The following is a 72,089-nucleotide window of genomic DNA, read 5'->3' on the forward strand; positions in this document are numbered from 1 at the left end:
ACATGGGTACATACAGTGAAGCCCATTTCTGGTACCAAACATGCCATATGATATTTCTTACCAAACATGCAGCGGCAGATTTAAGATTTCTTACCAAACATGCAGTATCATGGGATATCTTCTTACCAAACATGCAGCGACATATGATATCTTCTTACCAAACATGCAGCGACATATGATATCTTCTTACCAAACATGCAGCACATATGATATCTTCTTACCAAACATGCAGCGACATATGATATCTTCTTACCAAACATGCAGCGACAGATTTAAGACTTCTTACCAAACATGCAGTATCATGGGATATCTTCTTACCAAACATGCATGGCGACATATGATATCTTCTTACCAAACATGCAGCGACATATGATATCTTCTTACCAAACATGCAGCGACATATGATATCTTCTTACCAAACATGCAGCGACATATGATATCTTCTTACCAAACATGCAGCGACAGATTTAAGACTTCTTACCAAACATGCAGTATCATGGGATATCTTCTTACCAAACATGCAGCGACATATGATATCTTCTTACCAAACATACAGCGACATATGATATCTTCTTACCAAACATGCAGCGACATATGATATCTTCTTACCAAACATGCAGCGACAGATTTAAGATTTCTTACCAAACATGCAGTATCATGGGATATCTTCTTACCAAACATGCAGCGACATATGATATCTTCTTACCAAACATGCAGCGACATATGATATCTTCTTACCAAACATGCAGCGACATATGATATCTTCTTACCAAACATGCAGCGACAGATTTGAGTCTTCTTACCAAACATGCAGTATCATGGGATATCTTCTAACCAAACATGCAGCGACATATGATATCTTCTTACCAAACATACAGCGACATATGATATCTTCTTACCAAACATGCAGCTTACATATGATATCTTCTTACCAAACATGCAAACAGATTTAAGACTTCTTACCAAACATGCAGTATCATGGGATATCTTCTTACCAAACATGCAAGACGACACATTTGAGTCTTCTTACCAAACATGCAGTGACATATGATATCTTCTAACCAAACATGCAGCGACACATTTGAGTCTTCTTACCAAACATGCAATGACATATGATATCTTCTTACCAAACATGCAGCGACATATGATATCTTCTTACCAAACATGCAGCAACACATTTGAGTCTTCTTACCAAACATGCAGCGACATATGATATCTTCTTACCAAACATGCAGCAACATATGATATCTTCTTACCAAACATGAGACAGCACATTTGAGTCTTCTTACCAAACATGTAGCGACATATGATATCTTCTTACCAAACATGTAGCGACATATGATATCTTCTTACCAAACATGCAGCGACATATGATATCTTCTTACCAAACATGCAGCACATATGATATCTTCTTACCAAACATGCAGCAACACATTTGAGTCTTCTTACCAAACATGCAGCGACATATGATATCTTCTTACCAAACATACAGCGACATATGATATCTTCTTACCAAACATGCAGCAAGTCTTCTTACCAAACATATGATATCTTCTTACCAAACATACAGCAACACATTTGAGTCTTCTTACCAAACATACAGCGACATATGATATCTTCTTACCAAACATACAGCAACATATGATATCTTCTTACCAAACATACAGACACATTTGAGTCTTCTTACCAAACATGTAGCGACATATGATATCTTCTACCAAACATGCAGCAACATAATATCTTCTTACCAAACATACAGCAACACATTTAGTCTTCTTACCAAACATGCAGTGACATATGATATCTTCTTACCAAACATGCAGCGACATATGATATCTTCTTACCAAACATGCAGACATATAATATCTTCTTACCAAACAAGTGACATATGATATCTTCTTACCAAACATGCAGCGACATATGATATCTTCTTACCAAACATGAGACAGCACATTTGAGTCTTCTTACCAAACATGTAGCAACATATGATATCTTCTTACCAAACATGTAGCGACATATGATATCTTCTTACCAAACATGACACAGCACATTTGAGTCTTCTTACCAAACATGTAGCAACATATGATATCTTCTTACCAAACATGTAGCGACATATGATATCTTCTTACCAAACATGCAGCGACATATAATATCTTCTTACCAAACATGCAGTGACATATAATATCTTCTTACCAAACATGCAGTGACATATAATATCTTCTTACCAAACATGCAGTGACATATAATATCTTCTTACCAAACATGCATCGACACATTTGAGTCTTTTTAACAAACATACTGCGACATATATAACATTTCTTACCAAACATGCAGCGACATATGATGTCTTCTTACCAAACATACTGCGACATATGATGTCATTTCTTACCAAACATGCAGTGACATATAATATCTTCTTACCAAACATGCATCGACACATTTGAGTCTTTTCTTACCAAACATACTGCGACATATATAACATTTCTTACCAAACATACTGCGACATATATAACATTTCTTACCAAACATGCAGCGACATGTAGAACATTTTTTACGAAACATACATCCTCGTATGGGAGCATTTTCACTAAACATGCAGTAACACATTTGAATCTTTTTACCAAACATGCCGCGACATATAGAACAGTTCCTAGCCTAGTGGTTGAAGCGTTCGCTCGTCACTCCGAAGACCCGGTTCGATGCCCAACATGGGCACAATGTGTGAAGTCCATTTATGGTGCCCCCCCCGCCGTGAGATATTGCGAGAATAATGCTAAAAGCGACGTAATACCATACTTACTTACTCACTCACCCCAAGCATTGGCTGCTAAAGACAAATTCTATAAACGGAATCTTCGCGGGTGTAGAGCCTTGTATTCAACGTCTTTGGGTGAGTCATCGTCAACAACATTAAAACGACAACACAAAAGTACAATGACATGTGTCGTGCATAAAAAAGTTTAACTGGGATATGTTAATTAATGTCTGACATTTCAGAATACCTTTATAACAATACAAGTTTATAATCATGTATGAAAGCGTCTGACCCCGCTAACACACTGTATACACAAGGTTGTATTACCGGGCTAGGTCACGTGATGTACAGAGCGCCTGAAAGATGACACTGTGTGAACTTCAGAGTTATGTTAATGTTGTTATGTGTGCAAGTTCAAGAACACTTACATCACTCACTACGTTTCACGTGACACTGGTTGCATAACTGGTAGACGAGGACACGTTCCCATTTGAGAAATCGATGTAAATTTCAACACAACCGTGTGCAGGAACGGGAGCACGAGTGAGTGAGTGAGTGAGTGAGTGAGTGAGTGAGTGGGTGGGTGGGTGGGTGGTGAGTGAGTGGAGTGAGTGGAGTGAGTGAGTGAGTGAGTGAGTGAGTGAGTGAGTGAGTGAGTGAGTGAGTGAGTGAGTGAGGGAGGGAGGGAGGGAGGGACGGAGTGAGTGAGTGAGTGAGTGATACGTCGCACTCAGCAATATTCCAGCCGCTTTTTGCAATATTCAATCACGGCGGGGGACACCAGAAATGGGCGCAGAACACAAATATATGTTTGATGATGTTTGCACATAGTATTTCACACACGCCAGATATGTAAAAAGCCTGTCTCCATTAGTTTGTTTAGATAGTCGGGACATACTGAGGGTGGGTGGCGGCATTCCTTCAATGTTTAGGCCCAAACATTTTTTTTTTTTTTTTTTTAGTTCGACTGAGAATATAACAACGAGGTATGTCAGGCAGTGTAATGCATTTAAATTATGACGATCATTGAACACGATCTGTAAACAGTGGATGGAACAGCCCAGCAGTGAAATCGGTGTGAACGGAGGAGTGAGTGAGTGAGTATGGTTTTACGCGCTTTTAGCAATATTCCAGCAATATCACGGCGGGGGACGCCAGGAATGGGCTTCAGTGGACGGAGGACAGACTGACGGAGTTTGGTTTTACGCCGCTTTTAGCAATATTCCAGCAACATCACGGCGGGGGACACCAGAAATGGGCTTTACACATTGTACCCATGTGGGGATTCGAACCCGGGTCTTCGGCGTGACGAGCCAACGCTTTAACCACTAGGCTACCCCACCACCCAGTGAACGGAGGGAGATACGGAGTAGGGATATAATAATATTTTGCTTGAAACAAAACTTTGCGCACAGAATTAAGAGCGAGACCAACGCTTAGTCTCTGAATATGACATATAAGATAATGCTTTGGGTTTAACGTCGTGCTTCAGAATATTTCGCTCATATGACGACGTGCATGCGTGTATGTGCGGCTGCTTGTACTAGCCCAGACTGAAGCTGGCCTTATAGTGCTAGCACACTGAGATACCACACCGCAGTGTAGCATGAATATCCCACTCAGACACATTATACTGACTCCGAGCCGACCAGTCCTTGCTGTGCCCATAATGCCGAGCGCCAGGCAGGGACCAACAAGTACCATATTTTAACGTCTTTTGGTATGACGCGGTCGGGGATCGAACCCGCGACCTTCCAGCTCTTCTTGTACCGTTGTGAAGCAGGAGCCCTGAAGGAGCCCTGAGATATCAATACATCAATACATCAATACATCAATACATCAAAACATCTAAACCAATACTCACAGTTCAAATACGATCTCCAACTGGCACCTTACATCACAGAACTAAAAAGTAAAGATCTCACACGTGCTCTCTGCAAATTTCGGATTGCCCACAACGATTTTAAAGCCAACATCTTTTGTCATCAGGATGTGCCTACTGAAGAGCTCTACTGTACATCCTGCAATTCCCCACAGATTGAAGACGAAAACCATATTTTCTTTTCTTGTAAACAGTACCAACACTTCCGCGAAAAATATCTCATCCAACTTAGAAATGTATATATGGGCCCACTCTCACTCAATAATATGTTATGCTCTAAACATCCACGTATTATATACATTACTGCTTTATTTATACACCAAATACTCTCTTGTAGATATAAAGCTACAATGTAGTTAATGAGAAAGACCACTGTCCATCTGTACCTTATATTATGTAACTGTATTATGGGCCATTAGGCCGACATTACAAAATAAACTCTGTGTGTCTGTCCTGAGACTTTCTTCACTTTCAGAAGCTGTGGAAATCTAGACTTGCCACATTTTCTAAACTTGCGTGCGCTTCTTGGATATATTTGCTTCAGGGTGTGTATGAGGGTGTGTATGACAGACTGAGAGGCGACTAACGGGATCGGGTGTTCAGGCTCGAGGACTTGGTTGACACATGTCATCGTTTCCCAATTGTCTAGATCGATGTTGATCACTGGATTGTCTGGTCCAGATATGATTATTTTCAGAAAGCCGCTGGAATATTACTGAGTGCTGCCTTACACAACAAACAAACATTTACAGAAGGTAACAAACAATGGCAACTAATCTGATCAACTACCCGAAGCTGACCCCGCCTTGACAGGGAGATTGAGTCTGATGTGTGTGTGTACACATAGTATTATGCTTGAGCAGTCCTTCATCATAATCTTCTTAACATCAGCTTAAATTAGATAAAATATCCAATTGGGTCCATCGGTGACTTTGGATACTATTAACAATGGTTTTAACCTTTCTAGGATCCAGAACAGCTGATACTCGACCTTGACATTCCGTAATCGAGCCCTTGGCGAGTGTTCTTATAAGATTAATTTGAGGGACAATCGTGTTCTGTGTTTGATAACCCGGATTTAGAACATTGTATATAAGAATATCACGATATAGTGGACTGAACGGAGAACCGACGAACCTGAAGGAAACGCTGAGGGGCCTGGCTGTCTTAGTGTTACATCAGACCCGAACGACACTGGGTATTTAGGAGATAATCCTATTGTGTTTACATTGTTCTTGACGTCACAAACTCTGTAGCGTCATTCCAACGCTATCCTAATATTGAAATGACAAAAGCCACATTTTACACATTTCACAGAAAAATATTCTGGGACATAGAATAACTCGAGAAATACGCTCAACATTAAACATTCATCCTTTTGTTCACATTACAACGTCAAATTTACTAGAGCAACCTACAGGAAACGATAACATTTATTGATTTTCAACATCCGATAATGGTGAGATGATCCGAATGTAGTCTGTCTCACAGTCCCTGAACCACATTATTTTCCCCACGGCCTAGCCTTCCCTGCAGTGCTAAAGCCCTAAATGAAGCAAGTCTAGATTTCCTCAGGCTCTGGTCTCCCTGGGGCTCCTTTTCAATTTATAATAGATTTGTTTGTTACTATCAAAATTATATCTATTCAGAAACTAAGCATTAGTCTAATCCGAATGTTCTTATGACGCTTTGTGTGTTCCTTTTGAGGGAAGAGTGGGAATTCACTGATTCAGGGGATGTAACTCTAAATACGCAACCCCTTCAATATGGCGTCCTACACAGGTACTCAGTTCGATCTGAACGTTCATTTAAATTCAGGCACTCGGTTGCAGTATATTTATTACAAACCCAGTTCATATTTTTGCAACTTTGGCGCTTCTACATATAGCAGGTTTGAGAGGAATTGTTTCACTGAAGCGACAGAAAAATATGAATTTAGAGAATGACCACAAAACACGTGGCCCACGTGGTCTGTACAAACTGCATGATAATTTGTATTATTTGAGACGTACATGTCTTGAGGTTCTAGGTGATGACTTACGAAGTCAGTCTTGTGTGACTAAACTTTTGAAAATGGTTTACATGTTATATGTTACAAAACAGAATTGCGTTGAAAAGTATTTTGACTTTTATTTTAAACACAAGCTGTACATACAGGAACATCTTGAAGCAGTGTGAGTGTTGTGTTCAATGATTGTGACGAGAATCCGCTTATCGAGAATATGTGTTTATTTATTTTGAAAAACGGTAATTGCGTGCTTGGATTAAAATGTTGATTCGTGTTATACCATTTCCAAACCCTCTGTATGAGCCTAGCTTTTTTGTGTAGCATACCAGCACTGGGAATTCTTTTTGATTGTAAAACTCTAAATTGTATTCAAAGGCAAGGGGTGTAACTTTGAAATACTGACGGTACCCAAATCCGGATATAATTAATAGGGGCCCAAATGAATACCTTTGCATGTATCATCATACTGTGGGGATTCTGAGTAAAGAGTATGCATCCCAAATAATTTATGCTTGTTGTAAGACTAAGAGGCAACTAAAGCTAAAAGGTCATTGTCAGCACAAGTACTGCTGAAAGGTCGTCGGCACGGGTACTACAGATGTGTACCCCAGGTACGTTTCTGTATACAGAAATGTACCCTGGCCATAATCAGAATACAGAAACGTACCCTAGGACAATTCCATTCTGCATTGTGGAGTTTTCTTGATCGGAACTGTCATACTGTTGTATGAGATGCATTTGATTGCGTTATATAAGAGCATACACAGTATAACGAATATTTCACGGTGCACAACGTACGTACACCACTCGCAATCAACTGAACAGGAATAACTACATACGGTTTCGGTATTGGGTCGCGGAATATGGACTTGTCCGTCGTTTAGGGTACCGGGTACGTTTCTGTAGTTTGACTTTGTTTAGGGTACATGTCTGTATTCAGAAACGTACCTGGGGTACATATCTGTAGTACCTGTGCCGACAACGACCCCTTCAGCACAAGTACTACAGATATGTACCTGCGGTACATTTCTGTATACAGCAACGTACCCTAAACTAAGTCGAAATACATAAACGTACCCAGGGATGAGTCCATATTCTGCAGACCAACACCGAAACTGTATGTAGTTTAAGATAAAATATTTTGGATGTCAACTTCTTCTTTATTGTATACACAACGTTTCTGGGCTATTCCTTGACCTGACGGAGGGGCAAGGAATAGCGGAAAAACGTGTGTACAATAAAGAAAAAGTTGACATCCATAATATTTTGTCCTATACTTGAATACCAACTTCTATAAGCCTCTCAAGAACCTCATCAGACTATGTAGTTGCCCCTGTTCGACTGATTGCAAGTGGAATTGTGTATTCATTATTGCGAATATGCTGGTTTCTTATATAGTGCAATCAGATGCATCTAATGTAATATAACACTAACAGTATGACAGTTCCGATCAAGAAAACGGCACAATGCGAAAATGACTTGTCCTAGGGTACGTTTCTGTATCCTGATTTTGACAAGGGTACATTTCTGTATACAGAATTAGGGGCGGTGGGGTAGCCTAGTGGTTAAAGCGTTGGTTCGTCACACTGAAGACCCGGGTTCGAATCCCCACATGGGTAAAATGTGTGAAGCCCATTTCTGGTTTCCCCGCCGTGATATTGCTGGAATATTGCTAAAAGCGGCGTAAAACCAAACTCAATCAGTCAGTATACAGAATTTGAAACGTACCTGGATCACACACCTGTAGAACCTGTGGCAACGACCCCTTCAGCGTGACTAAATGGATTGGTTGATAAAACTTGGTGACTTGGTTGATTGTGTTACTGTGTGGATGGATGCCTAAGGTGGCAATCACTAGATTGTCTGGTACAGTCAACATCCACAGCCATATACCAGTAGCTAGAATAGAAATGCATGTAAAACAGAAAAGAATATGTGATTTTCAGGTTTGTTCAACAAGATCAAGGACAAGACCTGCAGCCTTGAGGACCGTCTGAAACTGGTTCACTTTGCCTGGTGTTCCAACCTTGTCTACATTCCCAACAAGCATTCTGTCCTCATAGACGTGGTAGCTGGGCTCATCGTCAATAGGAAGAAGTAAGAAACGTGAATTATTTCTGAAGAGTCCTTGATTTATAAAGCCGTGAAGATTCGGGTTAGAATTGATCTTCAGTAACCCATGCTTGTGGTAAGAGGCTACTAACGGGATTGGGTGGTCAGGCTTGTTGACTTGGTTGACACATGTCATCGTATCCCAGTTGCGTAGATAGATGCTCATGATGTTGGTCACTGGATTGTCTGGTCCAGAATCGATTATTTACAGACCGCTGCCATATAGCTGGAATATTGCTGAGTGAAGCGTTAAACAACCACCAACCAACCAACCATGATGACTGAAGCCTTGGCCAAATATATTTAGATACCAGCATCATCTGATCATATATACTAGAAGTTGGCTAAAGGTTAATCTTATCTTTATTCAAACATTTAACGCATGCCATACTGACTGGCAGTGTAGTTAAGGACTATTGTTGTCATTAAACAATAAATCAAGGATCTGGTTACTCCTATGGGGCACCGCCTCCGTGGTGTAGTGGTTAGAGCGTCCGCCCGGAGAGCGGAAGGTCGCGGGTTCGATACCAAAAGACGTTAAAATATGGTACTTGTTGGTCCCTGCCTGGCGCTCGGCATTAATGGGTACAACAAGGACTGGTCGGCTCGGAGTCAGTATAATGTGTCTGAGTGGGGTATTCATGCTTCACTGCGGCATGGTATCTCAGTGGGCTAGCACTATAAAACCAGCTTAAGTCTGGGCTAGTACAAGCAGCCGCACATACACATACACACACATGCACGTCGTCATATGAGTGAAATATTCTCAAGCACGACGCTAAATCCAATTTCACCTCACATACTCCTATGGGTATGCAAATAGTGAGAGAGTGAGTTTTATTTTTATGCTGCTTTTAGCAATATTCCAGCTATATCATGGCAAGGGATACCAGAAATGGGGAATCCAACCCTGGTCTTCGGCGTGATGCGTGAACACTTTAGCCTCTAGGCGATATATTTAAGCCCATCGAATCAGACCCATCAAGATCCGTGTTAGAATTGATCCTCGGCAACCCATGCTTGTCGTAAGAGGCGACTAAAGGGATCGAGTGGTCAGGCTCGCTGACTTGTTTGACACATGTCATCATATCCCAATTGCAAAGATCGATGCTCATGCAGCTGATCACTGGATTGTCTGGTCCAGACTCGATTATTTACAGATCGTCGCCATATAGCTGGAAAATTGTTGAGTGCGGTGTTAATACATGTTTTGTTTGTTTTGGTTGTTGTTTATCTCAACGTATGTCTGGAATATTCATGAATTCTGTGCACGATCAGAAAAGGATGATCAATGTAATATTCTACTGAGATGACATTAACGTATGTGTTCAGGCAATTTGATTAATGTGTTCAGGCAATTTGATTTAAGTCACTCACTCACTCACTCACATATGTATTTTTGCTCCAGGTACCAGATCACAGATGACGATGTTGCATGTGTGTGGCAGTGTCTGTACAGCATCCTCCACAGCCGTGGGTGTTCAGAGGAAGGGGGACACAACATCCTTGTCAAACCCTCGCTGGGACAGGTAAGGAATCCACCAAGGAGATGCTGTGTTGGAATTGGTTGCACATCTCAGATTATAGTCTTTTGTGTGATGGTGTTTGGTTTTGACACTCCTGCAAACATTAAGTTTAGACTCAAGTGAATTCTCGATATTAGTGTATCGTGTTATACTTCGCAGTACTAGTGTAATATTGTCTTATACTTCACAGTATTAGTGCAATACTTCACAGTATTAGTGTAATATTGTCTTATACTTCACAGTATTGGTGTAATACTTCACAGTATTAGTGTAATATTGTCTTATACTTCACAGTATTGGTGTAATACTTCACAGTATTGGTGTAATACCTCACAGTATTAGTGCAATATTTCACAGTATTAGTGCAATATTTCACAGTATTAGTGCAATACTTCACAGTATTAGTGTAATATTGTCTTATACTTCACAGTATTGGTGTAATACTTCACAGTATTTGTGCAGTGCTTCACAGTATTTGTGTAATACATTCGCTGGTCACGCAAAAGACCCAGGTTCGATTCCCCACATGGGCACAATGTGTAAAGCCTACTGTATGTATTAGTATATCACTGAGTAATGCTTCAACCCATCATAGAGAACATGTCCAGTGTCAGTGAACTGATTCAGGCAGTTATTTATCATGTTTTGTATGGCCTTTCTTTGGTTCAGACTCAGATTAGGGGCGGTTGGGTAGTCTAGTGATTAAGCGTTCGCTTGTCACGCTGAAGACCCGGGTTCAATTCCCCACATGGGTACAATGTGTGAAGCCCATTTCTGGTGTCCCCTGCCGTGATATTGCTGGAATATTGCTAAAAGCAGCGTAAAACTAATCTCACGCACTCACTCACTCTGAATTAATTTGAACCTCCCTCCTTCCAGGTAATTGTAGATGCTCTCCAACGCTGTGTGCTACATCCTGGAGACAGGCAGCTGATGAGACACGTTGTGGGCAGCTGTCATGTCGTCATCACCTCCAAGCACCTGTCATACATCCTCACAGCCAAGTATGACACCCTGGTAGGTACCTGGTCTTAGTTGTGGTCGGCGGCATAGCCCAGTTGATAAAGTGTTCATTTATATTGCTGAGGGTTTGGGCTTGATTCCCCTTAGGGGCAGTTTGTGAAACACATTTATGGTGCATCCCACCATGTTAAAGTCACAAAACAATTCTGATATGCTTAATATGTTGCCTAGTAGTTCATCACGTCAAAGATCCGGGTTCGATTCTCCACATAGGCACAATGTGTGAAGCCCTTTTCTGGTGTCCCCCGCCATGATATTGCTGGAAAGTGGCTTAAAACTAAACTGACTCACTCACTCTCTCTAACTTCATCGAATAAAATGAGATGAGGATCCCAATTGTGTAGATTGATGCTCATGCAGTTGATGACTGGATTGTCAGGTCCAGACTCGATTATTTACAGACCGTTGTCCTATAGTTTAATATTGGTGTGTGCCGCATATAGTTTAATATTGGTGTGTGCGGCGTTAAACAACAACCAAACGATCAAACCAATGTGTGCAATGTGTCTGTTTCTTGGCTAGGCCAGCCTCTTGTGCAGTGTGAGCCAACTGTGTGTACTGGAGGACTGTGATGATGTCACCACCCTGTATTCCATCCTGACCCATGTTATACGAGCATATTCCACGGCTCAGGCCGCTCACCACAATCACAGACAGGTGAGTCACCACCCTGTATTCCATCCTGACCCATGTCATACGAGCATATACCACGGCCCAGGCCGCTCACCACAATCACAGACAGGTGAGTCAACTCCCTGTATTCCATCCTGACCCATGTCATACAAGCATATACCATGGCCCAGACCGCTCACCACAATCACAGACAGGTGAGTCAACTCCCTGTATTCCATCCTGACCCATGTCATACGAGCATATACCACGGCCCAGACTGCTCACCACAATCACAGACAGGTGAGTCACCACCCTGTATTCCTTCCTGACCCATGTCATACAAGCATATACCACGGCCCAGACCGCTCACCACAATCACAGACAGGTGAGTCAACTCCCTGTATTCCATCCTGACCCATGTCATACAAGCATATACCATGGCCCAGACCGCTCACCACAATCACAGACAGGTGAGTCAACTCCCTGTATTCCATCCTGACCCATGTCATACAAGCATATACCATGGCCCAGACCGCTCACCACAATCACAGACAGGTGAGTCAACTCCTGTATTCCATCCTGACCCATGTCATCATGAGCATATACCACGGCCCAGACTGCTCACCACAATCACAGACAGGTGAGTCACCACCCTGTATTCCATCCTGACCCATGTCATACAAGCATATACCACAGCCCAGACCGCTCACCACAATCACAGACAGGTGAGTCAACTCCCTGTATTCCATCCTGACCCATGTCATACGAGCATATACCACGGCTCAGGCCGCTCACCACAATCACAGACAGGTGAGTCAACTCCCTGTATTCCATCCTGACCCATGTCATACGAGCATATACCACGGCCCAGACCGCTCACCACAATCACAGACAGGTGAGTCACCACCCTGTATTCCATCCTGACCCATGTAATACGAGCATATACCACGGCCCAGGCCGCTCACCACAATCACAGACAGGTGAGTCAACTCCCTGTATTCCATCCTGACCCATGTAATACGAGCATATACCATGGTCCAGAGTCAGCACCCAGCACAACCACAATCAGGTCAGGTTTCTACCACCACAAAGAGGTCTGTCAACAAAACCACAAACACGTCAGACGACAATGTCCCCACCCCACCCCCCACAATTAGGCAAATCAACACAATCACAAACAGGTTAGTCAACACAACCACAAACACGTCAGACGACAATGTCCCCACCCCACCCCCCACAATTAGGCAAATCAACACAATCACAAACAGGTTAGTCAACACAACCACAAACACGTCAGACGACAATGTCCCCACCCCACCCCCCACAATTAGGCAAATCAACACAATCACAAACAGGTTAGTCAACACAACCACAAACACGTCAGACGACAATGTCCCCACCCCCACAATTAGGCAAATCAACACAATCACAAACAGGTTAGTCAACACAACCACAAACACGTCAGACGACAATGTCCCCACCCCCACAATTAGGCAAATCAACACAATCACAAACAGGTTAGTCAACACAACCACAAACAGCTCCATCAACACCACCACCACCACAAACAGGTCCTTGAAGACTAGAAGATTACTGAAGATTGTGTCATTAAACATTTATTTTTTTATCTCACTTGATGCCCCAAAGCTTGTCAGTGTGCATACTAGTTGTGTAGTATGAATGTAAATGTATGGCAATTGTGTTGATAATATGTACAGTCAAAGCTTAGACTTGTTGCTTTGCTTTACTCAATCGCATTGTTTTGTTTCAATCAAGAAATTTACCATCTACGTTTACTTGGTTCAGGTATCCACAGAGTTAAGTTTACTTGAGTAAATTAAGACAATCCCACATTCTCTCATTGCAGGTGCTGCAGACAACAATTGACAAATTGTTGGTTCCTCTGATGCTGTTTTGCCATCAAGTAACCAGTTGCCGTGGTGATCATGATGCCACCAAACCTCTAAAAGAAGACTTGTACCAGTGCCTGTTTACAGCCCTCTTCAACAGGTATTGGCATTCGTCACCACTCGCCTCTTTTCGTAAGCTCCAAGAAGACTCGTCCCCCTATCGATGCTTGTTATATGCGAAAAAAAGACAAACCAATCAGAACGCGCGTAAATGACTTCAGTGCTTTGGTAAAAATAATCCTGAGTATTTAAATCGTTTATGGGCATTATGTCATTGTTTAAAAAATCATGAAAATATATATCGGCATATTGAAAGTACAAAGAACGTAGCTAACAGGATTTTGCTGCCTATTATGAAGTTTTTGATATTAATCATGCGATTGACGGTGAGAGATTCAAATACACGCACATGGGTTTGTTGACATAACAACTCTCATGGGTCCAACTGAGGGTATTTCTGACGATCTTGCGGGCTTGCTATGGAGATTCTACGTACGCTTCCAACAATGTTACGAAATGTAATTATAAATCGCTACGAGTTTCAAAACAATAATATTAGGCATATATCTGCTTGTAACTAATCAACTTTAATCTTTAACATTGGGCATATATTTCACATCTCTGAGAATATTTTCGTCTGACTTTTGTTTTAGTCATTCATATTTTTTCAAGGAATTTATTTAAAATTCCACTTGGGGTATGACAGCAAGGTTACACGAATGTTCAGTTTCAGAAATATTTTAAAGTCATTTTTGTGTTTCTGCTTTTGGATTTAATGTAGCTTTTATAAATTTTATTTACATATTTAATAAAGAAAATCCCATTGTGATTATCAAACCCTATTTAGAAATATAACTGGAAATATAGGGTGAACATCTGGTAATCATTAGGTCAGAATAAATCTGTAACAAATAAGTTTTTCTCATTCTTTTAGTTGTATCAAAAAGGTTTAATTCTTTAAAAACATAAACAGCAATACAATGTGTGATTACTTCAGTGATATTAAGCGCCATTGGAATCAAACAGGAATAGAGTTATCGTTCCTGTCTTAAGTAGTACTGATGTTCATGCGTCAATATGAAATCCTTACACAGGGGCACGAGTCGCTGTTCGGCTTGTCCCGGTATTGGCTGCATTGTCAGCATTAGCAGTAACGCTAACTCTAGCCGCAGAATGTCTCATTGATACTCACAGTTTGGAATCAAGTGAAAAATATCCTCCTTGACAATGCCAGGACTTGAATACTGGTCAACCACTAGCTGTTGAATATCACTGGGATGATATAAGATGTATCACGCTACTGAATACTATGTGTATGATGCTAGAGAGGTCAGAATACAATGTGTATCATGCTAGAGAGGTAAGGATACAATGTGTATCATGCTAGAGAGGGCCAGATGCAATGTATATCATACTAGAGATGTCAAGATACAATGTGCATCATGCTGGAGGTGTCAGAATACAATGTGTATCATGTTAGAGATGTCTGGATACAAATTGTATCATACTAGAGAGGTCAGAATACAATGTGTATCATACTAAAGAAGTCAGGATATAATGTGTATCATGCTGGAGAGGTCAGGATACAATTTGTATCATGTAACAGTTACCAGTTACCAAGAATTGGCTGCATGTACAAGATCACACTTGTACGTATACAATACTTATACAATAGGACTTGTAATGAGTACAAGTGTCTGTCATCATCTCACTGTCAACATTAATTTCAGCTCTCACAGAGAAATGTATCACAGATATCTGAATGCTGGCAAGGGAGGCGATAAAACAGGCAATGAAGGTTGCAAACCACTAGAAAATCTGTTTGGCACATTGAGAAACCTACTAAATGGCAAGGTAAGGTTTTTTGTTTCACCTGCTGTAAAGACTCAAGTTGGCTTCATACTCCAACATGACAGACAGTCACCATAAAAAATATCAGTCCCAATTTATCATGTATTAGTGTTTCTGTTTGTTTTAAGAAACGTTTGTTAGAAAGTGATGATATAATATGCGAAGGTTTGGCCATATTATGTCTTTCGGGTTAATTTGACCTATTGCGTAGCATGCAAGATACCTGAAAAATTACATCAATGCTTTTGCTTTAACCTTCAGCCAGCACGTTTGGCAGAAAAGACCACATAACTGTTGTTTGTGTATTTCAGACTGGAGACAAGGTCGTGAAAGTGTCATGTGACTGGACGGTGGTTTTGTCCGGCTTCCTGCCTAGGTTCCTGGCAGCCTTCCTTAATGTGTGAGTTGTCCACTCCTGGAGCATGGCAGAGGGGGATCAGTCATGTTCTTGGTCCTAGGGAAAGGGGAATCAGTCAGATCATTGGACCAGGAGAAGGGGATCAGTCAGGTCCCTGGATCTGGGGGAAGGGGAATCAGTCAGGCCTCTTGACCTAGGGGAAGGGGGATCAGTCAGGTCACTGGATCTGGGGGAAGGGGGATCAGTCAGGTCACTGGTCCAGGGGAAGGGGAATCAGTCAGGTCTCTGGACTAGAGCATGGGGGAATCAGTCATGGACCTTGGAGGACTTCAAGCTGTCTAACCCACATGATGATAGACACTTTCTCCTGACTCACACATGGAGCAGAGACTAACTGATCTAATCTGATGGGACACAATGGATGGCTGATTATTTTAAATCTGTCAGATCCCTGGATCTGGGGGAAGGGGAATCAGTCAGGTCACTGGTCCTAGGGGAAGGGGAATCAGTCAGGTCACTGGTCCTAGGGGAAGGGGGATCAGTCAGGTCACTGGTCCTAGGGGAAGGGGAATCAGTCAGGTCACTGGTCCTAGGGGAAGGGGGATCAGTCAGGTCCCTGGGCCAGGGGAAGGGGATCAGTCGGGTCCCTGGACCTAGGGGAAGGGGATCAGTCAGATCCCTGGAACTGGGGAAGGAAGATCAGTCAGATCCCTGGATCTGGGGGAAGGGGAATCAGTCAGGTCACTGGTCCTAGGGGAAGGAAGATCAGTCAGATCCCTGGATCTGGGGGAAGGGGAAGCAGTCAGGTCCTTGGACATAGGGGATGGGGAATCAGTCAGGTCCCTGGACATAGGGGATGGGGAATCAGTCAGGTCCTTGGACATAGGGGAAGGGGAAGCAGTCAGGTCCCTGGACATAGGGGATGGGGAAGCAGTCAGGTCCTTGGACATAGGGGAAGGGGAAGCAGTCAGGTCCCTGGACATAGGGGATGGGGAAGCAGTCAGGTCCCTGGACATAGGGGATGGGGAAGCAGTCAGGTCCCTGGACATAGGGGAAGGGGAAGCAGTCAGGTCCCTGGACATAGGGGATGGGGAAGCAGTCAGGTCCTTGGACATAGGGGAAGGGGAAGCAGTCAGGTCCTTGGACATAGGGGATGGGGAAGCAGTCAGGTCCATGGACCAGGGGAAGGGGAAGCAGTCAGGTCCTTGGACATAGGGGAAGGGGGAATTAGTCAGGTCCCTGGATCTGGGGGAAGGGGGAATCAGCCAGGCTAATGGACCTTGGAGGACTTCAAGCTGTCTAACCCACATGATGATAGACACTTTCTCCTGACTCATACATGGAGTAGAGACTAACTGATCTAATCTGATGGGACACAATGGATGGCTGATTATTTTAAACATGACAGAGTTTGGTTTAGAATACACACACATGTTCCTTGAGTGTTTGATACTTAACATGGTCACCATGTGAAGATCTGGGTTGGAGTTAGTTAGAAACACAAAAGAACCCGAAACCATGGTGATATAGTTGTCCTCATCTTCCAGCCATGACAAGACCCTGTGTCAGAAGATGCTGCAGCATCTCTGCAGTCTGATTGGTTTAGATCCTGACAGTGCTGCCCCCTGTGGGAAGCTGGAGACACTGCTGGTGATGAGGGCTGCCTCCGCCATGTTGAAACAGGTCAAGGATGCTGATGTCTACAACGTTGCCAAGGACAACGAGTCTGGGGGAAGTCAGCTGAAGTTCTACAGGAAGCTGGCCGAGATCCTCCTCGCCATGCCAGTGTAAGTGGGGACAGTTCAGATCCTTCCATGTAGCATTTTGGATTTGCTTGAATCAGGCAGATTTGACCTTGACATTTACAAACACGATCTGCTTATTTGTGATACATGATTACTCAATGGATTAAGTGTCATGCTTTTATAAGTGAGTTGAGCTGTGCACCATTTTGAACAGTTTTACATCATGGCTTGTCTGCTTAGTGTGGGAGGAAAGCCTGGAGTAAAGCAGATAAAGTGAGTGAGTTTAGTTTTACGCTGCACTCAACAATATTCCAGCTACATGGCGGCAGTCTGTAAATAATCGAGTCTGGACCAGACAATCCAGTAATCAACAGCATGAGCTTCGATCTGCGCAATTGGGAAGCGATGACATGTCAACCAAGTCAGCGAGCCTGACCACCCGATCCTGTTAGTCGCCCCTTAAGACAAGCATGGGTTACTGAAGGGTCTTTCTTACCCAGACCTTCACGGGTGCAGATAAAGAGAAATAGTGCTGACAAACCGTGAAACATAGAAACATTGTGTATAGAGCCCAGGTTACGTGGCAGTGTGGTAGATAAAGGTTTTCCACTTTGGTGAAACCCAAAAGCAGGGATATGGTTCTGACAAACCCTGAAACATAGCAAACTGGAATTTGAACCCAGGATCATTGGTGTATGAATTAGAAGACTATCCACTACCCACTAAATGGTGGTGTGTGGTCTTGTGCACAGCGCCCATGTCACAAATCAGTTGAAGTTAAGCGTTAAGTGCTGAGAGTCCTTGGATGGGTGACCGTGTTTTGCAGCTTGACTCCCGAGAGTTTCAAGAAATTTCTGCCTTGCCCCCGTCGTGGCACACATGACACGTGGTCTCACCTAAGGCAGGTGAGTTTGTTCAAAATTGGCTCTTTGCACCCACCAGTATATGGGTACCCAGTGGGATAAATCATATGACTATCAACTAGTGTTGGGAATTGGTTGAAATCTCACAATTGATGATTGGTTCATTAGCAATGAGCAATCATCGAAAAGAATTGGTTAGCGTCATTTTTCAGATGTTCCTATCCAGGTTGTTATTGCAGATAAGTATAACATTGTTCTCTGTTTTGGGGTTTACTTAGAAACTGTGCAAATTGCATTTGCAGACTTCACGTCCAATGAACAATGATGCTACTTTAAAGTGATGAGTGGATACAAGGGAAGTGCGGTGAAATTCATATCTTAAATGCATGATTTCATTTTGTATACGCACTGCTTATTATATTCATTGATTCAGCAAATTGAAAATACCTAATTTTCCACTCGTGAATGAAACGTTTGTTTATCGAAGCCATTTTCAATCATCAACCATTCACGTGTCCACAAAATGTGACGTTACCTTGTTTCGTGGATTACGTAGTCGGTTACTTTACACCACAATGTACGACATCCCACTGCAGTAAGTATCGACACCAAGGAAAGCAGACAACGAGAAGTGAGAAGGTTGGAGCTAACGGTATCTTTATTACTTGAAGTTTTGTAAAAATAAAATTTGGTAATGGTGGCATTAGTGATCTGGTGCTATTTATCTCAGTGCTGGACAATTACATTTAGTGTACTTGCGTGTAATGCAGAGATTGGAACTTTTTCATCAGCGAGTCGTAGCATTGTATGTACATCAAAAGTACCGCTTTGTGACGTCAGTCGAGACTTAATTTACGAGATAGCATGATAATTTCCGCGATCCACAAATCAAGGATATCCACGAATTAGGTTACAGTTCTGTATATATCATGAACTTAAACCTCCAGGAGTCTTCAAGAAATATTCAGTCGAGGAATATTCAGAAAGTGAAGTGAGTTTTCTAAGAAATAAACACATTTTCAGGCCCTGACAACTTCTAAGATATGTTCCATCGTCAAGTGTTTCAGGCACTAAAACAGTAGCTCCATAATTGCTTGTGTTCAATTATGAAAAATGTGATCGATAACTTGGTTGTTTGGTCACTGCGACCAATCTTCGATTATATCAATTAATCAGACCACCACTACTATCAACCTTCTCAATAAGTCATATGACTGCTAGCATAGTGGTTAAAGCGTTCGCTTGTCACACCGAAGACCCGGGTTTGATTCCCCACATGGGCACAATGTGTGAAGCCCATTTCTGGTGTCCCCCCGCAGTGATATTGCTGGAATATTGCTAAAAGCGGCGTAAAAGTAAACTCATTCACTCACTCACTCCCACATGATGATAGACACTTTCTCCTGACTCACACATGGAGTAGAGACTAACTGATCTAATCTGATGGGAACCAATGTATCTTTTCTCTAGTTTTCTCAATTTTACACCAACTTGTCATCACATTTAATCATTATGAATATGCAATGAAAGTCTGATTTAAGAATGTCTTCAACAACTCATTCGATTAGTAAGAGGCAACTGACAGGATCGGGTGGTCAGGCTCGCTGACTTGGTTGACACATGTCATCGTATCCCAATTGTGTAGATCGATGGTCGTTCTGTTGATCACTGGTTTGTCTGACCCAGTCTTGATTATTCACTAGTGTTGGGAATTGGTTAAAACCTCATTATTGATGATTGCTTCATTACAATCGATCAGTCATCGAAAATAATTGGTTAGCGTCATTTACGTAAAAAAAATGTTGCTGTTGTTTTTTGTTAATGACAAAACATGCAGTTCTTTGGGGGGTTTTTTGTGGTAAATTTCACATCTTAAAAGGATTACTACTTAACTAGTATGTTAGGAACATAAAATTCCATGAGTCTTTAAGATAAATTTAATCATGACTTGGAACAAGCTTGTAGTGGTTATGAAATGTAACTTACAAAACCAACCTTGTGAAAAATATTGTTAATGCTAAAAGGGTTCCAGAATTGTTTGTGTTCAATTATGAGAAAACATCGATTGCTTGGTCATTTAGTCACTGCGACCAATCTTCGATTATTTCAATTAATCGGACCACCACTATTATTTAAAAACCATGGCCACAGTCGCTGGAATATTTCTGAGTGTGACGTTAAACAACAAACCAACCAACCATGTCGGAATAGGTCTTCCTGTTACTCTCTCAGTTTGGAAAAGCTGACATAAATGAGTATGTGGTGGTCTGCCTTCCCTGATATCATTTATAACTCCACAATGTTGTATTGAGCTTGAAGATCACTTGCGTTAATCTCAGTGTTCCTTTATATCACAATTTCCCTTCTAGGGAGGATGCATGGTATGAGACGGCCTTGACCTTGCTGCAGATGAATCATGGGATACTTGAGCCAAAGATGTCTCACGTGCTCACACACGGTTGGCTGACAGTTACACAGGTGGGTGACCAATGTGTGTGTGTGTCTGTCTGTCTGTCTGTCTGTGTATTGGTGGTGCGTGTGAACCTTTTTGTGTTTTGTGTTTGTTTATGTCCGGTTTTTTTTGTACCGCACAGGCATCTCGATGTACGCCTCGATTTTTGTTAATGTGATATCTCATGAACCGTTGTACCCAATGTCTTCAAATTTGGTAACAGCCTACATTGGGGGATTATGCAGACACCATTTGATTTGGGTGACCTTGACCTTGTCTTCAAGGTCACCACGACACTTTGACCACTTTGCAAACTTATTTAAACGTGATATTTCATAAAACATTGCACCCAATGTCTTTAATTATGTTGACAGCCTACATTGGGTGATTATGCAGACACCAGGCATTTCAGGCATCTTGTATCTGACTGCCTCCGCGGTGTATTGGTTAGAGCGTCCGCCCGGAGAGCGGAAGGTGGGGTTCTATGCAGACGCCAGTCATTTAAAATATGGTACTTGTTGGTCCCTGCCTGGCGCTCAGCATTAACGGGTACAACAAGGACTGGTCAGCTTGGAGTCAGTATAATGTGTCTGAGTGGGGTATTCATGCTTCACTGTGGCATGGTATCTCAGTGGGCTAGCACTATAAAACCAGCTTAAGTCTGGGCTAGTACAAGCAGCCGCACATACACATACACACGCATGCACGTCGTCATGTGAACGAAATATTCTAAAGTAAAACGTTAAACCCATTTTCACCTCACCTCATCTTGTTTGTGACCAAAAATCAGTGGCCTGGTTTTGAAGTAGCGTCGCGTCGCGTCGCGCATGCGTGCGCGTATGCGTCGTGCGTGCGTGCGTGCGTGCGTGCGCGCGTGCGCGCGTGCGTGCGTGCGCCATATACCTGGAATATTGCTCAGTGTGGCATTAAGGAACACACCAAATAACATTACTGTGGAATCATGCTTGTCATGACAGGATCAGGTAGTCTGACTTGGTTGACACTTAAAGCCGCCTAGCCCACATGATGATAGACACTTTCTCCTGACTCACACATGGAGTAGAGATTAACTGATCTAATCTGATGGACACAGTGGATGGTGGACTATTCTAAGCATGAGAAAGTTTGGAAGACACACATGTTTATGGAGCATTTCATAATTAACATGATCACCATGTGAAGATCTGGATTAGAATTGGTCTTCAGCAATCCATGCTTGTCATAAATCCGACTGACGGATCGGGTGGTCAGACTCGACGACTTGATTGCTGCATGTCATGGTATCATGATCAATGCTCATGATGTTGATCACTGGATTGTCTCATCCAGACTCAATTATTAACTGCCTGCCATATAGCTGGAATATTGTTAAAGAACAAGCAAACTAACGAACTAACAGAATGGGGCCAGTGTCAAGGCCAGAGCTGTTGTTGAATCTGTTTATCCTCCTTGACAGACATCCAGCAGCTCCCAGTTGAGTAACTTCCTGTGCGAGCTGTTCAACACGTACTTCAAACTGAGGCAGATGCCCAAGCTCGTCACATACATAACATCTGCCATATTTGACAGCAACAACTACCTCAGCAGCCTCGTCTGCCCAAGAGTCTTCACCGATAGGCAAGTATGGCATTGTACAGATGCTGTGTAATGTATGACATAGGTGCAGCATATAGCAGTATGAAGCTGTCAGTGATACCTCAGTGAACTCACGGTAAACTCTAGGATATATTACTCCTGTGTTGTGTTTTTTTCAAAGTAATTTCAGATTTGAAAAGACTGTGATAGCATATAGGAGAATGGTGTAACAGTCTAGTGAAAACAGGGTCCCGATCCACAAAGCGTTCGTAACGTTACGACCTGTCGTAACTCTATAGTTTATCATAGGCTTACGAAAGTCGTAGCGCTACAAACGCTTTGTGGATCGGGACCCAGGACTCCAACTTCAAAGTTGAGAGACTGCCCTCTGTCCTTTCCTTGAGCAACTTCAGAGCTAAGAGCGGCAGTAGGGTAGCCTAGTGGTTACAATGTTTACTCGTCACGCCGAAAACGCGGGTTCGATTCCCCACACTGGCACAATGTGTGAAGCCCATTTCTGGTGTCCCCCGCTGTAATATTGCTGGAATATTGCTAAAAGCGGTGTAAAACTAAACACACTCAGAGCTAAGAGAATGCCTTCTGTCCTGCATTTTAATAAACCTTTGTAGAGCTGTGAAGATGTGTGGTTCAGAGTGTCAGGCGCGTAGCAAGCCAATTTTTTTGTGTAAGCCCTATAGGTTACAAAGCTTCATATTTAGATAGTATTGAGGGCTTGCCCAGCCTTTTTAGTAACAATCATGTGTAGGCCCGGGCTTTTTTTTATTATGGTAGCTACGCCCCTGAGTGTCAGTCAGCATAAGGAAGCAACACTGTGTTACAAAATGTTTCAAGATTTTAAAATATACCCAAAATATACATTTTTTATGATTTGAAATAATCAGGTGTGATCTTCCCAGGTGATGATAGACACTTTCTCCTGACTCACACATGGAGTAGAGACTAACTGATCTAATCTGATGGGATTTCTACCTGGAAGTTACTGTTTATAGACATCAAATATTGACAGGGCATGTGGAGGCCTCTACCCGAAAACAAATGCAGTGATTTTGAATTTGATGCTTCAACACACCTCAAAATCAGTCATGCTGAAAAACACTCTAATTTTAAGAAGCACCAGATCTTCACTAAAATGATCTCTGTAGCAGGTTTAATCAAGAACCAGTCAATGGTTTAGCTCTGCTCTACTACCCTCTGTTCAGTATAAGTGTAACTTGTCACATTTCTTGCAATAGTACTAACTCCCACATCACCTTTAAAAGGCACCAGGTCGCCACTGAAATGATCTGTTTTGCAGTTTCATCTTGAAGTATTTGAAGGTTTGTGCTCTGCTCTTTTTTAAACAGGGGAGTATAAAGTAATTATTTTAAGAAACCTACTTCATTACTGTTTTTTATTCAACTGTAGGTATCCCAAAGTAGTTATACAACCAGCCAGACTGTTTGCAGATAGCACCAGATTGCACAAGGGATTCTTAACATTTGTATAACAATACATGTGATAATACCCGTATCACACTGTGGTGTGTCCTGCAGGTTCCATGAAGTTGTGCAGGGGCTGCCACAGACCACCGCGGTCGACATCTGGGGGAAGCTGGTCGGAGAGATGAAGACACGCTACATCGAGCCTCTCATGGAGAAGTCAGAAGGTGAAGGTCGCTTGATACACTACTCTTTCCTGTAGTGAAATATTGCATCATTATCATTGATGCTAGGTCTGCTGTCATAAATACCTGGACTCATTTGCTTGTTTTGATTATGATGGCGCATCTCTTTATCGGTTGTTGACATCTTCGCTCAGAAATTTTGTCAGTGTGGAATGAATTTGTTTGAACAGATGTATTCTTATTTTCACTCATTTTTTATCCATGTTTTTATAAAAATCTATTAGAAACATCTGTGTCTCCCCCCAAATATACAGCAAAGGAAAGAATTAAAAAATCAATGATACCTTCGAGGGGTCTGGATACTTGAAGCCCCCAAAACTACCTGTCTCCCAGATGATGTGAACTCGATTCCCTGACTCCACAGTGGAGGATCTGATCTAATGAGGCTGATGGGAGCCATGGACAGGAATGGCATGGTCGGTGCTCACAGTATCGACCACTAGTTTGGCGCTGCTTGAAGGTCTAGACGTCCTTGTCGCATCCTTTAACCCGAATGATACATATTTAAGGGAAGTGGGGCAGAGATAGATTTTAGAAAAATACAGGACTCTAATATGATTGGGTTTTATTTGGTCCTGTCAGAGCTGGGGTTGCCAGGCAACCGTTTCACTCTTGCGTTCATTAAAGTAGGTTATGTTAACGTTCTGCTATTTCAGTCAGATGTGGATTTGCTGGAGAAACATCCTCTGTTGTGTTCTTTGACTTGACTTGTGTTAACTGTGTGCTGTTTTCATCAGATGTGGGGTTGTCCAGCAAGTTGCGGTGTGTGGCTACAGTACTGAGGCTGTACCTGGGGGGTGTCAAGATGGCCGACTACACCATCACGGAGGCGACTGCCCGGACTGCCCACCAGCTGATGTCCCAGATGGAGAGTGAAGTCCTCCAGCCTCTCTATGGCCTGGTCACTCAACAGGTACGTCTCATCACCTGTGGCACACCAGAGGAAATGCGATAAAATACATGTCATTTACAATCCGTATGCTTGTCGTGAAGGGCGACATTGATAGAGATATCATTTGCATTTTTTAGTTGATTTCTTGTCATTGTAGGGCGGTGGGGTAGCCTAGTGGTTAAAGCATTTGCTCGTCACTGAAGACCCAGGTTCGATTTCCCACATGGGTACAATGTGTGATACCCATTCCTTGTGTCCCTCGCCATGATATTGCTGGAATATTGCTAAAAGTGGCGTAAACCTAAACTCACTCACACACTCACACACTCACTCACTCACTCACTCACTCACTCACTCACTCACTCACTCACTCACTCACTCACTCACACACTCACTCACTCACTCACTCACTCACTCACTCACTCACTCACTCACTCACTCACTCACTCACTCACTCACTCACTCACTCACTCACTCACACTCACTCACACTCACTCACTCACTCACTTGCATCATCGTAACCCAGTTGCATGTGTCAGGGCTCATGATATCAGTCACTGGATTGTCTGATCTTGACATGATTGTTTTCAGAAATTCATTTGCAAAATAACTACTAGTTGTTTTGTCAAGAGTGAGTGAGTTGATTTTTACGCCGCACTTGGCAATATTCCAGCTATGTGGTGGCGGTCTGTAAATAATCGAGTCTGGTCCAGACAATCCAGTGATCAACAGCATGAGCATCGATCTGCGTAATTGGAAACCGATGACATGTGTCAACCAAGCCAGCAAGCCTGTCCATCTGATCCCGTTTTTGTCAAGACTCAGTGATGGAGGATATAGGATATGCTGTAGAAATGATATCTCATAAACCCAAATCACCTTGAATAGGTCCTCAGCACCCCATTGTCTGCTGTACAAAGTGACATCAGTGTATACCTGTGTAATCCCTGATTTAAGTAAAATGATTACTTTGGGGCAAATGAACATGGGTTTTTTTTTTATATTTTAGGGAGAAGAGCTCTTAGATTCAGCTCTCTTCTTGAGCTACACATGGGGAGAGCTGAAGCTGTTGCTAGCTTTGTATGACAAGAAATACAGAGCTGGCCTCACACTCAGCACAGACACAGTTTCCCATCCACATGACCTTGAACTGGTTCATCCCTACCTTACTGCAGAGAGGTGGCAGAAGATACATAAGAAAGTGAAGAAGTCACAGAATAAAGGCCTGCAGTACTTGCTGGTAAGTATTTCATGTTCGTTAATTCTGTGGCCTCGACGTTAATGTTCTGTTACGTACAGACCGCTTTCGTGGTGTAGTGGTTAGAGCGTCTGCCCGGAGAGCGGAAGGTCGCGGGTTCGATCCCCGACCACGTCACACCAAAAGACGTTAAAATATGGAACTTGTTGGTCCCTGCCTGGCGCTCGGCATTAATGGGTACAACAAGGACTGGTCGCCTCGGAGTCAGTATAATGTGTCTGAGTGGGGTATTCATGCTTCACTGCGACATGGTATCTCAGTGGGCTAGCACTATAAAACCAGCTTAAGCACAACGTTAAACCCAATTTCACCTCACCTCACCTGTTACGTACAAGATTCCAGACCAAGTCATCATGCAACGTTTACGTCACACCATTATATCAAGTTGATCCATGATGTTTGGGACACAGGTTGCTCATCTGTCCACACCGGGATGTTTTGCTTGCTGAATTGTTTGAAACCAGTGGTAGTGGGTATAAATCCTGTCATCTCCAAATGGGTTTCACAAATGTGAACATCTTAGATGGTCTTTCCTTCCACGTCAAACTAATGCAGTGATATGACTGAGTGTTCAAAGTGGCTTTAAACCCAACTCTCTCACCCGCCCTTTCACTCACTCACTCACTCACTCTTTCACCTTTTCACTCACTCTTTCACTCTCACTCCAACATGTGAAAGTCTGGGTTAGAATATTGATCTTCAGTAACCCATGCTTGTCGTAAGAGTCGACTATCGGGATCGGGTGGTCAGGCTTGCTGACTTGGTTGACACATGTCATCGTTTCCCAATTGCGCAGATCGATGCTCATGCTGTTGATCACTGGATTGTCTGGTCCAGACTTGATTATTTACAGACCGCCGCCATATAACTGGAATATTACTGAGGACGGCGTAAAACTAAACTCACTCACTCACTCACTCACTATTTCACTCACTCTTTCACCCATTCACTCACTCAATGCCTCTTTTGGGGCTGTGGAGTAGCCTAGTGGTTAAAGCGGGTTCGAGTCCCCACATGGGTACAATGTGTGAAGCCCATTTCTGGTGTCCCCCGCCGTGATATTGCTGGAATATTGCTAAAAGCGGCGTAAAATCAAACTCAGTCAGTCAGTCAGTCAGTCACTGCCTCTTTCACTATTTTACTCATTCACTCACTCACCCTTCCTCTTTCACTCACTCTCCCACTAACTGAACCATGTACGCGCACAGGGTGTATTTCTGCCTCCCAGATGATGTGCTATACCTGATCATGACTTCGCCATGGATATTCTGATCTAATGAGTCTGATGGTTGGCAGTCATACCCTTCACAAACTGTGGACATATCTAGATTGAAGTGTATTTGTGAAAAAAAGATTTCTTGCACACCTGTTGGTGAGAAAACCCATGTGAGAAAACTGGTATCACACATGTGTTAGATCGATTTCCAAAGCTCGTGATTGGTTACTCCATCGTGGTTACCTTGTTTGGTAAGTGGTATCTCACAGACCCTCGGGTAGTAATCTCTTTATACAATTGCCACATGGCAGTGATGACTCTCTAACATTACCTCTACAAGTTGCTGTCCAACTCTCTTGAAATTCTGAACCAAATCTGAGATAAACTTGATTGATGGAAGTTATGATATCACTTTTGAAATCGAATGAAGAAATGAGGAGTGCTTAATATAGCTTGAGTGCCCTTAATTTAGCAGCCTTCACCTGGGTTCCATGCTTGTCGTAAGAGGCAACTAACGGGATCGAGTGGTCAGGCTTGCTGACTTGGTTGACACATGTCATCATATCCCAATTGCTAAGATCGATGCTCATGCTGTTGATCACTGGATTGTCTGGTGCAGACTTGATTATTTACAGACTGCCGCCATATAGCTTGAATATTGCTAAGTGTGGCGTAAAACTAAACTCACTCACTAATATTTCACAAACTTCATACACAAGATCAATGCTAACATAATTACCTCAATCAGTACGCACTAAACCCAAGCTACCTATAAGGCACTGGAAGGTTAACGGTCGTGGGACCATCTCATCCCACCAGGTACCCATTGACTGCTGGGTGAACAGAGGCAATTTTGAACAGTCACTTGCCTAAGGTGCGACCATGTGTGCTTCGTTGTGGGGCAGGACTGAAGTCATAGAACTCTTAGGAGTCAGCTCCAATACATGGTCAACCATCCAAGGACTCTCTGCAACCAACTTTAACAGATTTGTGACTCCCTCAAGTGTAAAGGCAAGGGAGGGGCGGTGGGGTAGCCTAGTGGTTAAAGCGTTGGCTCGTCACGCCGAAGACCCGGGTTCGAATCCCCACATGGGTACACTGTGTGAAGCCCATTTCTGGTGTCCCCCGCCGTGATGTTGCTGGAATATTGCTAAAAGCGGCGTAAAACCAAACTCAATCACTCAGTAAAGACAAGGGAGTGTACTAAGGTGTGATGCAGGTGAAATATTAAATAGTCAATATTTTCTTATATTTAAATGTTTGTTTCCAGGACTTGCTAAGCATCCAGAAGCTGAAGGCTCTCCTACTGTTTTCTACAGAACAAAACACGACTGATGAAAACATACAGATGGCCATCGACAGGATCGTCAACCTCCCAGCAGACGTCACTGATGATCACCGTAGTGCATCGTGGGACGGACAGGTGGGTACTTATTTGGTTGAGCGTTGACGAGTAAATGGTGGACTGATGACCCATGTGATGTTCATATCCTTCATGACTTGACACGTGGGTTGACGAGTACATGGTGGACTGATGACCCATGTGATGTTCATATCCTTCATGACTTGACACGTGGGTTGACGAGTAAATGGTGGACTGATGACCCATGTGATGGTGGACTGATGACCCATGTGATGTTCATATCCTTCATGACTTGACACGTGGGTTGACGAGTAAATGGTGGACTGATGACCCATGTGATGTTCATATCCTTCATGACTTGACACGTGGGTTGACGAGTAAATGGTGGACTGATGACCCATGTGATGTTCATATCCTTCATGACTTGACTTGACGAAAGTACATGGTGGACGTGGATGTTGGCGAGTACATGGTGGACTGATGACCCATGTGATGTTCATATCCTTCATGACTTGACACGTGGGTTGACGAGTACATGGTGGACTGATGACCCATGTGATGTTCATATCCTTCATGACTTGACACGTGGGTTGACGAGTAAATGGTGGACTGATGACCCATGTGATGTTCATATCCTTCATGACTTGACACGTGGGTTGACGAGTAAATGGTGGACTGATGACCCATGTGATGTTCATATCCTTCATGACTTGACACGTGGATGTCTGATCTAATGAGTCTGATGGGTTCATCATCTGCCATGTTCTATGCTATGTCAGCTCTGACGTCTGCCGTGTGGCATCTGTTGTGTCAGTTTTTGCATCTGCCTTGTCTCTTCTGGCGTCTGCTGTGTCGATTCTGGCATCAGCTATGTCGATTCTGGCATCAGATATGTCGATTCTGGCATCAGCTATGTTGATTCTGGCATCTGCCATGTCGATTCTTGCATCTGCCGTGTCAGCTCGGCTCGGGCATCTGCCATGTCAGTTCTTCAAGAGTATCATCAGGATGATAGATTCAACCATATCAAATGATACATTGTGTTAATGTCAGCACCACTGAAGCAGAGAATATATTTCTAAAGCAAAGATGTATCACAGTGAGTACCCCAAAAAAATATATGTCCGTAGCATGAGCTATCAGTAATAATGGGAATATATTTTCTCAGCCGTGTAGTATAAAGGGAGACAACTGTGTGGTGTCAAACTGGCAGATGCTGGTGTCCAACCTTCCAGTTTTGGCTAAGAGCCTGTCAACTCAACACTGTGAGAAGATAGCCAAGTTCATGGTGGGCACAGCTGGAGACCAGGACAAGACAAGGTAATATATATCAATGCTTCTTTAGAGTTGTATCCCTTTGTCATTAGAGTTGTGTCCCTTGGTCATTAGAGTTGTGTCCCTTGGTCATGAGAGTAATGTCCCTTGGTCATTAGAGTTGTGTCCCTTGGTCATTAGAGTTGTCCCTTGGTCATGAGAGTAATGTCCCTTGGTCATTAGAGTTGTGTCCCTTGGTCATTAGAGTTGTCCCTTGGTCATGAGAGTAATGTCCCTTGGTCATTAGAGTTGTGTCCCTTGGTCATTAGAGTTGTGTCCCTTGGTCATGAGAGTAATGTCCCTTGGTCATTAGAGTTGTGTCCCTTGGTCATTAGAGTTGTTTCCCTTGGTCATGGGAGTAATGTCCCTTGCCAGTGAGTAGTATCCCTTGCCAGTGAGAGTAATGTCCCTTGCCAGTGAGTAGTATCCCTTGCCAGTGAGAGTAATGTCCCTTACCAGTGAGAGCAGTATCCCTTGCCAGTGAGAGTAGTGTCCCTTGCCAGTGCGAGTAGTGTCCCTTGCCAGTGAGAGTAATGTCCCTTGCCAGTGAGCATAGCATCTCTTGCCAGTGAGAGTAGTATCCCTTGCCAGTGCGAGTAGTGTCCCTTGCCAGTGCGAGTAGTGTCCCTTGCCAGTGCGAGTAGTGTCCCTTGCTAGTGAGAGTAGTGTCCCTTGCCAGTGAACGTTGCAACCCTTGCCAGTGAGAGTAATGTCCCTTGCCAGTGAGAGTAGTGTCCCTTGCCAGTGAGAGTAGTGTCCCTTGCCAGTGAGCGTAGTATCCCTTGCCAGTGAGAGTAGTGTCCCTTGCCAGTGAGAGTAGTGTCCCTTGCCAGTGAGCGTAGTATCCCTTGCCAGTGAGAGTAGTATCCCTTGCCAGTGAGAGTAATGTCCCTTGCCAGTGAGCATAGCGTCTCTTGCCAGTGAGAGTAGTATCCCTTGCCAGTGCGAGTAGTGTCCCTTGCCAGTGAGATTAGCGTCCCTAGCAGGCTGGAGTAGTGTCCTTAAATGAAAAGTAAGATGTTTTTTACTGATCATTGATGACCCAATAGATGCTGTAAATGGATGGCATTTTGCAACAGTTAGCTGTATGGACCAGCCCAGAATAAACCCTGAATGGCTAACCTGCTATGTTCAGCTACATTTCAAACCACTGTAATTAATGACTAATTAATGTTTCTGTTTCAGCTGCTTGAATTTAGCATCTCTTACGAATAATCTTCTTGTGGCACCAGTTACCATGGAAACCAGGAACTTGCAGTCTTGTATCATGGCATCACTGTGGCCACAACTTGCACCAGGTCCAGGCCCTGGGAAGAGGTGTGTAAAGAAGCATTCTTTGAAAGTAGTTTAAGCATGTCACAGTGTATCAGCTCCATGTATAAAGTAACTCATTGTTGCACTGGGTGCAGACAGTTTACCAATTTAGTCAAACACCTTACCGACCGCTTTAGACAAACGCCTTACCGACCGCTTTAGACAAACACCTTACCGACCGCTTTAGACAAACACCTTACCGACCTCTTTAGACAAACACCTTACCGACTTTTTAGTCCTCCACCTTAAGACTACTTTAGACAAACACCTTACTGACCGCTTTAGACAAACACCTTACCGACCGCTTTAGACAAACACCTTACCGACCTCTTTAGACAAACACCTTACCGACTCTTTAGTCCACCACCTTAAGACTACTTTAGACAAACACCTTACCGACCCCTTTAGACAAACACCTTACCGACCGCTTTAGACAAACACCTTACCGACTCTTTAGTCCACCACCTTAAGACTACTTTAGACAAACACCTTACCGACCCCTTTAGACAAACACCTTACCGACCGCTTTAGACAAACACCTTACCGACCGCTTTAGACAAACACCTTACCGACCGCTTTAGACAAACACCTTACCGACCTCTTTTGTCAAACACCTTACCGACTCTTTAGTCAAACACCTTACCGACTCTTTAGTCCACCCCCTGAGACTACTTTAGTCAAACACCTTACCAACCACTTTAGTGAAACACTTAACTGTCCTCTTTTGTCAAACACCTTAACGACCTCTTTAGTCAAACACCTTACCGACCATGTTAATCAAACACCTTACCGACCTCATTAGTCAAATACCTTACTGACCTCTTCAGTCAAACAGGGGCGGTGGGGCAGCCTAGTGGTTAAAGCGTTCACTCGTCACGCCAAAGACTCGGGTTTGATTCCCCACATGGGTACAATGTGTGAAACCCATTTCTCGTGTCCCCCGCCATGATATTACTGGAATATTGCTAAATGCGGTGTAAAACCATACTCACTCCCTCACTCACTCTTCAGTCAAACACCTTACCGACCACTTTAGTCAAACACCTTACCGACCTCTTAGACAAACGCATTCCTGACCACTTTAGTCAAACACCTTACCGACCTCTTTACTCAACCACCTTTCTGACCTCTTTAGTCGAACACCTTACTGACCACTTTAGTCAAGAACCTTACCGACCTCTTTAGTCAAGAACCTTACTGACCACTTTTGTCAAGCACCTTACCAAAGACTTCAGTTAAACACCATACCAATTTAGTGCATCACCTTACCAACCTCTTTAGGAAACTACTTTGCCACTTTTGTCAAACATATGTCCCAAATTGTTCACTGCTGTGACAATGTTATGCAGTTAATAATTATCCCCCGCCTCGCGTTTAGTGAAGCAGCGGATATAGTATTAGACTCTGTCCGTCCGTACAAATTGGAATAGCTTAAGAACCGTTGACTAGATTCTTTTCATATTTGGTACCAAGCTTCATCACAGTGTGCGAAAGGTCTCAGTCAGGTATTGTGACCTTGACCTTCATTTCAAGGTCACACAGGGACTTTAATTTTTTACTCTTATCAGCGAGATATCTCAAGAAACGTTCACTGAATTTTCTTCATATTTGACACTAAGCTTCATCTAGGGAAGGTGCAGGGCCCAGTCGATTTTGGTGACCATCACACATTCAGGGTCACAGCGACACATTGAATATTTCAGTTTGTTAACCTACATGTTAAGCTTGTCAGCGAGACATCTCACAAATGATTCACTGTATTTTCTTCATATTTGACACAAAGCGTCGTCTTCGGAAGGTGCAGGTTGACTGGTCATGCTTTTGTTGACATTTAACTTCATCCTAAACTACAACCTTCCCTTTCATTACTTTTTAAGTTTGATTTGATAATTTGCAGCAGGTGATTATGTCACTTTAGTGACTGCTTGTTTGAATATGTGATTCACTCAGGTTTTGTGTTCCAGTCCAAAGAAGAAGAGAAAATTATCCCCTGGAGTAACCATGGTGATTGAGGGCCTCTCAGAGCTTGGTGCCATGAATCCTGACGGTCCTCAGAAAACAGACAAGTACGTTTTATGCTGATTCATCATTTTCCCACATGATGATAGACACTTTCTCCTGACTCACACATGGAGCAGAGACTAACTGATCTAATCTGATGGGACATCAACTGTTTCTTCTGTCAATATGTTTGACTGAATTATTCCTTTGTAAAATCAAGTGTCAGAAAAGTTCCGAAGACCTGGGTTCGATTCCCCACATGGTTACAGTGTGTGAAGGCCATTTCTGGTTTTGGTTAAAATGTTTCGTTGTCACACCGAAGACCTGGGTTCAACTCCCCACATGGGTACAGTGTGTGAAGGCCATTTCTGGTGTCCCCGCCGTGATGTTGATTTGATATTGCTGGAATTTTGCTTGAATATTGCTAAAGCAGCGTAAACTCACACACTCACTCACTTACTTTGGGGCGGTGGGGTAGCCTAGTGGTTAAAGCGTTCTCTCGTCACTTCGAAGACTCGGGTTCGATTCCCCACATGGGTACAATGTGTGAAGCCCTTTTCTGGTGTCCCCACCGTGATGTTGCTGGAAAATTGCTAAAAGTGGCGTACTACAATATTCACTTACTCCTTTTGTTCAGTGAATACCTGGCTGAGTTGAAAGGAGTTGCCTCCCTTGTTACAAAGACCTTGTCCACCTCAGAGGAACCTCTGGACCTCCATCCTCGACAGCTGCAGCTCCTGAAGGTGAGCACAACCTTTAGGTTACATCATTCTTGTTGATTTCCACATCATCATCCATCCATAATGTTGATCATGTTTTAACTTGAATACACAGTGTCATTTCGAAAGTGGAAATGTAACACATGTTATATTTGGGAATAATTTCTCAGTAAAGTGAGGTGAGGTGAAATTGGGTTTAAGGTTGTGCTTGAGAATATTTCGCTCATATGACGACGTGCATGCGTGTGTATGTGCGGCTGCTTGTACTAGCCCAGACTGAAGCTGGTTTTATAGTGCTAGCCCACTGTGATACCATGCCGCAGTGAAGCATGAATACCCCACTCAGACACATTATACTGACTCCGAGCCGACCAGTCCTTGTTGTACCCATTAATGCCGAGCGCCAGGCAGGGACCAACAAGTACCATATTTTAACGTCTTTTGGTATGACGCGGTCGGGGATCGAACCCGCGACCTTCCGCTCTCCGGTCGGACGCTCTAACCACAACACCTCGGAGGCGGTCTCTCAGTAAAGTACAGATATTGTTGGGTTGAATCCGTTCGTGATTTGAATCCACACCCTCAGAGTCAGCCGCCTAAACCACTCAACCACCATGCATCCACAAAAACGGAAGTCTGACAAAAGTTTTGAATACACAATGCCATTTAGAAAGTGGTCACATGTTGGGATTACACGGATGTCATATCGTCCTGTACATCACTGTAGGCAAGAATATCAGCCTCATGAACAACATATACAATGTTGTCATACAAAATTGTTTGTTTGATATGAATTCGGACCTAACCAGGATATAAATTCAGGAATGTTTCCTGGCTGAGTGGGTTAGACGGCTGACTTTGTGTGGTGGCGATTAGGTGCCTGACTCTGAGAGTATGGGTTCGAATCCTGGATGGGACTCAATCCGACATAATACTAGAGTCTGTACTTTACTGAGAAAGTAATCCCAAATATGTGTTACATGTTTTACCTTTATTGTCTTTAGCTATCAACAGAACAAACAATGCCCCACATGATGATAGACACTTTCTCCTGACTCACACATGGAGTAGAGACTAACTGATCTAATCTGATGGGAGAGTAGATACGTTTCAAAATAGCTTGTCAGAAGGCACAAAGCACCCTTGCAGATTCCAGTTACAATAGGAGCAGTGGAGTAGCCTAGTGGTTAGAGTGTTTGCTCATCATCCCGAGGACCTGAGTTCGATTCCTACATGGGTACAATGTGTGCAGCCCATCTCTGGTGCCCCTTGCTGTTATGTTGCTGGAATGTTGCTAAAAGCAGAGTAAAACCCAAGTCACTCACTTACTCCAGTTAGGATAGGTCACCTGCAACCAATGCTTGTAGTAAGAGCAACTAAAACGATGATCTGGTCAACCTCATGCCATGAAAGTTTGAAGTCAGCAACCTTTAATTGTGGGTTCAAATCACCATGTACCCTGATTACACATCCATGTTTGTCAACACCATACCCACTGCTTGTGGTTTCATAAAAAGATTCGTCGTAACGGGATCGGGTGTTGACCCTTCAGTAACCCATGCTTGTCGTTAGAGGGGACTAACAGGATCGGGTGGTCAGGCTCGCTGGCTGGGTTGACACATGTCATCGGTTCCCAATTGCGCAGATCGATGCTCATGCTGTTGATCACTGGATTGTCTGGTCCAGACTTGATTATTTACAGACCGCCGCCATATAGCTGGAATATTGCTGAGTGCGGCGTAAAACTAAACTCACTCACTCACTCACTCATAGAAAGATGGTGAATATCTGAGTCCCGCGTCACTTCCCTCGTACTATAACTGGAATACTGTTCATAGCAGCGTTATAACTCGACACAACAACTTACAATATAGAGGTGGCCATGATAGAATATTGTTGAAACTAATAAATCAATAGCTAAAATCAAATCTTAACGTCAAGAACAAGACCTTACCAGACAGTTAATCACTACAATGACTTCGGAGGGGCTGTGTTGTAGCCAAGTAGTTAAAGCGATCGCTCATCATGCAAAAGACCCAGGTTCGATTCCGCACATGGGTACAATGTGTCAAGCCCATTTCTGGTGTCCCCGCCGTGATGTTGCTGGAATATTGCTAAAAGCGGCATAAACCTAAACTCACTCACTCACTCACTCACTCACTCACTCACTCACTCACTCACTCACTCACTCACCTCACTGTGGATATCCTGAACATTGGGATAGTGCACCTCACTCACTCACAGGTGGATCGCTGGTGTATCACAGGTCATCGCTGGATATCCTGGTGAACATTGGGATAGTGCACCTTACAGTGGCGGTGAATCGCTGGATTGTTTTGTTTCAGATCTTGGAGAAGCTGCCTCTAGAGTTCCTGTCTCCGTCGGAGAGGGTGCGCTGTTTCTGTGGTCTGTCGCTGCTGGCATCCTGCACTGCAAACAACTCCACCATCATCCACCTGCTCACCACCCTCCTCGACGGTGTGGGGCCCATGGCGGTGTTCCAGATAGTCAGTGCAGACGTCTTCCTGACGTGGCTGACCACACTGTGTCATGACACCCAGGTGAGTCAGCCATTTTATCTGTGTTCCAGAGAGGTTTTGGTAGAATTCTATGTTCAAGATAGCCTGGACAGTTCTCCTTGTTTCAGATTGTTATCTGAAACTGTGAAATCTGGGTTAGAATTGGTCTTCAGCAACCCATGCATGTCGGGATCAGGTGGTCAGGCTTGCTGCTTGGTTGACACGTCATCGTTTCCCAACTGCGCCGAGTTATACTTATGCTGTTTGTCTGGATTGCCTGGCTTCCCTTAAAAGGCCCTATAATTAGCAGAACTTGTCAAGTTATGATTTTACAGGAAGGAATACAAGATGAAAATAGATTGCAATATGTTAATCTCCATCCATAGCGAAGCTTTCCCAGTGCAGCGATGTAGCTAAGAGTCATTTCCCTCCCATGGCCGGGCCCACGTTTGACAAACCTTGTGTGTATTCAACTACTTGTGTGTTTCATCTGTCTATAGTTTCTTAAAATTGTAGATTTGGCTTCTTTGAGTGGCATTGAAAAGCCCCTAAAAAGGTTTTAATTTTGATGGCTGATAATCTGTTCCAACAATGGTCAAGGGTGTTGCCTGTGTTCCATTAAGTGTGTGGCAGTGTCTTTTTCCAGATAATAAGGGTAGATAGTGTTCTGAATGCAGTCCTCTGTGTTGAACTGACATTTGTGTACAGGTTGATAAGGGAAGATGTCTTTTCCTTATACCTATATAGCCAGGCACACTTCTCATGCTTTTTCTTGGAAGCTCCTTTGATTTGTTGTTCAATGTGTGATATTTCTACTTCTGTTGGTTTTGTTTTCAGTCCACAGATTCTCCTACACAGGTGTTGGTTGACAAGACTTGTCAGGTGATAGTCAGGGATTTCCTCGTCATCACCAAGATGGAGTCGTACATCACGAAGGTGAGGAATGGTTGATGTAATGTAATTCTGTTCCATGTGTTCATCTGATGTCTTCATCCCCCCTGTGTTTATCATCAAGATAACTCTGTGTTATACTGGTACACGACTCCCTATGTTAATCATTAAGATAACTCTAGGTGTTAAGGTACCTCCCTACGTTAATCTTCAAGATAACTCCCTGTGTTAGTCTGTGAACACGATACCTGTGAAGATCTGGGTTAGAACTGATCTTCAGGTACCATGCTTGTCGTGAGAGGCGACTAACGGGATCAGGTGTTCAATCTCACTCACTTTGTTGACACACGTCATCGTATCCCAGTCGTGTGGATGGATGCTCATGATGTTGATCACTGGATTGTCTGGTCCGATTATTTACAGACCCAGTCATGTAGCTGGAATATTGCTGAGTGCGTAGTTAAACAACAGACAAACAAAACAAACTGGTACACGACTCCCCGTGTTAATCTGGAAGTGTTCTGTGACAGCTGTGTGCTGACCTGGAGCTCTGCTGTGGCCACCTCCATCACAAGAAGATCCAAAAGGCCTCCAACCTTGAGAAGTCCAAGTTCACGCTTGCCTCAGCATTTCTCAAACATGTCACTGTGGTAAGTAGTCACATCAACCTATGTCTGATGCCACTGAAATCTGGGAAGGTTGTTTTAATTTAGGACTATATTGGTCATGTTTTACGCTTGTATTATTGTTTATTATTTGTGTAAAAAAAGATGGTCCAGTCCTAATTCCTCCGCCTAAGCATTTGTTTATCTAATGATTTCCATATCTCGAATAGGGGCACCTTATCAGTTCCAGTCTGATTAGCACAGACAGTGATTTCCGTAAAATCACTAATCTGCCTTTTTGAACTCACCCGTCAAAGGCGGAAAGGTGTGAGCCTCGATGGTTTGTTAATTGGATCAGTTTGCTACACCAATCAACTTCTCATTGACTGACTTCGGCTTATGTATACAAGATTGCAGTTGTTTAAATCTAATGGGACCAAATTTCCTTCTCGAGTCATCGTGTGTATTTCTGAGATGAATTAGTATAACCGGAAATCAAATGATGACAACTATAACAGGGAATGGTCGGGACCGACAGGTACTTCGAGTTATGCATAATATTCGAGACACCGGCATTCGACTCATCTGGATTTGACTGTATTTTAAGAAATTCTAGGGAACTGTAATGTCTGCTATGGGCCTCATATTATATCATATATTGGTATTTTGTTGGTTTGCAGAAGTCAAGGGTCTTTTTTTTTTGTCTGTTGATATTTTGGGTTGGTGGTGTATTTGTTGTAGTGCTGAAGGATACATTGGTGTTGTGTTGAGTCTGAAAATATTTGGAGTTAGTTCCTTAGAATACTTGGGCATTGGGTCTTATAATATAAAGTATTTGGGGCAAGAGCATGAGAATATTTGAGGATGATGTGGTTTTGGATTGGGGCCAGATTTGTAGTTTAGTCTCTTTCACAGAAGGGGCGGTGGGGTAGGCTAGTGGTCAAAGCGTTCGCTCGTCACGCCGAGAACCGGGGTTCTATTCCCCACATGGGTACAATGTGTGAAGCCCATTTCTGGTGTCCCCTGCCGTGATTTTGCTGGAATATTGCTAAAAGCGTCGTAAAACCAAGATCACTCACTCACTCTTTCAGAGAATAATACAGACTAGCCTTAATCATGTGGCGCTTTGAAACATTTATCTTTCTATTCTTCAGCAATTACAGAAACAAACACTGCCATCAGCAATCCGCGTCTGCTACAGGGGGATCTTCATCAAGTTGTCGTCTGCCATCAACACCATTATCAGCACCCTCAGGGCTGTGCCAAACAAGAAGACAGTTGTCTCCCCTTCCTCCTATTTGATCAGCTGCTTCAGATTTGTTGTCAACCAATCATGTATGGACTTTGGAAAGGAAGTGAAAAGGAAAGAGAAAGAAGCTGTTGCTATGGAGATCGATGAAGATGCAAAGCCAGATGTCGAAACAGGGAGTCTGGATGAGAGTCTCACTCAAAACATTGAGTTCGTCATAAAGAGAATGACAGATGACATTGGACAAGAGAATGTAAGTAGACAGCTTGAGTATATTAGGTCTTGGATGAATGCAGGCGGGGTGGGGTAGCCAGATGGTTAAGAAGTTTGATTGGCTTTGATTCCCTGCATGGTTGAAGTCCATTTCTGGTATCCCCAGCCGTGATATTGCTGTCATGTTGCTAAAAGGGGCGTAAATGTAAACTCGCTCACACACACTTGTGAAATCTACAGAAATAATCCCCACGATTGCCAGTGTTGAAGTGTGGAGGAGGCAAAGCTCCATTTATATATTGCTGGAATATTGCTAAAAGAGGCGTAAAACCCTGCTCACTCTCTTAGATGAAAACATCATCACATCACGATATGGCTGAAATATTGCCGATGTGACGTTTAATATTAACTCACTCACTCACTCACTCACTCACTCACTCACTCACTCACTTAGATGAAAACAGGAAAAATATTCGAGTACCATAATGCCCTCTATGAATGTGAACCTGAAATAGTGATGCCTCCAACCATGATTTACAGCTCAGTCTTGTGACCTGGATCTATTTGTTTCAGGGCTGTGACATTTCTTCGCTTGAGTTTATCCAGATGGCATGCAACCATCACCAACTCCTCAAGTCAGTCTTGACGTCTGCTGCTGTACACAAACTGTATGAGGTGCTGATGTCGGCTGTCACCAGGTCACATGACCAACATAAACTGATGATGTCATCAAAACCTGTGAAAGGAGTTACACCTGACAAAACAGGGTCTGATGACAGTGGCCAGAAAGCTGACTCATTGTACAGAAGTGTGAAGAATCTACTTGATGGGCATGTACCAACACAGAAAACATCGCTTCACAGTCCTGTCCTGGAAGAGCAAGATGGCTCCAGTCAACCACACAGTTTAATGTCAGCACTCCAGGGTACTCTGGCTGCAGTTATTACTTCCTGTGACCTTGACCTCTTCAAGACCATTTTGGCAAACCTGGTGGACTCTACGGTAAGTGGAATGTCATCAGATGTTTTAAAGCATATTTGTCACCCTGTCAGAATTCGGAGTTAAAATTGGTTCCCACCAGCTACTAATAACAGGTAAGGGGCGGTGGGGTAGCCCAGTGGTTAAAGTGTTCGCTTGTCAGGCCAAAGACCTGTGTTCGATTCCCCACATGTGTACAATGTGTGAAGCCCATGTCTGGTGTCCCCCAACCATGATATTGCTGGAATATTGTTAAAATCGGCATAAACCTAAACTCGCTCACTCACTCACTCACCCACCACTAGTCACCATGTGTTATATGTTTTAACTTTATTGTCTTAAGCTATCAACAGAACAAAACGTGTCCCACATGATGATAGACACTTTCTCCTGACTCATACATGGAGTAGAGACTAACTGATCTAATCTGATGGGAGAGTAGATACGTTTCAACATACACTTAGCTTGTCAGAAGACACTAAGCACCCATGCAGATTTCCAGTTAGAGGTCATCTGCAACCAATTCCATGGTAAAAAACGATCTTGAATATTGCTTAAAGCGGCGCAAAACTAAACTCACTCAATCACTCACTATAACAGATGAAGAAATGGTTTTGGCCTTCAAGTGTGGTGACTGGATCATTGCACCCCATGTCGTGGATCTTTGGTTACAGTGTCGTGGATCAATGGTTACAGTGTCCTTGATAATTGGTCATGGATCATTGGTTACAATATCTTGGATAATTGGTTACAGTGTCGTGGATCATTGGTTACAATATCTTGGATAATTGGTTACAGTGTCGTGGATCATTGGTTACAGTGTCGTGGATCTTTGGTTACAGTGTTGTGGATCATTGGTTACAATATCGTGGATCATTGGTTACAATATCGTGGTGGATCATTGGTTACAATATCGTGGATCATTGGTTAGTGTCGTGAATCTTTGGTTACAGTGTCGTGGATAATTGGTTACAGTGTCATGGATCATTGGTTACAATAACATGGGTCATTGGTTACAATAACATGGATCTTGGTTACAATAACATGGATCATTGGTTACAATATCATGGATCTTGGTTACAATCACTGGATTTAGATTTACAGACTGGAATATTGCAGAGTGCAGGATAAACAAGATTCAATTGATAACCAGTGTGAATGTCGGCTTGCAGATCAGTGCTAATCTGTATGACTCTGTATATCATATAATAGGTTTGCTTCTAAGCTTGATAAAGGCAGTTGATAAAAACAGGTTCTGTTAGGGTCATTTACACAACCAAACATGGCTCTGTTGCCAAACCGTGAAGATCCATCCGGGGTAGAATAGGTCTTCAGCAACCCATGATTGCCACAAAAGGCGACTATGCTTGTCGTAAGAGGCGACTAAAGGGATCGGGTGGTCAGGCTCGCTGACTTGGTTGACACATGTCATCGGTTCCCAATCAATGCTCATGCTGTTGATCACTGGATTGTCTGGTCCAGACTCGATTATTTACAGACCGCCGCCAAGTAGTTGGAATATTGCTGAGTGCGGCGTAAAACTAAACTCACTGACTCACTCTTGTCTGTTGCCAGTCAAGTCACAATGGATCTGGACAAATTACATGAACAATAGTTCATAGTTCAAAAGTCTACCTTAGACTTTTAGATCTTTATTGTCTTTAGAAAACAGATGAGTAATTGCAGATTTTTCTGCAATATATATCTGTGCACTTATACTGGGGAAAAATATGCTTATATACTGTTGGTGAGATATGAAAATACTTCTTTCAGTGATAGAATTTAAGCACGACAATGTATGATGACTCTTGGCAAGGTTCACTAAGCACAATATTTATTGCTAATATAGTGTGTTGCTCTCCTAACACATGCAAGCGTGATAATTTGTGTTTCTGAGATGAAGTTAATCCATTTGTTTCAGTGTCCAAGCCTGTTATGGACCCAGGAAGACAAAATGCTGGCAGCCATGACAGTTTGGGAGAAGCTCCTTGCAGGGCTTTTAACTGAAGAGCAGAGTGTGGAGGTTACAGTGGCTGCTCAACATGTGAGCCTTTCTTGGATACAAACATGTAGATTCTTTTTATAAATAAAACTTAACACACAATTTCAGATTATATGAATGTAAGGTGTAAGTCAAGAACCTTGCTAAATGTGTAAAATGGAAATGATAGACACATTATTGTAGGCACCCTGTTGTTTAGACGATATAATCAACTTATGACATCATAAACAAATGGATTGTATCATGTTTTCTCGACATTGAAGTGTTGTGCGTATTATAGCTTCAGTTGACCAATCAGTCTTAAGGACTGCTAAAATGTAAATTGGCAAAATCAGAAAGTTATGGGTAATATTCTTTAAGTGTTAGAAATAATTTGCATGAAATATCGTTCAGTGATGTTTTTGATCATTATCAGGATTTTCACAGGCTTGAACAAGCCTGACATTTGGACATTTTATCCTAAAAAGGTTGTAAATTTGTTTTAGCCTTGCTAAGGCTCAAATTGCCAGTGATTTACCCTAAAAAGACCCTATATTTAGTAAAACCTGTCAAGTTATGATTTTACAGGAAACACGTGACATAAGTACCTTGCAATGACAGTGGGTGTTAATTAGGGGTGGGTATTGCAGAGAATATTCATATTGCGATATATTGCGATCCGAAAGCATGTATTGCGATATGCATTGCAATATATTGCATGAAGTATTTTTAAACAAAAAACTACTTAAAATCGAGTTACTGCTTGATTTATAGGGCAAAAACACAACCAAATCACTGTGCTTGATTAAGCTTTAATAACAAATTTTAATCATGATAAAATATAAATGTAAAAAATATTTGGCACAAATGAAACAAGGAAATATCCGAAAATTTTCGAGTGTTACGACGTTTTCCGAATGCATGTCAAACTACCGGTTTTAGATCAGCGTATCGCAATACGTATCGTTTTCATGTCTGAACCGGTAAATACCGGTAAACCGGTTATATTGCGCAGCCCTAGTGTTAATTACTCTCCATCACGAACCAAACCTTTCCCAGTACAGCGATGTAGCTAAGAGTTATCTCCCTCTGATGGTCGGTCCCACATTTGACCAGCCTTGTGTGTATTCAACTACTTGTGTGTTATATGTGTGTATAGTTCCTTAAAATTGTTGATTGGGCCTTGAAAAGCCACTCAAAAGGCCTTAAATTTGATGGCTGATAATCTGTATGAATTGTGTTCATGTTGTAGATATTGATGAACTACCAGAGCAGTCTGGAACAGCTCCACTGTCTGCCAGTCGACGCCGCCATCCGCCAGGCTCTGCCGATAGTCCGCTCACAGACAGCCATGTTGAATTATGGATATGTGAGTATACATAAGTCATGTTAATCTGGACAGCCTCATTCTGAATGAAAGTGTCAAATTTAACATATTCTTGAAAAAATAGATAATGATGCTTTGCAGTTTTGTTTAAGATAAATGTTCAAACAGCATAGATCACAAATCAGTTGTAGTTTAGCAATGTTGGTGGTGGAGAGTCCTTGGATGGGTTACCACTTTTGGCAGCTTGACTCCTGAGAGTGTCTATGATTTCAGTCCTGCCCCACAATGAAGCAGATATGTAACACATGTGTTCTCCCCTTAGACAATTGAGTTTGTTCATAAATTGCCTCTGTTCACCCAGTTGTGAATGGGTACCTGGTGGGATGAGATGGTCATAACCTTTTAGCGTCTCACAGGCAGCTTGTGTTGATCCATTGACCAGAGCTATAATGTTAGTGCTTTGATCATACATCGCCGGGAAACATGTGCACAGCTGATTGCTATTTCCAGCTCAGATACACACGGTAATTTTAATCCCTGCAAATAATACAATGCCCAGCAAAAACAACTTATAACTTAAAAGGTAAATAATCTTGTCTAGTGATGTTTAGTTGCAAATTTGACGTATCTACTGACAAAGTCGTCTTCTGTTGTTTGTTCACGCGAAGTGATACGATGTTGTTTTCTTACCCCTGGAAAAAAGTTTGACGAAAGCGTAACCCATGGATAAGACGACCCCCTTCTTCAGACTGCTTTTTTTGGTCCTCAAAATTCGGCTTATAGACGGTAATATACGGTACACCTTGTACTTGTGAAATACATTCAAAATATGTCAATGCATTGACTTTCTCAAAATGTTATCTTAAGGATCAGGTGCTCAGGCTCACTTTTGTTTCAGGTTTGGGGCTTATTTCTTTTTTCAAATATTGGAGATTGTATTTAGTACTGGGTTATACATTCATAGTCGTGTTGATGAAAGTATCTATAACCTGCCTGTCTCCCAGGTGATGTGAACTCACTTCCCTGACTCCACAGTGGAGGATCTGATCTAATGAGGCTGATGGGAGACAGGCATAAGAACTTCTAAACATATTTACTGCCATTGTTTTAAACACCCATTATTGACTACCAGTCTACCACAAACGTATAATGTCATGAACAAAATTTCAAGTAAGTTACGTCTCATTTATGCATGACATGACATGCATTAAACATGACAATACATAGCCATGTGCGCTTGCCGACTGAGAACTGGGGACACGCAGACTTGTGATGTCACAGGCAAAGTCAGTTCCAACCACTCATGACATTGAAACCTGTGAAGGTCTGGGTTAGAATATTGATCTTCAGTTGAGCACAGAACCCATGCTTGTCGTCAGAGGAGCCTAATGGGATCGGGTGGTCAGGCTTGCTGACTTGGTTGACATATGTCATTGGTTTCCAATTGCGCAGATAGAAGCTGATGCTGTTGATCACTAGATTGTCTTGTCTAGCCTTGATTATTTACAGACCGCCGCCAAATAGCTGGAATATTGCGTAAAACTAAACTCACTCACTCACTCATGGCATTGAAAATTCCTTATCTGCATGTTGACAATGAAAACCTTTGAACAAATAGAAATTGTCTTGGTGTAAAGACAATGTATGCAAACAGATATCAAGATTTGAATTATTCAATGAGCTCAATGCCACAGAGTAATAATGCTAATTTTTGCGCCTAGAATCCAACACGATACTGCTCTCTGGTGTTACATTATTACCCTGACTGAATTCTACTTTCAAGGCCGCTACTAAGAGCTTCGAGCGACTGTATAAGTCCGTACATCCGCTTCTCAGGTACTCATTTTGAACAGCTGGGTGGACTGAGTGCAATGTGGACGAAGTGCCTTGCCCAGGGACACAACACAGTATGAGACCCAGGTCACAAATATTGGTGTCTCCACCGGGATTCGAACCCAGGCCTTTGGCGTGAGAGGCCAGCAAGCTAACCACAACACCACTGTGGCGAAAGTGATGTAGGCAAACAGATATCAAGATGTGAATTATTAACCTGCACTATATAAAGACTACAGTCATGGAACCATGAAGAGCAATCCCAACATCGTCATAGCCTAGTGGTTAATGTATTCACTCGTCACAACGAAGACCCGGGTTCGATTCCCCACATGGGTACAATGTGTGGAGCCCATTTCTGGTGTCCCCCGCCGTAACAGCATAAACCATACTCTCGCTCGCTCGCTCAATCACTCTCACTCACTCACTCACTCACTCACTCAATCAGCTAAAATATTCACAGGGAAAGTTATGGGTGCGTCATTAATATTACATAGGGTTCTCGGGTTTAGTATTCAATTCACCTTTCTTGTGTATCAGAATATCCAAAGAATGAAAGAAAAAGATGAATATAAATATTCCAAATGCTGTTCTGATCTTGCACTTTGGGTAACAAGAGTGAAACCATTTTCAAACCAAGAAAAGATTCAGTGGAATATGGTAGGAGGTAATGTTGATGGTTGGTGAAGATATCTACATTTCCTGTCTCCCAGATGATGTGAACTCGCTTCCTTGACTCCACAGTGGAGGATCTGATCTAATGAGGCTGATGGGAGACAGGCATAAGAACTTCTGAACAGCTTTTGTATTATACACCAGACACTCTGTACTGATAAAACCTCTGTCATTAAAACCTTACACCAAACAGAAATTGGCTAGGTCCCAAAACAGCAGCTCTTAAAGTGATGCATGCAAACAAATAGCAAGATATGGATTATTAACGCCCACAGTTTGAAGATACAATGTAACGGACTTGAAAACAGAAGATGCACTCCTAACAGGGTTATGAGCTAAATATACTCAGAGGACAATTAATGGCTTACCTTGTTGGTTTGAAGGTGAGGGGATCATTATTAAATATACGCTTACAAATTATCAATTGCAAGTATAAAATTCTAATAGGAATATTCGCACAGTCGGTAAATGACAAAGAAACATTCCATTCTTGAGAGGCATTTAGAAGTTGGTGAACATATAAGACGAGTATATGGATGACAACTTCTTGCAGTGTAGGAAAGATGTAGAAAATCTAGCCTGTCTACAGGACTGGCTGGTCAAATTTTTTACCAGTCCTGCCAAAATCTAGCCTGTCCTCCAAATATAAATAAAACCTAAAAATATTCAAAAAGGTTATTATCATTATATATATATCATTGGTTTGCTAAAACTGACCTGACATGAGGACGGACTAGATTTATTTTTAACCCGTCCTCCACAAAATTCACCCGTCTCGGACGTTGGGACGGGCTATCTTTCCTACACTGCTTCTTGTATATTGTATAACACAATGTTTCTGGGCTACTTCTGTTTCCCAGAAACGTTGTGTTATACAATAAACAAGAAGGTGTCATCCATATTCTCGTCTTATAAACACATTCCACTTTGTAATTAGAATGAAATGAGGAATTTTCCTTCTAAGGGAACAAACTCCTCCCAAGTGATGTGAACTCACTTCCCTGACTCAACAGTGGAGGATCTGATCTAATGAGGCTGATGGGAGATTGAACACGTTATATTTATTTCTGTTCTTTTCCTTAGTTTTTAATGAAAAATTACTTCCAATCTGGACCAACAGTTTACTGAAGTGAAAACGCTGGCCTTCATACAAGAATGGAAACTCACACGGGAATTTATTGTCATGGTCTTCATACAGTTGTTTGGAGGTTGAGTAGCCTAGTGGTTAAGGCGTTCACTTGTCACACCAAAGATCCGGGTTTCGTTCCCCACTATGGTATGATGCATGAAGCCAATTTCTGGTGTCACCCTGCCGTGATATCGCTGGAATATCGCTAAAAGTGGCGTAAAACCAAACTCACTCACTCACTCACTCACTCATACAGTGTGTGTTTTTTTATGTTCTTTTTATTTACCTCATTCACTCCACATAACAGTATTTTATATAACTATGTTTCTGTTTCTCTACCAACAGACATTGATACCTCGACAGACCTCCGTTCTCTGCCTTCATGGATGTCCAGTCATACCACTAGAGGGCAGCACCTACAGCTCCTATATCCCAGCATGCATTGCTGTACAGGAAGTGTTGGGTGCTCTCATCATACACCACCCTAATGCTGTCCTGTCTGTCATTCCCAGCTACGTCGCCAACATCAGACATATCCTTCACAACATCGTTCACAGACTAACTCAGTTAAGATTTGTAACATGATATTGGGGCGGTGGGGTAGCCTAGTGGTGAAAGTGTTGGCTCGTCACGCCGAAGACCCGGGTTCGAATCCCCGCATGGGTACATTGTGTGAAGCCCATTTCTGGTGTCCCCCGCTGTGATGTTGCTGGAATATTGCTAAAAGCGGCTTAAAACCAAACTCGGTCAGTCAGTCAGTGTAACATGATACATTTGGGTTTACACTATCCCAGTTAACTAGTCAGTCACCCAGTTGCCAGCACACAACGTCAGTGGTGGCAGAGTGGGTAAGATCACTCACTTTGTCAGCAGGTAATTAAGTACCTGACTCTCTGAGTGTGGATTGGAATCTTGGATGTGACTCAAACCAAAAAATGTACTCGAATCTGTACTTACAGACAAAGCGTAATCCCAAATATAACAAGTTACATTTGACCACTTTCTAAATGTCATTGGGGCGGTGGTGTAGCATAGTGGTTAAAGCGTTTGCTTCTCATGCCGAAGACCCGGGTTCGATTCCCCACATTGGCACAATGTGTGAAGCCCATTTCTGGTGTCTTCTTCTGACCACTGCATGTAGCCCACTAAATATGTCGATTCGTGTTGGCTGTTGATGAGTTACGACAGTGGAACAATGAACATGGTTGACAACTCCCAGGTGATGTAAGACTTCATCCTGATTTCAGTGAGGGCCTTGATCTAATGAGTCTGATGGGTGACTGTAGACTATATGACTGTAAACTGTATGACTACTGTAAACTGTATGACTAAACTGACTAAACTGTATGACAGTAAATTGTTTGACTGTAAACTGTTTGACTGTAAACTGTATGACTATAAACTGTTTGACAGTAAACTGTATGACTGTAAACTGTATGACTGTAAACTGTTTGACAGTAAACTGTGTGACTGTAAACTGTTTGACAGTAAACTGTATGACTGTAAACTGTTTGACAGTAAACTGTATGACTGTAAACTGTTTGACAGTAAACTGTATGACTGTAAACTGTTTGACAGTAAACTGTATGACTGTAAACTGTATGACTGTAAACTGTAAACTGTTTGACTGTAAACTGTTTGACTGTAAACTGTATGACTGTAAACTGTTTGACAGTAAACTGTATGACTGTAAACTGTTTGACAGTAAACTGTATGACTGTAAACTGTTTGACAGTAAACTGTATGACTAAACTGTATGACTGTAAACTGTTTGACAGTAAACTGTATGACAGTAAACTGTATGACTGTAAACTGTATGACAATAAACTATGATGGTAAACTGTATGACTAGACTGTATGACATTAATGTGTATGACTGTAGACTGTATGACATTAAACTGTATGATGTTAAACTGTACAATAGACTGTATGACATTAACCTGTAAGACTGTGTAAACTGTATGACAATAGACTGTATGACATTAAACTGTATGACTGAACTGTTTGACTGTAGACATATCAGACATATTCTTCACAACATCGATCACAGACTTTATTGACATGTAACATGATACATTTGGGATAACACTTTCCCAGTAAACTAGTAAACTGTACGACTGGAAACTGTATGATTGTAAACTGTATGACTGAAACTGACAAATAAATATTTACTCCTGTGTCTCGTGAATGACCCGAAGACCCGAGTTTGATTCCCCACATGGGTACATGTGTGAAGCCCATTTCTGGTGCCCTTTGCTGTGATATTGCTGGAATATTGCTAAAAGCAGTGTAAAATCATCATACTCACTCACTCACTCACTCACTCACTTGAATTATGCACAATGTGACGTTATGTTTATCTATCAAGACATTAGTGAAAATGGCTGTCTTTTATCACAGCATGACTGATCTGATCTTACTCGATCAAGACATGGCTGAAATGTTCTTCTATTTATGTCTTTCATCAATGTATGCCTGAACTTATATTTTTTAGGTGTGTCTGTCTGCCTTTGTTGTCGTGTGTCTCTGTCACTCTATGTCTGTATCTCTGCCTGATTGTGTATTTGGTGGTTCATATCACAATGCAGTATTCAGTATTTTGGATCAGTATCAAGTATTACCTTAACCAGTCCACATCTCCTGGTGTCTGTCATCCAACATGGCTGCCAGGACAAGCTGGCTTCAGATCCACAGTACGTGGATGGCATGGTCCACTGTGCCAACCAACTTACCAGGTAAATTATTGGTGTTAGTTCTGTAGATGTGTCATGATCTGAGTGTTGTACTGTAACCATGTATTATACAACAGTGTAGTAAGTGATGATGTAATTATACAACAGTATTGTAAGTGATACCTAATTATACAATAGTTAACTGTTAGTGTTTTTACAGTAAATGTACAACTATGTTACAGAACTGTAACTGTAATTATACAACAGTATTGTAAGTGATAACTACTTATACAACAGTTAACTGTTAGTGTTTTTACAGTAAATGTACAACTATGTTACAGAACTGTAACTGTTACTGTAATTATACAACAGTGTTGTAAGAGATAACTAATTATACAACAGTTAACTGTTAGTGTTTTTACAGCAAATGTACAACTATGTTACAGAACTGTAACTGTAATTATACAACAGTATTGTAAGTGATAACTACTTATACAACAGTTAACTGTTAGTGTTTTTACAGTAAATGTACAACTATGTTACAGAACTGTAACTGTTACTGTAATTATACAACAGTGTTGTAAGAGATAACTAATTATACAACAGTTAACTGTTAGTGTTTTTACAGCAAATGTACAACTATGTTACAGAACTGTAACTGTAATTATACAACAGTGTTGTAAGAGATAACTAATTATACAACAGTTAACTGTTAGTGTTTTTACAGTAAGTGTACAACTATGTTACAGACTACTAAGCCTGCTGCAGCCAGTCAAGGTGGAGTTCAGCAAGGTGGCTGTGTACCTGCTTGCTGACTATACCTGTGAGGTTCAGAACGTCACTCTGCTCCCAGCAGTCAAGGTGAGTCTCGTCAGGATTGACATCTGTAGAAAGGTGCCGCTTCTTGCTGTTTTAACTGAGCTCAGGTTGACACATGTGATCGGTTCCCAATTGAGCATATTGATGCTCATGCTGTTGACACTGTATTGTCTCGTCCAGACTCGATTATTTACAGACTGCCACCATATAGCTGGAATGTTGCTGAGTGCAGCATAAAACTAAACTCACTCACTCACTCACTCACTCACTCACTCACTCACTCACTCACTCACTCACTCACTCACTCACAAGCACTGGTCGGCTCACAATGTCTTGTGAAAATACAGCATGGTTTGTTTGTTGTTAAACGCCTCACTCAGCAATATTCTAGCTATATGGTGGTAAATAATCAAGACTACCAGACAATCAAGTGATCAACAGCATGAGCATCGATCTATGCAATTTTGATGCAATGTGTTACGGTTAATAATTTGCTGTGACAAAAGGTTTAAAAGTCCCCTTTGAACCAGCAAAATAGAACAAAATATTCAATAATATATTGAGCAATCAATGAGCAAACTACAATGAATGACAATACAGATTTCTAGTACGATGCAATTGAGTCACAAATCTAAAATATTGGGTCACAAATATAAAATATTAACTCACCAGAGTCCTGGCATTTACAGTGAGAGCAGATATACTGATTGAAGGTTGTTTACAATGACAGCAGTTGAATAGACAAGCACGATGTTGAGCAACTTAATGATGGCAGACAGATGTGTATAACTCCAGTCATGTGTTAGTCCGTGTGTAGCACAACTCAACAACCAGCCTTTATATAGCTCTTACACGGTTCTCAAGCATTCTAGCAAACCTAGGTTCCCTCATTATTCTCTCAGAACATAAGGTGATTTTCTTGAACATACATCCGGAAGTCAAAACAAAATAAAGCCAGCCAAGGGAGGCAACACTGAATTGCTATCAAAAAGGCGTACCGCTAAAAATACTATTGCCATTGAACATATATGATGCAAGATGCGAGCCAAAACCTACACTCGTGACCCATAATACACAGTTCATATTACTATGGTAAGTCTGTCATTTGATGACAAAAGTGTGTCACTGTCTCAACTGTCATCTCAGATTACCATGCATCTTGTAGAAGGCGACTAACGGGATCGGGTGATCGGGCTTGCTGACTTGGGTGTTGTGCGTCATCATCTCCCAATGATGCAGATCCATGCCCATGATGTCAGTCACTTGATGGTTGGCTCCAGGCTTGATTATTTACAGGCCACCATTATATAGCTTGAAAGTTCCTGAGTGTTGAACTGAGATGAACTATAGTAACAGGAAAGAACCTAAAGACAAGAATGTTATGGATGTCAGCTTTTTTTTCATATTGTATATTCATATTCCTTCATGTGGCGGTGGGGTAGCCCAGTGGTTAAAGTGTTCGCTCGTCACACTGGAGACCCGGGTTTGATTCCCAACATAGGTACAATGTGTGAAGCCCATTTCTGGTGTCCCCTGCCGTGATATTGCTGGAATATTGCTAAAAGCGGCGTAAAACCACTCACTCACTTACAACTTCATGTTATTAAATAAAACTAGGAAACCGATAGCCCCTTGTAAAGGAAAGAACCTGGTGATCATTATCATCTTGTCAGTAGTGTATGTGTTGGGATGTAACAATAAGGTTGTGTAATTTGGAGAAATGGATGTTCTAATTCTGGACAATTTCCGGTTTCAGAAAGCCCTGCTACCTGGCATCTACATCTTGCTGGACATTGCTGACCGCTTCCAGATTGCACAGCTGCTGGCTGTCCTGCCCCACGGGACGAAGGACGTGTTTAAGCTGATGTACACTGAATACACCAAGTACCACAAGTACACAGGAAGAGTGTAATGTCCTCCACCAAATACAAAGAGTGTATTAAAGCTCATGAAAACCAGATACCCCAAGTTCAAGAGAAGGGTATGAACAATGACCCGTGGATGTTTAAAACACAAATCATAAAGGCAGCAGGAGGGACTGGGATAGCCATGAGCTCAGTCTCTTGTCTGACGTTATTGTGGTCCTGTGATGAAATATGTGACGAAATGTGCTGCAGTAGGTCCTTACATACACCTGACTGACTGACTCACTCACTCACTTGGGCCGGTGGGGTAGCCTTGTGGTTACAGCGTTCGCTTGACACGCCGAAGACCTGTGTTTGATTCCCCACATGGGTACAATGTGTGAAGCCCATTTCTGGTGTCCCCTGTTGATATTGCGGAAATATTGCTCAAAGTGGCGTAAAAATAAACTCACTCGCTCACTGTTGATCTGTTGTGTCTCGATGAGTTGTTAAGTGCAGACTGTGTACTCGCATCCGGTGATACTGCAGGTATAATGATGGTCGGTCACATCAGTTGGCTGGGATCCAGTCTACATTTTGACTTTTGTTTGTACAGTGTTTATGTACATGGAGAAATATTTCTTATGGCATAAAATTTGGATGTTTTTTAAACTGTGTCTTTGTTCTGTTTTTGGTGATTCCAGAATAACACCCAAAGACATCAAGATTTACTCAGATGAACTTGAGTCAGCTTGAGATGCATGGGTCAGTCACTGGCTAGCGAATAGTTAGTTACAGTCCGTTTGAGTCAGAAACGGACCGATGAATTGCAAATTTTATCATTGTACAAAATTGCCACATAAATATAAATAGTACACATGTTTATCATTTACTAATACCCAACAGCTTTCTTACATGTGAAAATTTTCCGGACTCCACCAAAAAGTTGTTTAAGAAACTAACATCATTGAAAACGCAAAAGTTGTTATCTGTCGCGGCGGGGTGAAACCGCAGAAACAGAACAGTCAGTCATGGCGGGGGACATCTCAAAATCTATTCCGGGAGACCTGTCGGTTCCTCATCCGTCGTAGTGTCATAGTCACGACTTAAAGGGATGACAAGTGGTGCCACAGTTGCCTGTTGTAATCCATCCCGAGACCAGTAACCTTGTTCAATGACGTTAGCTACCTTGTTGACACAGTTGTGCCAAGTTTCAGTCGTGATTTTGTTAAGGGATTCCTTAACCAAAACCTCTACGTCACGTAATCTAAAAGTTGTGTTTGATCTGGCAACATCTCCTTTGACAATACCCCATATCATTTCAATGGGGTTAAGGTCACAGTGATAGGGTGGAAGTCGCAGAATATCGTGACCCTTACTTTTTATGTAACTGTCAACTTTGCAGAAAGGTTCACCTTTATGGGTTTTTATGATCTCTTATAGCTGAGGCTTCGTTGCCTTTGAAGGCCGTGCGATCTGAAATTTGTCGAGCCATGATATCATATCACCTTTCGACTGTTCGATGTCGGGGCTTTACTGTCGGGGTCCTGCACGCTGTGGTATGGAGCATTGTCCATTACGATAAAAGACTTCTCTGGTAGAGCTGGTAGCAACTTGTTTTTAACCCAATCGAGGGAAAACCGCACCATTCATCTCGGAATGGTAGTCTCTGTTATCTGTGGACTTTGCCCTGAATACCAATTTGCAGCCTGGGAGAAAGCCTTTGCTGGATCAACCAGCATGGAGAATGTTTAGTCTCTCTCCTTTCCCTAGAGGCAGCTTTCTACGTGACCCTTTATCACCCTCATCGGGTACCCACTGACTGCTGGCAGTGTGCGAGGCATTGACCCAGGTCTCGTCCAAGTACACTGGCTCGAACCCTTCTTCGAGCTTCTTCTTTATAACCCTGAGAAAATTATTTCTCAAGCGAACGATATCAGGGCGTTCACAGAATACTGATCTATTCTCCCCCGAAATTTTCTTATAACGATACCCGGAAGAGTGTAAGAGTCGCCAGAGTGTGTACTTTGATACTCTGAGGTTGTGTTCTTGCTTCAAATGCTTTTTTAAAATTTTCAGCGACATGTATTTGTTTTCAGAATAGAGCTTGTTGATAGACTGCCTTACAAGGTTCTTTTGAAAGTTGTCCAAATGTTTTAATTTGTGTGATTTTGACACGACCCCTACCTGCTTTGCATCACCCTCTGCTGCCCGCTTACGGAATTTATTAATGGCGTAAAATGGTTTGCCCCTTTCGGCTTCAGCACGGAAAAAATCGTACACTTTAATCATCAACTGTTTCACGTCAGCATTCAACTCCATTTTTCATCAGGCATGTGTATCCCGTACACGACGAGATAGTGGCTGTTCCGTTTCTGCGGTTTCACCCCGCCGCGACAGATAACAACTTTTGCGTTTTCAATGATGATAGTTTCTTAAACAACTTTTTTGGTGGAGTCCGGAAAATTTTCAAATATAAGAAAGCAGTTGGGTATTAGTAAATGATAAACGTGTACTATTTATATTTATGTGGCAATTTTGTACAATGATAAAATTTGCAATTCATCGATCCGTTTCTGACTCAGACTGAACTTGTGAGTCACTAGTTCGCAACTGGTCGGTCTCTGCTTAGTGACTAGTCAGCCAATAGCTTGTCACTGACGAGTCTAATGTTCCTGCAGAGATGCCAACCCTAATTTAGCCCAATTAGTGTTTTGGACAAAAACTGATGCAAAAACTAGTATTTTGGGACAAGAAATAGTATTAACCTTTCCAAAGAAAGTTCATATTTAATACAGAATATTTATTCTAAGAATGTGTTATTAACATTGTACTCACCTAAATCAGTAGTAAGTATCCACATATTGCTTGATACTGAATAAAATGTGGTTGCAATTTATTGTGTATGGTACATATGCTATTGATAAGGCCAGACCAATTTTATTTCTTGTTTTACAGATTTTTTGTCCTCAGAAAACCTAAAGGCAGGAGGGAAAAAAATTAAAAATATGAATCACCAGTCAAATATCCCTTTTAAATACTAAAAGTATTTTATTTTAGGCAATTTATGAAGTTTATATGGGGAAAAAAAAACAATCTAAAAAAAATGTTTGGGTAAGTTTACATTTTTGGCCAATAAAACATGAGGATTTCAGTTTTTGGGCGGGGAAATTCATTTTTATTTTTTTTCTTATTTTTTAAAAAATACGACCAGCGGATCCGTAAAACAAGAAATAAAATTGGACTGGCCTAATTTAATTTCAGTTTTTAAAAATATGTATATTTTTACTGCTATCATAGTCACATATTTTATGTTGTTTTTTCGTAACAAATACGATAAAATTGTATGAGTTGGCATCTCTGTTCCTGGGGAGGTTTCCTTTGTGGACTCCAGGTTAGAATTGAACTGATGCTGGTTGTCTTCAGTTGATGAAATGAATCAGGTCGTCATGCTTGGTGGTTTGGTTGATTGCTTGTTATTGTACAGCAACAGTTTGCAGCTTGAATACCCGTTATAAAACCTGGCCAAGACACTGAACAGATTGTGCTATACAGAGTTGTGAGGATCTGCTGGATCCAAGATTTGCCCTGATAGTGATGAAACTCAAATACCATTCCGAGAGGCATTCAACTTAACTGACTCACTCACTACCTCCACATTGATCGGTATTCATCAGATGGCCATTACACCAGACTCTCCTCCTCTAGTAAACATCCCGGTTTGGGATAGACAGTTTGTATCCCATCGTAGATGGAGAAATAAAGAGCGATGGGATGATGTGCCCCATTGTACCCGGAGGGTTTGTATTTCACTCTTAATACATACAACTGGTTGGTCTTAACCAGGCCACTCCGTGGTGTAGTGGTTAGAGCGTCCCCGATCCCCGGACACGTCATACCAAAAGACGTTAAAATATGGTACTTGTTGGTCCCTGCCTGGCGCTCGGCATTAATGGGTACAACAAGGAATGGTCGGCTCGGAGTCAGTATAATGTGTCTGAGTGGGGTATTCATGCTTCACTGCGGCATGGTATCTCAGTGGGCTAGCACTATAAAACAGGCTTAAGTCTGGGCTAGTACAAGCAGCCGCACATACACATACACACGCATGCACGTAGTCATATGAGCGAAATATTCTCAAGCACGACGTTAAACCCAATTTCACCTCACCTCACTTAACCAGGCCAGGGCCCACTTGCACAAAGTGATCTTAGCACTACGATGGTTGTAACTCCCATACTCTAACATAGACTTAAGATAATCTTAGAGCTCCGATGGTTGTAACTCCCATACTCTAACATAGATTTCAGATAATCTTAACACTACCATGGTTGTAACTCCCATACTCTAACATAGACTTAAGATAATCTTAGCGCTACCATGGTTGTAACTCCCATACTCTAACATAGACTTAAGATAATCTTAGCACTACGATGGTTGTAACTCCCATACTCTTAACATAGACTTTAGATAATCTTAGCACTATGATGGTTGTAACTCCCATACTCTAACATAGACTTAAGATGATCTTAGCACTACGATGGTTGTAACTCCCATACTCTAACATAGACTTAAGACAATCTTAGCACTACCATGGTTGTAACTCCCATACTCTAACATAGACTTAAGACAATCTTAGCACTACCATGGTTGTAACTCCCATACTCTAACATAGACTTAAGATAATCTTAGCGCTCCGATGGTTGTAACTCCCATACTCTAACATAGATTTCAGATAATCTTAACACTACCATGGTTGTAACTCCCATACTCTAACATAGACTTAAGATAATCTTAGCGCTACCATGGTTGTAACTCCCATACTCTAACATAGACTTAAGATAATCTTAGCACTACGATGGTTGTAACTCCCATACTCTTAACATAGACTTTAGATAATCTTAGCACTATGATGGTTGTAACTCCCATACTCTAACATAGACTTAAGATGATCTTAGCACTACGATGGTTGTAACTCCCATACTCTAACATAGACTTAAGATAATCTTAGCGCTAAAGCAGCTTTGTGTATCCTGATCACTAAGAGCATTTCTTCATATAATGGTTGGGGCGATGGGGTAGCCTTGTGGTTCAAGTGTTCGCTTGTTATGCCAAAGACCCAAGTTCGATTCCCCACATAGGTACGCTATGTGAAGCCTATTACTGGTGTCCCACGCTGTGATATTGTTGGAATATTGCTAAAAGCGGCGTAAACCCATACTCACTCATATACCGTATATTACCGTCTATAAGACGACCCCATGGATAAGACGACCCCCAAACTTGACCCTTAAAATCAGTGTCAAAATGGTATGTTTCGTGCATAAGTCTATCCCCCACGATGGGGTCCTAATCGCGGCAAACACAGACCACAGACAACTGGCAGTTACCAATAATTATAACTTTGGTCCACATTATTCAAGGAATTCACAATCATATATATTGCAGTTGCTGCCTCAGCATAATACTACTTCACTGGATTTCCGTGAGGTGTATACGTCACTCACTCACTCACTCTACGTAAGAAGACAATTCTTGCTTGATAGATTCAACCTTTTATTCCTTTCAAATCACAGTCTCAAGTCAGTTGCAAACAGTTTATTTACCCTGCAACCAACCTGGTGAACAAAAAGTTAATTAACATGTAATCACCTCAAGATTACAGCCAGTGGTTTCACATCATCCAAAAGACATTTCATGCTTTAAAAAAAACATGACAGTAAAATAACAAAATTGTCTGCCATATTTTCACTATTCTTTTATTTTAAAAAAAGCAATAATTGACTTGGCATGTCTTGATGCATTATCCAGCATGACTGCTTCCTTATGTAGGTGACGCCAACGCTGTCGGTGTCAAATGGGGATGAAGGGCAGGGGTGTTAGACGGCCCAGGCTGGGTCGTAGACAATAGGGAAGAACTGGCCCTCCATCTTGTTACCCTGACAACAAAATAAACAAATTCCACATTTTATTTGTGTAGAAAAAAAAACCCATTTAAACATTGAAGGGAGTGAGTTTAGTTTTAAGCCACACTCGGCAATATTCCAGCTATATGGCTGCGGTCTGTAAACAATCGAGTCTGGACCAGACAATCCAGTAATCAACACCATGAGCATCGATCTGCGCAATTGGGAACCGATGACATGTGTCAACCAAGACAGCGAGCCTGACCACCCGATCCCGGTAGTCGCCTCTTAAGACAAGCATGGGTTACTGATAATCATTTCTAACCTGGACCTTCACGGGTTTAAGCACATAGGCATAAATAAGATATACTTAGGTGCCATAGTTACCCTGGTAAGTGTTAAGTAAAAATTACAAGTGGGATTACTCATTTAAGTCATAGTGGTCAAAGATCAAGCATTAGAGAAAACAAACTTCGAAATACAAGAGAATTTTGTAAGAATTCAGCAGTGCTATTCACTGCAGAGTGTAAAATCTGTATAACGAAATACCGACCTTTTTAGTTTCGTTATTATTTACAGTCAGATTGGTTTCGGGGCTGATTACGGCAATTGGTTGCTCATTACAGCAAGTATGGTACTAATAATTCATAAAAACGTTTTTTCTGAATTTCAAATATTTACATTCTGCTGAGGAACCTATTGAATGGGTTATTAGAGACATATAAACACGAAAGGTCATTGATTATCAATTTTTATGACTATATCACTTTGTGAACAGCAAAAGTGTATCTTACAAAAATAAATACAGGCTTATCTTAAAGTGGTATTCCATGTTGATATAAAGGTCTAGTGCTTTCTCTTTCTGGGTGAGTATGAAGAGTATTACCAATTCCACTTGTTATACTTCGCTAAATATATAGTTGTGTAATACGTTCACAAGTCCAACTACCTTTGGAACAGAAATTCCTTTGAGCAATTCCTCATCAGAGTCCGATCTGACTCCGTCAGCAAAGTAATTCAGCACGGCAGCTCGGCGGGGCACATCGGATCTGGGGTAGAGGAGACAATGGATCAGTTTAGGTGAACGTAGAACTCTACACCCAGTATGGATCAAGACTTGATGCTTTTGTTTTGTGTATTTGTGAGCGAGTGAGGATTGACGCTGATTTCAAACATATTTCAATATAGCAATATCACAGTTAGCGACACCAGAAATGGGCTCCACACATTGTACCCATGTGGGGAATTGAACCTGGGTCTTCAGTTTGATGAGTGAACGCTTTAACCACTAGGCTACCCCCCACTCAGTATAAGGAACACACATCTGCCCACAAACTGAACATGAACGGCATGACAAGTGAACGCTTATGATACACCACTGCCCAAGTTTCTGTTGAAGTTGACACACTCGGAGTAGCGTGGCATGTTTTACCAGTCACGAGTGATGCCAGTGTGGATAGTCTGCTGGAAACTAGTTTCTACTCACTTGTTGCCATAGGAACCATGAACGGCCAGTGCATGATGGAAGCTGGCATGGCCCTTCTTCAGGTTGCCTGTGATTGGCTTAAAGGCTGCTTTCTCTTCGTCGTTCAGGATTGTCTGAAACAGGAACATCCTGACTATGGGTGTTGAAGAACGTTTGACACATTTTAGATCGCCATCGCCGCTTGTATTGGATTTTACTAGAATTTAGTATCATGCTGTGATGTTTTACCTTAACAGACCTGACAAACCCATGATTGTAGACACTGACCATTTGATCCCCATTTTAGATTGCAATTAAACTCCTGAGAGATTCACCCTGCAGTGAATGGGTACCCAGTGGGATAAGTCATATGACTATTAACCGTCTAGGACTTCACAGGCAACTTGAGTTATCCAGGTTATTCTTTTGCAACTTGTTTGAGTTTAAATCGTAGATTGACTGGACTATTAATAATGTGTAGGGCATTTAGCATGCACAAGCGTGTGGACAACAGGTGCTTCACAAACAGCCATTATTATTATTACAACAGGGATGCTGCATGACAGAGTTTGATTTTTCATGGTTCATCCGTGACATCCTACACCTGAAGCGACCGCCTCCGTGGTGTAGTGGTTAGAGCGTCCGCCCGGAGAGAGGAAGGTTGCGGGTTCGATCCCCTGCCGCGTCATACCAAAAGACGTTAAAATATGGTACTTGTTGGTCCCTGCCTGGCGCTCGGCACTAATTGGTACAACAAGGACTGGTCGGCTCAGAGTCAGTATAATGTGTCTGAGTGGGGTATTCATGCTTCACTGCGGCATGGTATCTCAGTGGACTAGCACTATAAAACGAGCTTAAGTCTGGGCTAGTACAAGCAGCCGCACATACCCGCAAATACACATACACACACATGCATGTCGTCATATGAGCGAAATATTCTCAAGCACGAAGTTAAACCTAATTTCACCTCACCTCACCTCACTTACACCTGAAGCACAAGTTTGATAGATGTCATTTTGAGTGAGTGAGTGAGTTTAGTTTTACGCCGCACTCGGCAATATTCCAGCTATATGGCGTCAGTCTGTAAATAATCGAGTCTGGGCCAGACAATCCAGTGATGAGCATCGATCAGCACTATTGGGAACCGATGACATGTGTCAACCAAGTCAGCGAGCCTGACCACCCGATCCTGTTAGTCGCCTCTTACGACAAGCATAGTTGCCTTTTGTAGCAAGCATGGGTTGCTGAAGACCTATCTACCCCGGATCTTCACGGGATAGATGTCATTTTGATGTAACAGGTACTAATTTGACATTGTTTTATTCAGTTCATATACCAAGAACCTAGTTTGGTCAACACAGCGAGCATTATTAACCAAATCTGGTTTTACACTTATCTACAGTACAACTTCACACCGTGTATCCATGTGGGGAACGGAATCTGGACCTTGGCTGTGATAGATGAGCACTCTAACCGTCCAACTACCACCCCATCTCCGGTAGTCAACTAGCTATGTCATAAACACACCTGGATGGACTCCATGTCAGCGAAGTTGAAGTCCGTCACTGGGAGAGGGTTGCCATTCCTGGTCCATCTGAAACACAAATCAGCTGTACTATAATACACTGTGTCACATTTAATAAAAACAAGGTTATCTCGTAACTGTTTGAAAGACTGTTCACTGGATTGTCTGGTCCAGACTCGATTATTTACAAACCGCTGCCATATAGCTGGAATATTGCTGAGTGGGGCATAAAACTAAACTCCCTCACTCACTCACTCACTTACTTTAGGTATTCTGCAGCTGTAGAACACCATAACAACTCGAGCTAGTGGCATGAATTTTATGTTCATGTGTTGAAAATGTTAAATACTGTAATCTGATGAATTAAAATGGACAGATCACAAACCACCAAACTCAGTTTGAAATCGACCATGGAAGAGGATATCTATCCATTCTTTCATTGTATTGTCAGGCAAATTTGTGTTGTAAGTAGTAAAAACGAAATTGCACTAATACTTTCCGACACTAATTGTTCAAATGTTATAAGCAGCGATGTTTACAGTTGTTGATTGTTATATTTCCAGAAAACTTTTGTTTGTTTGTTAATGGCATGTCTTTCTCCTCATGATTGTTATATTTATGTGGCGGTGGGGTAGCCTAGTGGTTAAAGCGTTCGCTTGTCACGCCGACGGCCCGGGTTCGATTCCCAACATGGGTACAATTTGTGAAGCCCATTTCTGGTGTCCCCCGCCGTGATATTGCTGGAATATTGCTAAAAACGGCGTAAAACCATACTCAGTCAGTCAGTTATATTTATACCATATATGTACCGGTACAGAGGCCCAGATAAGCTGCGTATCCGGGTAAAATACGCATAGAAAATTTCCAATTACGCATTGAAAAATAATTGTTGCGTACTAATTACGCATTTAAAATGTTAAATACACAAAAAGTTTAAAACAAATGCGTACGGAATATATTTATAAAAATGATAAATGAAAAAGACATCGATTGCTATCATGTTGTACTGTTAGTATAGGATGAGTGATTTTCTATGAAATCATTTCCATTATATTTAAGTTGGTTTTGATTAGGTATGACATAAGGCAGAACATACCTGCTTAGAAAACTTACTCAATGACGTAATACTTAGGTGAGTAAAATGACTGAAATACGCACATATTTGAAAGCAGTGGGTAACGGAAAATGAAATACCCACTCAACATTCATAATACCCACTCCAAAAAAATACAGTGGGTACAGTACCCACATGAGCTAAATCTTATCTGGAGCTCTGTATGTTTCCCGGAGCCGTATTCAGATAAGCTTGTTTATCAATCCGATTCCACGTTGGGAAATAAATATGTTTAAACCATTGGTAAGACATCCAGCTAAGGCAGTAAAGGAGGAAAGGTGAGGCACCTTCATGGACGTCCTATCGGGACCAGAGTGTTACCAGAGACATTATTGGATCATCATCCATTTCCAGTTGGGACTTTGTTCTTAAGACAATTGTGCAATAGGAATACACAATGCCATTTAGAAATGCCACACTCATCAAATTACACTTTCTCAGTGAACTACAGATTTTGGTTCTTCTGCTGGGTTGAGCCCCTTCTGGGATTCAAACCCACACCGTCAGAGTCAGGCACGTAATCGCCACCACACATAAAGTCAGCCATCTAGCCCACTCAGCCACTACAGCTTCCAATGTGATAGAGGTGAGGTGAAATTAGGGTTAACGTCGTGCTTGAGAATATTTCGTGCTTGAGACGACGTACATGCATGTGTATGTGTGTGTGCGGCTGCTTGTACTAGCCCAGACTGAAGCTGGTTTTATAGTGCTAGCTCACTGAGATACCATGCCGCAGTGAAGCATGAATACCTCAGACACATTATACGACTCCGAGCCGACCAGTCCTTGTTGTACCCATTAATGCTGAGCGCCAGGCAGGGACCAACAAGTACCATATTTTAACGTCTTTTGGTATGACGTGGTCGGGGTTCAAACTTGCGACCTTCTGCTGTCCGGGGTGGACGCTCTAACCACTACACCACGGAGGCGGTACCAATGTGATGTATATGAAAGGATAAGTGAAAGAAACTAATCATGATAGACATCTTATTACTTGTGTGAGCCTGGGATGTACTTGAGAGCCCCGTTCTGTTCGAACTGTTCATCCAGCGCTATGTGCACCTGAAACAGGTAGAATACAGCCAGGCTAGTCCAGGTCAAGTCATTCTCATTTAAAGATATCTTATTGTTTAAACAATTAAAATATATATTATTTCAGTGTTTGTATAAATATTGTTTAAAAATTATATTTAGATTGAAAATAACCTTTTTAACATCTTTGGTTTTTTTTAAATTATTCAAAAATTATTCAGGGTTATCTTTGAGAAATATCCTGCCAACATTTTCATGTTAGATTTGCTTCCTGACTGTTGGTGGGGTGAAGTCATGTTTTTAATTATTCCGGTAGTCAGAAGATAACCTGAGGTTGTTAATGCTACTCGAAAAAAGTTAAAGAACAGTTGATTAATTCATATTATAATAGTCATTCTGTCGTGACATTCTATATGCATAAGCGCAGTGTATGAAATAAGGCCCGTCCAACCGCCTGAGATGGGTTAAATTTCAGATGGAGGGTCTAGATTCACAGCTAGCCAGCCTGATAGTTATATATACGTCTGAGTCATATCTTGGTGTCTGGTCTGGTTAAATCCATTTTGGGCTGGTAACAGTTTGAAGTTATCAGCCGTGATGTCTGGCTGGGGTTTTGGCTGATTTCATACGCTGTTAAACGTCAGTGACTAGATCCATGAAGGGATGTGTTCGGTAGATGGTAGTGTTGGGAATTGTTTAAAATCTCATAATTGATGATTGGTCCATTACAACCGATCAATCATCGAAAATAATTGGTTAGCGTCATTTATCAAATGTTCCTTTTGTCTTTGTAAAAAATAAAGAAAAAACATGTAGTAATTTGTTGTTTTTTTGCAAATTAAAGAACCACTAAACTTTGTTTTTTGTTACTCTTTTAACCATTACATATGAAAGATTTGTGGTTAGTCTTATGCGGAACACCAAATTTATTCTTTAAAAACTTGTGGTTAATTAATACCGAGCGATTAAAAGTGGCCAAAAAGTGGCCTGCTTCCCTCTCGCCCGCCAACGAAACCACAGACAGGTTACGTAACTCTGTCGCCAGAGCACTGCAGTGACGTCATATGAGGAACGATTTTCAGTTAGGTGTATAGAAAGTGTGTAGCACGCTCATCATTTTGATGATTTTCGACATGAACGACGACATGCCGAATCGTTGCTTTGTCGTCAATTGCTCCTAGGGGTCGGGTGATGGTGTCACCATGCACAGATTTCCACAGGACCCCGCAGTTCGTACTAAATGGGTTATGTTTGTGAGTGCGAAACGAGCGTTGTGGAAGCCTGAAACGATATCTTACTTGTGTTCAGATCGCTTCACGGAAGTTAAAGAATCAAAACTACATACTAGTTATAGTAAAATATGTATATGATTGATGACCATAAAGATTTTCCATAAGACAACTTGTAACATAACGATTTCTTCCTCGGAAGTGAGGTTGTGGTCGAAGTAACAATAATATTGTAAGTAGTATTATATTGACACCCACCTCGCTGCCAGGAGAGAAATTGTTATGTTATACGCTATGTCATGCAAAATCCTATTGGCCATCAATAAAATACATATTTTACTACCAGTAGAAAGTAGTTTTGATTTTGTAACTCGGTGAAAACAAACCTAAATAGCATTTATCCACAGACTGGCGGATGTTCCAGACAGGGCCGCCATTTTGAAAATCGTAAAGTCTGTTAGAATTAATGAGATTATAGTTTGTTTTCATCAAGTTAGAAAATCAAAACTACTTTCTACTAAAAGTTAAATATGTATTGGAATCATAACCAAAAGGATTTTGCATGACACAACTTATGACATAACGATTTCTTCCACGGAAGGCAGGTGGGGGTCGAAGTCACAATACTGCTTGCCGATAAATTTCTTGCTACATTTACATGGTTAATGTCCACTCACCAGTATGTAGATACTAGTCAATGTGCTGCCTTTATATTTGGTCTTATAATCCTAATTAGTTTATTATCATACTTTTATGCATTTTGAAACTAAATAAAAGCTGACGATCTGCTGATACTTATAGTGAATTTATAACAGAACTGTAATATCTAGACATTTTATAGTTTGCCAATGTGAATCATAATTAGCACACACACCCTAGTGTATGTTGTCTGTCTCATTACACTTCACGCGAAAACAATGATTCTGTTGAATGCTACGACAAATGAATAAAAACAAAATGCAAATATTAAAATTAAAACAGATTAAAGTTATAGGAACAATATCAGGCCATTACCTTGTTTGAGGAATGTATCCATCAATATCCACAAAACTGTTCCAAATGATGTGTCTTTTAACAGTTTAATATACCTGAAAAAAGTGATAAATCTTTTCAGGTATTGGTGTATAGTCTCATTGGTCACCCAAGATAGCACACCTGGCAACTAATTGCATAATGTCCGCCTTTCATTAAAAACAGTAATTTAGTTAGCCAATAATGGGCAATCAATCAATGTATTGCCGGTTAATCCTTTGAAAGAAGGACGTTGTTTTACGCGAGACACCGACGCGGCAGAGTGTATTCAGTATAGATTAGTAAATCTACATACATAAACACTACCTTTTGACAATTCCGCTGTGTAAGATAAAAGTAATTAATCAATCAGCGTGTTATCGGTTAATCCTTTGATCGATGTTTATAATGTTGAATATTTACTCCAGACACAAGAAATGCCAAATGGGAACCTTTGTCGGGTAATCTAAGTGTGTTACCACTAATTATACCTGTTATAAATTCATTAACTGACCATCAAGTGAATGATGACAAATAACATGTGTAGGTTTATACCACCTAACACGGGTTACAACAAGGGAGTATTAATTGCTGTATTGCATGTGAAAACTTATGGGCCGACACTGTTTTGAGAATACAAACAGATTTTTACATGACATGATTAAATATCGAGGTAAAAAACACAGAAATGGGATCAATTTGGATCAGTCATTATACAAATAGGGCCTAACGACACCAATCAATTGTGACAGAAGCGTCTATGAAAACAAGTTGTAACTCGGAAACTAGGCAAAGCAGGAGACAAAATTAAATGACAGTAGATTGTGAGAACATATAGCTTTCATTTTCCACAACAATTGTCACGATTTCAGGTTTATACAAGCCTGTAAACAAGATAATTTAACCCCTAAAATGTAGATGAATTCTGCACAGGCCCTCCAAGCTATTCCTCATATGACGTCACAGAGTCGCGCCGCTCTGATTGGTTGAAATTTCGTTCGCGGGTGAGAATTGTGCACTGTTGTCAAAAAGTTCGATTTAAGTCAATTAAAGGTCGAAATGAGTAGTTTTAATGACGGGGTTTCATTTATAACGATGCCAGTTAGTGATTTATGTATTTTTACCCCCTAGGGTTTATGTGACCTTTAAACAAAATCCATTTGAAAATTTTGCATATTTAAAGGATTATTAGTATGTTAGGAACACAGATTTCCTGGATTCTTTAAGATAAATTCAATCATGACTTGGAACGAGCTTGTGCTTATGAAATGTAAATTTAATGACACAGACAAAAGCAACCTTGTGAAAAATATTGTTCATGCAAACAAGTGTTCCAAGATTGGTTGCGTTCGATTATGAGAAAACATGTTCGATTGCTTGGTCGTTTAGTCACTGCGACCAATCTTCGATTATTTCAATTAATCGGACCACCACTAGTAGATGGCAGGATGGTTGTTGCAAATTTTGGATTAAACGTATTCGCAATGTAATCTGAGTGCTCATTGGTCAGAATGGTAGCCTAAGCAGTCTACTGCTTGATTCATTGGTCGAATATAGCACAGTATTGACAATGAATACAAAACAGGAAATTTCTTGTCTAGCAAGTATCTGTGGCCATATTGGGATTGCCCATACAAGCAAGGGAGGTAAGCAGGTCATTGCAAGCAATGAGGGTAGCAGGCAGGAAGTGCCGCCTACCGTTAAATGCATCATGGGTTTTGTGCGGGTCCAGTACGAATAGTCCTGGTGCCTGCAACACAGCAGTTAGCTCCCTTTGAAGATAGCAAGATTCTTGAGTAGGTAAGTATGACATTAAATATGATATACAAATGTATCATTATCATAAAAAAAATTGTAATAACAAACAACATATTGAAACTCAACAGTGGGAATTGTAACCACAATTATTGTGTTTAAGCGTCAATTACTTTGGCTAGAAAGTAAAGTTTGGAGAAAAGACCCTATGTTACCCGAATCTAAGTGGGGCAGCCAAGTTGGTCAAGATTGGGTCACTGCGTAAGGTGGGGGGCTTTCGTTTCCCCTTTTATTTGGTATTTGCCCTTCTTCTCTAATAAAATGATTGCTAAAAACACATGGTGGTTTTCATGTTGAAGTTAAGTGAAATAGCGGTGCTCTTTGAGTCTTTAGTTTAAGAATCATATGCATGAATGCTTGGTAAGCTGTCATTGCATGACCTTCTTGGAATAAGGGTGCCCCCTTTTGAAATTCTGTCGCCCTGCCCTTTTTGGATCCTAGGGAAAACACTATGATGCATAATGTTGCTTTCAAGGTTATTATTATCGATGCTCATGCTGTTGATCACTGGATTGTCTGGTCCAGACTCGATTATTTACAGACCGCCGCCATTTAGCTGGGATATTGCTGAGTCCGGCGTAAAACTAAACTCACTCACTCACTCACTTCAAGGTTATTGCACTTAGATAAATCAGACATTGCAGTTATTGCAGTCTTTTATGTGACCATATGTAGTGTAGATGTGGACGCCATGATTCCCCCATTTCAGAATGAGGCTCTTTTATACTTGTCATGTGACCATGTACACAGAAGCTAATATTGTATTAAGCTCATTACAGTGGGTGGGGTATTATGTTGCTTTCAAGGTTATTACACTTACATAGCAACATGCATGCAGGAGTGTGAAGCTAGTTGTCCTAGTCCGAACTGAGGCCAGTACAGTGAAACCTGCCATCACCGGCACCTGTCTAATCCGGCACACTGTCAAAACCGGCATAAATTTTGGTCCCCCCATTTTACAACGATATTATGATCATTAAAACATTGTCTAATCCGGCACACTGTCAAAACCGGCATAAATGTTTGGTCCCCCAATTTTAAAACGATATTGTGATCATTAAAACATTGTCTAATCCAGCACCTGTCTATTCCGTATTCCGGGAGGACTTTCCGGTCTCGACAAGCAATTTTAACTGTAATTAACAGTAATTGTTATTTGAACAATGTTTAGTACTGTATAAAGAATAATTATCTGTCATCAACATTGTATTAATTTGTTGCACAATTACAAAACATCAAAGGCATTATATAGATGAAGAGATTGAGAAGTGTAAATGGCAGCCATGTTGGAAAATGATCATCACTGTCTAATCTGGCACCATGTCTAAACCGGCATTATATTTCGGTCAGCCTAGTGGTGAAAGTGTTTGCTTTTCTCAATGAAAGCCCAAGTTTGATTCCTTGTTGGTGTAAAACTATATGCTCTGATTCTGGCATTCAAGATGGTAGACTCCCACTCACCAGGCAACAACCCCACCATGATGTGGGGGTTTAGCAAACAGCTGATCGTGCCAGAATCGGACCGGAACCTCTTTCCCTGATGGGTCTAGCAGCTGAGATGCAGGTACCTGTCAGTAGCAAGGATGAAACAGACAGATTTATCAACAACTGAGATGATGTCACACCTACACAAAGTCTTGTATGTTTCATGTGGAAAGTCAAGTCTAAACTAAACAAGGGAGGATGTCCATGTTGTGGAACAGCCTGTTATAATGTCAAACTTACACTGAAGGGAGGAAGGATAAATCATGGAACAGCTCTGCTATAATGTCATACAACACCTGGGGGGAGGAAGGATAAATCATAGTAAAGCTCTGCTATAATGTCATACAGCAACTGAGGGAAGGAAGGATAAATCATGGAACAGCTCTACTATAATATCATACTTACAACCACCGAGGGGAGGAAGGCCAGATCATGGAACAGCTCTGCTATAATGTCATACTTACAACCACCGAGGGGAGGAAGGCCAGATCATGGAACAGCTCTGCTATAATGTCATACTTACAACCACCGAGGGGAGGAAGGTCAGATCATGGAACAGCTCTGCTATAATGTCATACTTACAACCACCGAGGGGAGGAAGGTCAGATCATGGAACATCTTGGTCATCCGCCAGTGTCCCAGACAGTGCATGAGTACCCGTGTAGGGTCTCCAGTTTGGTTGCTATGGTATTCATACAACAAGTCCATCCCTGGGTGTTTTTCGTCCTTATTCTGGTGGACATGAAACAGAGGATATCAGAGATATAAGATGTCTGCCACAACAGCTCTCAGCTAGAGGTAGTAGTACCGAGGTGGTGTAATTATAAATTTAAACAAGAAGACAAAGTCATCAAAATCCCCTGCAACGGCAAAATACTCTTTATGAATATGTCTACTAGTTATGATTATGTCAGATGTTTTGGAGTGTATACAGCAAAGTGGAAGGAGAGTAGTGAAAGGTTTTTAAGATCTGCTCCAGAAAGGAGCACTACCACCAAATTCAATTTAAGCCTAACTTGTTGCCATGGAAATGCAACAAGATGACATCATGTACAGTTTAGGAGATCTGCTCCAGACAAGATGACATCCTCATAGTCACAGCCTAAATCACGTTTCCATGAAAACCGCCAAAATAAAATTCATATCTAGGTCTAACCCCCCAAAGGCACATCTAGGGATCATTCTTGACATATGTACCAAGTTTGATGAAGCTAGCATGTATAGTTTGGGAGATCTGCTCCGGACAAGATGACATCGTCATAGTCACAGCCTAAATCACGTTTCCATGGAAACCGCAAAAAATAAAATTCGCATCTGGGTCTAACTCCCAAAAGGCACATCTAGGGATCACGCTTGACATGTGTACCAAGTTTGGTTAAGCTATCACCCATAGATTAGGAGATATGCTTCGGACAAAGTGTGACGGACGCACAGACGGACGGAACTCGTTTCTATATCTATTTCTAATAATAAAGCCTTTTCCAACAAATTGTTTAGAGGCGCTCAAGACAAAAGCAATGTCAAAAAGCTGTGTTTTTATAATTCGTTTGACCTGTTCGAATTCCCATGTCCTGGATGTCTGGAAAAAGATCTGTCTGATAGGCTTTTTGTGGTCTTTCTTTTCATAATAATAATTCCCATCATGGATCATGGTTCTCAGTAATTATTACTAAAAACCAGCTATCTGCTGGATGTAGAATTTATACAAATCATAGTAAGTATCTTGTATAGTCTGTCTCACAGTCCCTGAACCACATTATTTTCCCTTCTGCCTATTCCTCCCTGCAATGCTGAAGTCCTAAATAAAGCAAGTCTAGATTTACCCTGAATTTCCCAACTCACTGGGCTCCTTTTCAATATAAATAGGTTTTTTTGTTTCTATCAAAACTATATATATATTCAGGGACTAAGCATTATCTTGTACAGAACAGCTTTCAGCTAGAGGTCGCGTCAATCGTCAGTGGCTGTACTGTGCTCACCGTGAAGTACTTGTAGTCATCCAGTATTCTGTCGCACTGTTCTGCTGAGAGAATCGGCACATTGAGAAGGTAGCCATCTTTGTTGAACTGGGCAATCTGGTCATCTGTCAAACGGAACTTGGACCAGTCAGACTTGTTCTGCAACAAGGACCACAATATAATGTTCAATCTCTAGCATATGGTGATTACTTGCTTGATAGCGTTGTTAGCAACAACACCGAAACCAGGGGTGGAAATAACTTTAAAATTGCTACAGTCCGTTTGGCTCAAAAGCAGACCGATGAAGTGCAATCTAACTCGAAAACTATCATTAAAATATTGACACAGTTCACTATTTGTTACGAGGGAGGAGTGCAGAGA

General features: G+C 41.8%; 2 protein-coding genes across 2 annotated transcripts in view; one reads left to right on the forward strand and one right to left on the reverse strand.

The window, feature by feature from the left end:
* The first annotated feature begins 6,393 nt into the window (after positions 1 to 6,393).
* Positions 6,394 to 53,840, forward strand: LOC124280788 (unhealthy ribosome biogenesis protein 2 homolog). Its single transcript, XM_046716759.1, has 30 exons — positions 6,394 to 6,419; positions 8,592 to 8,742; positions 10,166 to 10,286; positions 11,163 to 11,300; positions 11,829 to 11,963; positions 13,786 to 13,928; positions 15,559 to 15,682; positions 15,991 to 16,079; positions 17,585 to 17,824; positions 21,015 to 21,123; positions 22,554 to 22,714; positions 24,226 to 24,338; positions 25,094 to 25,269; positions 26,258 to 26,488; positions 28,993 to 29,145; positions 30,254 to 30,405; positions 31,585 to 31,716; positions 33,678 to 33,779; positions 34,352 to 34,457; positions 36,779 to 36,994; positions 37,790 to 37,888; positions 38,374 to 38,493; positions 39,603 to 39,950; positions 40,484 to 40,912; positions 42,810 to 42,932; positions 44,122 to 44,238; positions 48,179 to 48,365; positions 50,469 to 50,568; positions 51,255 to 51,366; positions 53,081 to 53,840. The coding sequence occupies exons 1-30, from the start codon at positions 6,404 to 6,406 to the stop codon at positions 53,234 to 53,236; spliced, it is 4,599 nt and encodes a 1,532-aa protein (XP_046572715.1). The 5' UTR covers positions 6,394 to 6,403; the 3' UTR covers positions 53,237 to 53,840.
* A 4,871-nt stretch (positions 53,841 to 58,711) lies between these two features.
* The window catches only part of LOC124280811 (probable alpha-ketoglutarate-dependent hypophosphite dioxygenase), a 19,572-nt gene continuing 6,194 nt past the window's right edge, over positions 58,712 to 72,089 (reverse strand). Inside the window, exons 4-12 of the mRNA XM_046716791.1 lie at positions 71,730 to 71,867; positions 70,333 to 70,482; positions 69,727 to 69,833; positions 68,149 to 68,200; positions 64,173 to 64,240; positions 62,067 to 62,133; positions 60,561 to 60,673; positions 60,024 to 60,123; positions 58,712 to 59,107 (exon numbers count right to left, since the gene is read on the reverse strand). Coding sequence (XP_046572747.1) covers positions 59,048 to 59,107; positions 60,024 to 60,123; positions 60,561 to 60,673; positions 62,067 to 62,133; positions 64,173 to 64,240; positions 68,149 to 68,200; positions 69,727 to 69,833; positions 70,333 to 70,482; positions 71,730 to 71,867 — 855 coding nt within the window. The 3' untranslated portion in view covers positions 58,712 to 59,047. The remainder of the gene's footprint in view (positions 59,108 to 60,023; positions 60,124 to 60,560; positions 60,674 to 62,066; positions 62,134 to 64,172; positions 64,241 to 68,148; positions 68,201 to 69,726; positions 69,834 to 70,332; positions 70,483 to 71,729; positions 71,868 to 72,089) is intronic.

Source organism: Haliotis rubra, unplaced genomic scaffold (assembly GCF_003918875.1).
Source record: "Haliotis rubra isolate DU_JTF1 unplaced genomic scaffold, ASM391887v1 Scf274, whole genome shotgun sequence".
Taxonomy (NCBI): domain Eukaryota; kingdom Metazoa; phylum Mollusca; class Gastropoda; order Lepetellida; family Haliotidae; genus Haliotis; species Haliotis rubra.

Bases quoted from the DNA above. Each gene is read 5' to 3' on its own strand.
- LOC124280788 (XM_046716759.1), top strand. The intron at 13,929-15,558 runs GTATTGGCATTC...CATTAATTTCAG, and splicing joins TTTACAGCCCTCTTCAACAG to CTCTCACAGAGAAATGTATC. The intron at 39,951-40,483 runs GTAAGTAGACAG...TATTTGTTTCAG, and splicing joins ATGACATTGGACAAGAGAAT to GGCTGTGACATTTCTTCGCT.